Here is a 55,209-nt window from a genome sequence, read left to right as displayed (position 1 = left end):
GGGGTATGGTCTGAGCTCACCAGGGAGGCCCTGACATCCAAATCAACCTTAGACAGAGAAGGAATAGTTTATACTAATCCGCTTGATCTTGGCTGCCTGCCCTTCCTGTGCCCCAGCCCACAACAAAAGCCCTTGGGCCTCCTGAAGGTCACCCTGTATCTCTCCAAGGGTGAGACTCATGAGTGAACATTAGAGAATTTCTTGAAATAAGGAAGGAGCCAGACACAGGTGGAGGTAGCTGGGGACAGGAGTGGGTATGTCAGGTTTAACCTTAGCTCCAGGCTGAGGCCAAATTCCTGTAGTTGGCCAATGTAAGGAAGTTTCACAGAACAGAACCTGAAAATTCTGAAATGAGAAGAAAATATCCAGGGGATTTTATTAATGGAACATCAGGACCAGTTTATTCATTAAGAAAAAAAGTCCTTTTGATAGTGAGAGCCAAAACTATAGTAGTAGGGATTGGAGCTTTATTTTTCTCAGTTGTAATAGGTTTAAGTCCAAGTTTGGGAAGGTGGTAGAAACAGGAGGATCAGGAGTTTGAGACCAGCTTCAGCATCACAGCAAGTTCCAGGCTACATGAAACTGTCTCAAAAAAAAAAAAAAAATCCAATAGGGCTACTCCATAAGGTCACTCAAGAGCCCAGCATCCTTCCATCTTCTTTTTCTGCATCTTTTACTGTCTCAAAAAAAAAAATCCAAATTGATAGTGCTACTTTATAAGGTCACTCAAGAGCCCAGCATCCTTCCATCTTCTTTCTCTGTATTCCTTACGATGTTGCTCTGGGGGGAGGAGAGGACAGTAAGGCCTGAGTAAGCAATGTCTCATATGCAAGAGAGGTGAAGCTAGCCGATCCATTCTGCTTACACACAAGAGTTACTAACCTACCTCTGCCTTATTGAAAAGGGACTTGGGAAGTGGGGTCTCTAGCTGAGTAGCCATGTGCAGGAGAAAGGGGAAGAAGGTGTGATGGGTACTGTTAGCAGTCAGGATTGTCCCAGAAAGAGGCAAGGAGACTGAGAATTGGGATCTAGGCTTTAGTCACTGTCACCAAGATGCATGCCCCTTGGTTGCATTTGCTGGCTCTGACACTGAGTTAGCAGCCTGTGCCCCAGGTGGCTCAATCTGTTCAGTTTGGGCAAGTCTAGTGCAGGCCCTGAGTGATGGCTGATCATGACCTCCGGCCCTGACAGGACTCAGATATCTCGGTGACTCACCACAAGAGGTGGCCCCGATACAGGGACACAAAGCCTGACACGGAGGGGCCCAGACAAGCCCTGGGTAGCACCAACTGCGGAGAAGTGTGGGCTTCTTAGAATGGGGTGGCTTTTTTCCCAAATTTGCATCACTTAGGACTTGGCAGGGCAAGGTAAAGAGAAATCCCTTCGGTCTGTTGGCTCACGAGTCACAGATGGGACAGGAAGACCTTAGCGGAAACATGGGAAGGAAGGTATAAGTTGGGAGGGTGTGCCCTGGAGCAGCTGGCTCCACACACCGCAGCCCCTGCCTGCAGCATTGGGGAGGACCGCTTCTGAGATGTGCGTGCTGTTGGGACATGTGGCTGTAGCTTGGAGGGGACCACCTGTGTGTGGGTGTGTTCACTCTGGTGAGCCTGTCGGGAAACTGTCTTGTTCTCTGGGAGTGAGTCACAGCGCTCAGCTCCATGGACCAATCCACGGGAGTCCATGAAGTTTGTCGACCAGCACCAGCCTCGGGAGCATTTGGCAACATCTGGCCTCTCAGACTCCTGGATCGCTGAAGGGCTCCAGTCCTCAACCGGCAGGTGACAGGGGCGACAAGAACGGGAACAGGTGACCCCTCACTGTGTAAAAGGGAGGATCAGGGAAGGATTCTAAAGCACCAGGTCATACTGGAGCTCAGATGCTGGGTATTTATAGTCTCAGAGGTGACCGTTGGGGGCTCCAGTGACCTTTGGTGAAGAGCTCTGAAGAATAGAAGCTGCATGAATGAATCCGTTCGGACACTGGAGAGGAGCGCCCCAGCTTTTAAGAAGCCTATTAGCTCCTTCCAGCAACTTAGAGACCTTTGTTATAATCAATTCTCAGAACAAGCTAGTTGGCTAGATGTTTCAAAGTGCAGCGGGAAATAAGTGGAGGGCAAAGGTGGTACTGCACGGAGGGCAAGGTCAAGTTCAGAATCTCTGACATGGGTTGGACTGCAGAGACCTCACCTGACCTCATCTCCCATCTGAACCATGGCTTGCCCAAGTCAGAGCGTGGGAGAGACGCTGTGCATACCTCCAGCTTAATAGTTTTCCTTTTATCCCTGTCACACAAATAATTATACAAATAACTGTGTAATTAACTAGATCATTGTGATAAGCACTGGGGGGGGGGGGAGTAGGGGGGGAGGCTATAACAGAGAGATCTAGACCAGTCTTGCAGAGACAGGCTATTCTGACATTAAATCCCAGACCTCAGGGGTGAGCAAGAGGTGGCCCGGATGAGGCGAGGAGGAACATTCTAGGTCAGAAACACAGAACATCTGCAAGGCTGGAGCTGGGCAATGTTTTGGACAGCCTGCAATAGGGGCAATACACTGCATCACTGGAGCAAGGAGGGGGTGTCAGGAATCAAGTAGAACCTGCAGACGCCTGGGGTGGGGGCTGCTTGCCCCAAAGGGGAACGAGAAGCCTCTACAGGCTTGAGGGTTGAAAAGCTCTGCCTGGCTGTGTACTGAGCTATAACCACTGCGGCTCGGAGTGGATGTGAGGTGCCAATAAGCAGAGCTTCAGTCATGTGCAAAAAGTCATGTCCTGAATGGGGCCATAGCAGTGACCAGGAGTAAGAGTGTCACAAAGAACTGAGCACCCAGCTTGGTTGATAGAGTGCACGCACGAAGCTCCGGCTTCAGTCTTCAGGGATGCGTAAGATGTACATAGTATTCGCAACCCCGGCACTCAGGAGGTGGAGGCAGGGGCATCACAAATTGAAGGATGTCCTTGTTTACCCAATGACTTGAAGGCCAGCTTGGGCCTTGTCTCAAAACACCAAAACAAAACAAAGGACATCTCAATTGGTTTTTAATCAAAATTTTAAATCCTTTAGCCATTATGAATAATTCAAAGATTCTAAACAGCCCCGTCTCCTGTCTTCCATTCTTCCCCCTGCTAAGGCCTTCAGTTTTGACAATTGAGGAGATGCAGCCCTGCCTCTCACCTCTTCTGTTTCTTCAATGGGACAGTACCACCTTTGGCTCTGCAAGCAACTTCCCACTTCAGTACATCCCACGTGTGCTTTGTCATTTGGGAGCCACAGCTCAAATCCCTGAGGGTTCTGTGGTACAGGATAGTCTGCAATGCTTTCAGGGTTTTGTTTGTTTGTTGTGGGGAGTCAGGTTCTTACTTTGTAGCCCTGGCTGCCCAGAACTCCCTTTGTAGCCAAGGATGACCTTGAATTCCTGATCACCCCACCCCACCCCCATCCCAAGTGTGGGATTATAGGAAGATTACACCACACCCAGACGCCTTTGCTCCAGACTGTAATAGAACATGCCAGATGCACTGTTCAGTAGCAAAGTTTTAGTAAACACGAATGTTTTACTCTTTTACATTGGTTTCAAAATTGATTAATTTGAATAATGAAAACTTATTTTGTTTTAACTTGCCATTTTCCCGGTGAGTAATGAGGGAAGCAGTTGCTGGGCCTTTGAAACCTCCTGCTGTGAGAGGCCCCTTGTACTCTGTTTAACTTTCTTTGGGGCTTTCCTCCTTTGCAAATTGCATCAAGACTTTGTGTGGACGGCAGTGTTTTTCTTTTATTCCCACAAGTTTAACAAGTATTTTCTCAGAAACCTACTTGTATTTTTTTCTTTGTTTATGTTATTGTTTGGCATCCAAGTCTTAAAATAACAGGTGCCCATTGTGGTGGTACATGCCTATAATTCCAGAAATCTGAAGGCTAGGGCACAAGGATTGGGCGTTCCAAGGCCAGCCTGAGTTTCGTAGCAAAACTGTCCTCAAATTAAGTATCAACCAAAAGTTTGTACAATATTCTCACCACCACCACGACCCCGCGCTTTGTTATTGTCAACAAATTATTTGTGCCTTTATTTTTCAAACACATTTTTTTCCTCTTAATATTTTTCTAGCATTTTTGTGTTTTGTTCTTAAATCATCCAGATCACTTGAAGCATAAGATTTTTATATTTCAGGGAAGTAGGAATCCCATATTTCTAAAGGTGAATGGAGCTAGGCACAACAGTGCTCACTTGGGAAAGAATCAGTAGTTTGAAGTTATTTTGGCTACAATAGTGAGTTCCAGGCCAGCCCAGGCTGTACGAACTTAAAAAAAAAAAAAAAAAGACACAGCCATTTATTAGGGTCATTTTTGAGACATTAATTGAGATGTAATTCACACCCCTCATAGTACCCTTTTAAAGTACACAGTTGACATATAGGTGATCATCGGAGTCTGCTTTCAGATATTCTGTGACCTCAAGATGGAACTCCACACCTGTAGCTATCAGCCAGTCATTACGCTCAGTCCCGGGCTGCCACTAACCTGCCCTCTTTCTCCACACCCTGGAAAACCCTGGGTACTTCACAGAAACAGAATTGCTTGTGTGGCCCGTGTGACTACCTTTCTTCACACTGCGCTTTTCACAGTCATGCATCTTATGGCATCCCTTTTTATGGCCAGGTGACATTCATTTTTAGTTGATAGATATTCTCTTTCCCTCCATCTTTGGCTTTTGTGAGTAATGCCGCCATAAACATTAATGAACAGAGTTTTACCCAGATACACCATGTCAGTCCTGGGTGTGTGTGTGTGTATATATATATATATATATATATATATATATATATATATATATATATATATATATATATGAAATTGCTGGTCTGATAGTGACTCTCTGCTTCACTTTTTGAGGCACCAGCAGTCCATTCTCCAGAGTGGCTGTAGCATTTGATGTTCCCACTAGCCATGTGGCAAGGTTGAGATGTTTCTCTGCTATTGCTGTTCTTCCCAACATCTGTTACCGAGGGCTTTTTTTTTTTGTAATATTTATTTTTATTTTCTGTGTATGAGAATTTTGCCTGCATGTACGGTAAGTACATGCAGCGCTCACAGAAGCCATAAGAAGGCGTTGGATTGCCTGGGTGGTTGTGAGCCGCTGTGTGGGTGATGGGAACATAACCCAGGTCCTCTGCCAGAGATGCAAGTGCTCTTGCCTCTTGAGCAATCTCTCTAGCTCCTGTCTGACTCCGAATGGGGCTTGAGGTGGAAGGTCCTTGGCTTTTGAGAGCATTTCCCTGATGACCAGTGAGGTTGAGAGTCTTTTTCAGGTGCTTGTTCATTTTTATTATGTATGCCCTCCTTGGAGACATCTTTGCAAATGACAATACCATTGATTGGTTTCTCTCTTCTAATTAGTTGAACTAAATCTTTTGTCATATTTTATTTTATTTTATTTTATTTTTTTTATAATTGGACCCATGCATCGGCTCTCAGTTCTCTGATTCAGTCCACCCTTCTGGCTTACACCTTCAGAGTATGGATGGCATTATAGCAAGTTTGCTACTTGATAAGACAAGCCCCTTACGCAGGCCTTCCTTGGGTACGCACCACAGCTATGTATTATTTTTCGACTACATTGCTAATCAGGGGCTGGTGCGATGGTTTAGTGGGTATAGTGCTTGCTGCACAAACATGAGAACCTGAGTTTGGATCCTGGGAAGCCATAGAGAAACAGCAAGTGCTCTGCTCATGTCTGTGAGCCCAGCTCTGGGGAGGTAAAGACAGCTGGAGCTTTGGAGCTTTCTGGCCCGTCAGCCTGCTGTGTGGGCGAGCTTCTGGTTCGGTGAGAGACTCTGTCCCCAAAAATTAGCTGGAGAACTATTGAGGAAGGAAGACACAAGATGTCAATCTTTGCTTTTTACACTTTCTTTCTTTCTTTGTTTCTTGCGTCCTTCCTTCCTCTTGCGTGACTTTGTATATGCTTAGATATCTTGTCGTATGCCTTAATATAATCTTGTCACTTTCTCCAAAGAAGACCTTTACATTTGTCCTGATTGTTCTTGTTTTTAAACAGTTCCTGGGTATTTAATTGCTTTGTCACAAGTAATATATTTTAAAATTTTATATTTGTACTTGGGAAAGACTACACTTTCTTTTTACTTACGTGTTTAGCCACCTTCTCAATTACTGAATTAATTATGGTAGCTTTTAAGCAAAATTTTTATTGGACTTTCTTGATCTACAATGACATAACTTGTAGGTAAACATATTTTGTCTTTTAAAAGAGGCTATTTTCTCTCATTAGTTATTAGAATGAGACTGTTTACTAACATTAGATATTAGGCTGAGAATTATTAGTACTAGAATACTATTTGTTCCCATTAGTTCACTTTCAATGGTAGAGCACGTGGTCAGCACACATGAGTCCCTGGGTTTGAACCCAGGCACTGCACAATAAAGTGGGGTTTTTTTTTCTATTTCAGTCGAACATTTCATTAGCAATACATGCTAAATATGGTGAGTCTTGGCTTTTATTTTGGCTTGTGACAAGCTGTAACATAGGCCAGGATAGCCCCACAAACTGTCTACGTAGCTAAGGTGGACCTTGGACACCTCAAACTCCTTCCTTCATCTCCCGTCATGTGCCAGCATGCTGGGGCTGATTTCTTGACATGGGTTACTTCTGTCTCCTGTCCTTTTAGTCACTGATGTGGGTATTCACGCAGGTTGATTTTTCTGATGCTGACTCAGGTTTGTAGTGTTACAATAAACCTGCCTCTTTTATAGTATGCTTTTTTTGTTGGCACTTTCCCCATCTCCAGTTGGTTAATATCTTATTTCAGACTTTATACTCCTATCAAGCTGTTCTGTAATTTTTTCCCCCCTTTTCTTTTAAAAATCAATCTTTATAAGGTTAGGGAATTAAGAAATTGCTAGCTCATAAAACAAACCAGGAAGCTCTCCAACTTTTTATATTGCCTGGGATGGTTTAAATAGCATTAAAATTGGGCTTTAAAAATGTGTGAAAATGTCCATAATATGATATATGCTTTGAGCTTTAAAATGTTTTAATTGTGATAATATATATATATATATATGTATATATATATATATATATATAATATCCACTGTCCCTACACCCACTAGCTATACAGGTTGGTTGTTCATATTTATATAGTTGTGAAATCATTTTTTTTTTTTTTGTCTCAAAAGTCAGAAGTAGTGTGTGTATCAAAGAACTCCATCCTGCTCCCTCCTGCCAGTCCCTGGCAGGAGCCATTCTGCTTTCTCTAAGTCTGAGTACACCAGACACCCCCAAGCTCTACATACTGTAAAGTCAAACAGCATTTACCGTTTTGTAACTGGTTTATTTCACTAACCAACACATCGTGTTGTAGCATGTTCCTTTTTTTTTTTTTTTAAGACTGCCTACTATTCCAGTGTATGGATGTACCACACTTAGTTCACCCACGTGGCTGTTGGTGGTCTCTGGGATTGCTTCCACCTTTTGGCTGTTGTAAATAATGCTGCTGGGGAAAGTTGTTTTCAGTTCTTTGGGGGCGTATATCCAAAAGTGGGGTTGCTGAAGTGTATGGAGTCTTGCTATGTTTTGATGACAGAGTGCTGATTTCTTTTTAACTCTCTTCCATCTATTGGCTGAATGTGGATTTTGATTTCTATGCTTGGTTGTCATCCGTTGCTTCATGTATCCATTTTCTCTAACTTTTCACGTTGACTCTCACAGGTTTATACATAAGACTATCGCAAGCCTTTAACCTGCTTGTGCTAGTGCTGTTCTGTCCCTGCTTTGCTTTTTTATTTTTTAGCCAGATTTTTTTTCTATTTTGTTGGTCTACTTGGTTTTAATTTTTCTTCTTAACTATTAATTTTGATATTTTTTTTTACCACTTTCTAACTTTAACTTGACTGATTTCCTTCTGAATTTTATGGACTTATTTGAATTTTTTATTTTAAAAAATTTAATTATTGGCAGTGGAGGGGCGCATGCCTCAGTGCCTGTGTAGATGTCAGAGGGTACTTGCAGGAGCCAGTTCTCTTTCTACCCAGGGGGCACCAGGGATCAAACTCAGGTCCTTGGGCTTGCAGGCTACCCACCTTGACTAGCTGAACCATCTAGAAAGCCTTTCTCTGTCCTCTTTCTAATTTCTTATATTGTGTATATAGATCTTTTAAGTTTCTCCCCTTGTTTTCTATTTTCTTTTTGATATTAGAAGCATTTAAGGGTATAGATTTCCCCTCTGACTACAGCTGTGTCTCATAGGTTCTGTATGGTATGCTGCTGTTGTCATTTCCATTATTAGATGATTTCTATTTTAGGTCTGTTCTTATTTTTGATTCAGAAGTAACTCTGGAGCGTATGTCTTCATTTTCAAGCCATTTATACTTCTAGCCTTGGAGTTTGCTTTGCTTGACATTAATATTGCTGTTTCTACTCCCTCTCTGCTTGCGTTTGCTTGGTATAGTTTTCGCCCCTTGCTTTATTTTCGGTCTTTTTTGTCACCTTGTTTTGGGAGAATTTCTTGTAAACAGCATTTGGTTGTATTTTATTTTATTTTTTTTAACTTACTCAGACAATCTGTTTTGCAGTAGGGAACTTCACTGTCTTCCCTCCCTCTGTAAATATGAATACATGAGGCTCCATTGCCACCAGGAGCAGTGGGCAGTGGGTAGTGAGCAGTGGGCAGTAGGCAGTGGGCAGTGAGCAGTGGGAAGTGGGCAGTGAGCAGTGGGCAGGGGGCAGTGAGCAGTGGGCAGTGGGAAGTGAGCAGTAGGCAGTGGGAAGTGGGCAGTGAGCAGTGGGCAATGGGCAGTGGGCAGTGAGCAGTAGGCAGTGGGCAGTGAGCAGTGGGCAGTGAGCAGTAGGCAGTGGACAGTGAGCAGTGAGAAGTAGGCAGTGGACAGTGAGTAGTGGGCAGTGGCAGTGAGCAGTGAGCAGTAGGCAGTGGGCAGTGAGCAGTAGGCAGTGGGCAGTGAGCAGTAGGCAGTGGGCAGTGAGCAGTGGGCAGTGGGTAGCGGACAGTGAGCAGTGGGCAGTGGACAGTGAGCAGTAGGCAGTGGACAGTGAGCAGTGGGCAGTGGCAGTGAGCAGTGAGCAGTAGGCAGTGGGCAGTGAGCAGTAGGCAGTGGGCAGTGAGCAGTAGGCAGTGGGCAGTGAGCAGTAGGCAGTGGGCAGTGAGCAGTGAGCAGTGGGCAGTGGACAGTGAGCAGTAGGCAGTGGGCAGTGAGCAGTGAGCAGTGGGCAGTGGACAGTGAGCAGTAGGCAGTGGGCAGTGAGCAGTGGGCAGTGAGCAGTAGGCAGTGAGCAGTGAGCAGTGGGCAGTGGGCAGTGGACAGTAAGCAGTGGGCAGTGGGTAGTGGGCAGTGGGCAGTGAGCAGTGAGCAGTGGGCAGTGGGCAGTGAGCCTGTTCTCTTGTTACTGTTCTGGTCCATTCTTACAGACAAGGCCTTTCCCTCCATGTCTGTTGCGCGTGAAAAGCAGATTGGAACATAAAGACTATACACACGCCAAGTGCCAGGCTTACCCACTTACAATAATTTACCCCAAATTTTGCTTCTCCAATTCTCCTTTCCAGGACAATCTTCTCCACAATACGCAAGACATTTTATAATGTCCTCTCTGGACGCCACTAGATTTCAAGTTCCAGAGAGCAATTTCCTGACAATCCAAGGGCTGAGAGGTGGCCTGGGTGGGCTGGGTGGGCTGGGAGGACGGATGCCTCCTCACAGTCAGAGCAGCCAAAGCCACCATGTGGCTGGTCCCTACCTTCTCTTTTCCATGTTGGCCCAGCAAGGTAACACCTTAGCTTCTAGGAACAGCTAGGGATTTACACTAGAGTTCCCAGTGACCCTGGATTCTCATTTTCACCACTGTCTTCTCAGCCTAGAGGCACCTCTGAAGCCATTGCTTTCTCCCAGGTAGGCCTTGCAGCCTAGCCCAGAGAATTGCCTCTCCTGCAGTTTCCTTCCCCGATGTTATAGAAACCTCAGTGCTTATGGCAGGCCTGCTCTTGTGCCAGTCCCAGCTGCGAACTTAGCATCCTTCGCCAAGTTCTGGAGCCCTGTGCAAATGCAGGACGGGGCTGGCTATCTGCTGTCATTAACATGCAGTTGTAGTGGTATTCTATGGCAGTTAGCACCACCCCCCCCCCTCTCTCTCTCTCTGTGTGTGTGTGTGTGTGTGTGTGTGTGTGTGTGTGTGTGTGTGTGTGTCTGCTTCTCTGTCTCTCTGTCTTCCCTTTCAGCTGGTTCCTTAAGGTTCGTACAGCTTCTTGGCACAGTTAGGGTGGCTGCAAAGAGGTTAGGGCCTCATTCAGAGTCCCCCATGCTAGCCCATAGGGTGCTTTGTCTAAATTATCAAAAGATGCCTTTCCTTCCTGGGGGTAGGTACAACCTATGCCAGGCATATGGCTTAGATAGTGGAGGGTGGAGTTTCAGAACTAATTGCCCCCTTCACCAGATGTCCAAGTACAATGACTAGCTAGCTCCAACTTTAGACAGTGGCCCTGCCTGGTCACACAGGGAACTAAACAGAGAGAGCCTTACATATCGGGCCTTTAGAAGAAATATGTTATTGGGCTCTGGTCCCAGGCTGTCTCTTTGACATTCTGGGAAAACTTGGTGTTCTGCCTCTGAGCCTCCATTTTGAAATACACAGCCCTGCCCCCCCACCCCCACCCCCCGAAACAGAATTGAGAGCTGAACCCTGACCTCAAGGTTGACCTCATCCCCCACATCTCCACAGACTCATGAAAGCATCACTGAGCACCCTTAGCCTTCATGTACACAGCCACTCTGCGGAGCCCTTTGGAGGGCTGTGAGAAGCAGGGAGGAATCTCTGTGGAGAGGGATATTTATGAAGAGTCACCAAGGCAGGAGTACAAGGAGAGGGGACATTATAAATATCGTCTAAATTGAAGCAAGGGGCACGGTAGTGACCAGGTGTTCCCCCAGAACACAGAGAGCCTAAACTGATAGACGAAGTACTTCTAAGCTTATCTGTTAAATATGGGAGCCATCGCAGACTGTGTGTGGGGGCCCCAGGGAATAGCTCAATTGGTGAAATCCTTGCCTCAAAAGCCTGAGGACCCGGGAGACAGAAGAATCCCTGGGGGCTTATTGGTCAGCCAGTCTAGTCTAATTGTTGAGACCTTGTGTCCAAGGAGGTGGACAGTATCTGGGGGACTGTCTTAGTTAGGGTTTTATTGCTATGAAGAGACGCCATGACCACAGCAGCTCTTACAAAGAAAGACATGTAATTGGGGCTGGCTTATGCTCCCTTATCATTATGGTGGGAACATGGCAGCATGCAGGCAGACTCGGTGCTGCAGAAGGACCTGAGAGTTCTACATCTTGATCCACACTGGGCAAAGCTCAGCCCCACAGTGACACACTTACTCCAACAAGGCCACACCCCCTAACAGCGCCCCTCCCTATGGTCCATGCATTCAAACACATGAATCCATGGAGGCCACTCCTATTCAAACCACCACATCACCTGAGATTGTCCTCTGGCCTCCAGATGTGTGAGCCTATCGCCATGCACCGAGGCACACAGGTACACATGCACCTGCACACATGCCTGCGGGTGCACACACAAACACACAGGAACATACACACACACACACATGCATAAGGAAAGATTGCTTCAATTTTAAAATCACATTTATTTAGTTAGTTGGTGGGGCAGAGAACTCATGCCATGGAGCACATATGGAGGTCAAAGGGCCCCCGATGAGAGTTCATTTTCTTCTTCAGCCATATGGGTCCCTAGGATCTAACTCCAGTTGCCAGACTTGGCTGCAACTGTCTTTACTTGCTGAGCCAACTCTCTATGCACCCCCCCCCCACACACACACTCCAAATTGTCAGGGCAGGAGAGGCACAAGGTAACATTTGGCATCAGGAAGATGATAATTCTGGAACTGTTTAGGCTGGAGAGAAAAAGGAATTGGCAAACCCGCTGTGGCATGGGTACACCCAGGGCCTCAGCACTACCAGGCATCTAAGCAGCCAATTTGGAGGCACCCTCTGAGCAGCCTCCTTTTCATCATTAAATTGAACATAATTTGTGCAATAATTTCAGAAACTTTCCCAGACACTTTGAGACCATGTGCAAAGATGGAGGAAGGCAGCAGGATCAGTGTGACCCTCCCCTTCTCCCCGCCCCTCCATCAGAATGTGTTTTGATAAGTGGGGGCTTGAGTAGAGCATAAGGGCTACTAAGCCCCCCCCCACCAATTAAATTTTTTAAGCCTCCATGGAAGGAGTGAATATTAGTTTCCTGATTTATAAAAGCCAAATGGATTAAGCTCATTCATTGCCCGAGGAAACAAAAAGGAAATCTTCAATACCTCTGTGCACATTGAGAACTCGAACAATACCAGTCTTTGGAAAGCAGAAACCTAATTTGGGGGAATCAATTACCCTCTGTGTCCCTGCCTCTGTGGGCTCTCTCCCTGGCTCCCTCAATAGAGATTTCCTGGGAGGTAAAATGCAGAGTTGCTCTACCATAAGCACACCCTTTCTCCAGCTTTAAGACTGGAGGAAAACTAGGATGGGGTGGGTGCAGTTGCCCCAGTGTCAAGCTTATGTGTAAGAGGGGGCTTTTATATTACATTGGAGAGTGAGGGTACTATTGGATGGGGAGGGGCAGTGAAAGGGTAAAGGAGTTGGGAGGGGTGGAATGGGGTGAGAACTTGGGGGTGCATGTAGCAAAGCTCAGACAGGGCAGGAGCAGGTGACTGGGGAGTGAGTAGATATTGTGGCCTCAAGCGGCCTCACCCATTCTGTCCTCGCTGTCTCAGCCTAGTTTCTCTTTTGTAGTCTGGGCTTTCCAGGTTTGTAGCTGCAATCGCTGGGCTATCACGAAAAAGGAGAGGGTAGGTAGTATGCCTGGAAGTCACATTCTCAAAGTCAAGCAAAGAAGCACTCCACATTCCTGTGCTGGGTCTCCAACCTTGCTCCATAGTCCCAGACCCAGAGCCACACCCAGTTCAACTCACACACGGACACAGACTGATACACGTGGAGCTGGATACCCACACTCACACCAGAACGTTCATGGGTTGAAAACTGCACACTCCCATATGCGATGGCACAAATGCCACCCTCCCCACTGGACGTAAGCTCTCCCAGCGGCCCACCACCCTATACATCCCTCACTCAGGCATACAGTCACACAAGCACACACACACACACACACACACACACACACACACACACATGCACAGAGTCCCTCACATGCACACACTCTGGCTGTGCTTTTGTGTTTTGTCAGAATTAATGAGAAAAGTTCCCGTGCCCTGCGGGTAATTAGTGTCCTTGGAGTTAAATAAGCTAATGGCGGGCACCTCTGGCCCAAGCAATTATGTTTGTGTATTGAATAATTGATTCAAAGGGGGGGAAGGGCCGCTAATCAGATCTGAGCATAATGAATTGATTTAATTAACAGGGGAATCTGAGGGGCCCTGGGAAATGCAAGCTGCACTCTGCTGAGAACGAGCGCCGCAGACTGCAAGAGGGGACCCTCGCGCGCGGCTGCAGCGGCTGCTCTGGCCCAGGCTCCGCGGCCCTAGCTCGGGTTCAGGTTCCGGCTCGGCTCCGGCCGGGTCCTAGCAGCTCAGCCCACGCGGCTGCGGCCCCGCCCGGCACCCGCCCCCCAGAGCGCCGCGCCCTCTCTGGCTCCTCCCGCGCTCCCTGCCCCCGGCGCTGCGCTCGGGGCGCAGCTCTGTCCGCCCCCGTCGGCGGCCGCGGGGCGCGGGGCCCACGCGCGACCGCGGAAAGCAGCGCAGGCGCCCCGTGGGCAACAGTCCGAGCCGCGAGTCCCTCTACATCCTCTGCCCGCGCCTGGCTGGAGCCGCCTGGGGACTATGGTTTTGGACCAAGAGGACGGTAGGTGCCCGGGACACTTGGGAACAGCGCAGGTTCTGCCGAGGCTACCTCCATCCTGGTGGCAGAGGCCCAGGCACAAGTCCTGACTGCTGCTTGGAACCGGTTGGTGGCTTCCCGGAAGCAGCTCAGAAGCTGGACTTGTGCCGTGTGTGTGTGTGTGTGTGTGTGTGTGTGTGTGTGTGTGTGTGTGTGTGTGTGTGTGTGTGTGTGTGTGTGTGTGTGTGTGTGTGTGTGTGTGTGTGTGTGTGTGTGTGTGTGTGTGTGTGTGTGTGTGTGTGTGTGTGTGTGTGTGTGTGTGTGTGTGTGTGTGTGTGTGTGTGTGTGTGTGTGTGTGTGTGTGTGTGTGTGTGTGTGTGTGTGTGTGTGTGTGTGTGTGTGTCCAAGGTGCCAGCCTTTGCACTCCGTGTTCCTCGCTGGGATGAAGAAGTGTCGTCCCACGTTACCCCCACCCTACCCCGCTCCCCCAATTCGTGGAGCCTGTTAGCAGGACATGCTCCCGCGCGGGGCAACTTTGTCTTGCTCCCATTGCAGGCATCCGGAGCGCACAGAGACCCACCGGGCGCGGGGCTTGCCGGTTGTTCCCACAGCCAGCCAGTCTCTGTGCCTCCCCTCAGTAGTTTTCAAGTTTTTCCATATTGCTGTGTGAAAGGGATCTCCCAGGGGGTGCTCGGAGAATTTGGCGGGTGAAGGTACATTCTAATCAGCTTGGTCCTTTGGCCCTCCCTGCCTCGCACCTGGGGTCTGGGACTCCAGGGCCTACTTGGTGGGTGATGTTGTCTCCGCCCCCTGCAGGGCTGAGAGGTTGCATGCTATCAGTTCACCCAGAGTCCTTTAGTGAGTGTCCTGCTGGTTAGGATAGATGGGTGAACTAGCCAGGAGAAGTTTGGGATCCTCGTGGTCTCCTGCTACCGGATCCCTGGTGGCCTATTTGTATTAGGAATCACCTATTCCTCCTATTTTTGGCCAGATGGCTTGGGCTGGGGGACTGTGGTAGTTGAGATACAATGGTTTTACAGCCTAGGCTGGTCCGAAACTCACTGTGTAACCCAGGCTGGTGTGGATCGTATTCCTTTTCTTAAAGAGCAACCCCCCCTCCCCCCGTCCCAAAACTGCTGTAAACTTTGGCCCTCACAAAATCTGAGTCTACCCTTGGATCTAAATAACCACCCCTCCCCCACCTGTGCACTGTAGGTATCTCAAGAAGTCGTCTCTGCATCATCCTCGGGGCTGAGGACAGTCCTGTCATGCCTGGAGTAATGACATGATAGGACAGGAGGCTCAGAACGTTAGAGTTGGGGGCTGCTGTCACCAGAGAGAAGGTCTGTCTGTGTGGCCTCCTCTTTGGTCCCATTAGTTACTTGCCTAATCCTACCATCTCCCCTTTGGTAACTAATTGTCCTGGCTTGCCCAGGGCAGTCTGTTTTAGCACAGAAAGTCTTGTAGCATAGGGTACCCCTCTGTCTTAGGGCAGATCTGGGTCCTCCTAAACCCTTAAGCTCTCTAACGGTTCTTGTTACAGGGGTGGTGGGGTGGTGTCCATGGAGGGACAGGGTAGATTGGTGCAGATTTGGCTTAGGACTGTCTAAGGCCTAACAGTTTATGACTGCAGTTTCTGAGAAGGCCTCTCTAGGCTTTCTAGAATCCCAAAGAAGGGGTTTGCCGACTGTGCACTTCTCCACTATAAGCTGGCTGCAAAGTCCTGTGCGCTGGCTGCTTTTGTATACGTAGGGGGAAAGGCAGGGCATCTGAACTTGGCCAGCTTGCATCCTGATGCCATTGCAAATACTGGCTGACTCTGGTCGTTGTCTCCCCACCCCCCCCATACCTCTCCGATCACTACCTGTGAGGCCAGTCTGTAACCCCAGCTTAGGGATGACGTCCTTGTGCTGAGAGCAGGGCCCTCAGGCTCAGGCCTGTTGGCCAGCCTCTGAAGATTTCTGGATTATCTAGGCTGCCTAGGCCGTTGGGTAGCAAATGAAACTGTCCCCCACCCCCAGTGCTGGAACCCTTTTCTCTGGATGTTTCTGCCAGGCACAAGGGTGAACTGCTGGGACCTGTTCAGAAATATGTGAGGCAGCTAGCAGCCACCCCCACTCTCTGTCAAGCAACTTCTTTGGGCACTGGTGTCCCCTGGCTGTCCCCAGAGGCATTTCGAGAGCATTTTGGAGCATTCTTGGCCCGTTGAAGTGAGAGTGCTGGCTTGCCACCTGTGGCATGTGTCTAGTGAAAACTGCCTCTTCCAGCCCCAGGGCATCTTGGGATTCCACTCAGACACTGTTGGCATGTCCCTGGACCTGGAAGGATGCTGCCTGGGACAGGGAGGCCAGGAGGGTGGGACCCACCTACAAGCTTCAGATAAGGCCACCCCACAAGTGGCACTCACCTCTGGCTCCTTCCTAGGTGTGAGCTTCAAGCTTCTCTAAGCCCCTGAGACTTGCTGGGCACCTCTGCCACTTAGCTCTGGTGTTCTCCCTTGAGGGCGAACTGGGAGTGCCATGCTCATAGCTGGGGTGCAGAGGAAGCCACCTGTAGGGACAAGCAGCCTTCACACAGGGCACCTATCCCCTGCTGATGCCCTCCCTGCTGCTTTGTGCCTCAGGCTTGGAAAGCAGCAGTCCTGACTCCTCAAAGGGATGGGTACCTTGGAGGCTGGAGGTGAGTTGAGATTTAGACAAGAGAGTGGGGATGTGGTCCCAGCTAATTGAGTCCTGATTTATGGGTCAGGGTCAGGTGCCCCCCCAAAGCAAGAAGAAGGCCCCTGAAGATTAGGAATGACTACAGACCTTATGTCTCCAGATAGGCCAGAGAGAAGTCTTCAAGATGCTGCCTTTGCTGGGCCCTGCACTTGCTACACTGATTGGGCCCTGGTTCAGAGCAGGGTGGGGGGCACATGCTGGGGGGGGGGTGGGGGGACGTCAGCAACAACGAAGCTTCCTCACACGCAGAGAGCACAGCTCCTGTTGCAGTGACAGGAGAGAGATCAAGCCTGCAGTCCCGAGGGACAGTGAGTCTGAGCAAAATGATATATTTAACATCAAATATACTCAAGGACTATTAGGATTAAGTATTCAAGATGAAGGGGAAAGCGAAACCCTCTGAGCTGCGGATGAGGCATCTCATTAGAAACAGCTGCTCTTCAGTTTCCTCAAAGGCTGACTTCCCTGCCTAGGAGTGAGCATAGGCTACAGCGCTGCCGCCCCCCCACCCCCACCCCATACTCCTGTAAAGTATGGGGCCCTCCTGCGATGGAAGGGGCGGCAAGCTTTCTTTATGGTCTCCTGTGTATGAGATAGTACCCCAGCCCACACTGCCTGGAGGACCACACGCTTCTCTCCATGGCACCTTTAGAGGCAGAACAGAGTTGACTAGTTCACAAACAGGGAAACTGAGGCAGGAAGAGACGCCACTTGCCAGATCTGCAGTTTGGTAATTAGCAACAAATGGATAGATTCAGTTTCTTAGGCCCTGCTAGAGTCACATCCTCCGCAACTGCCAGGACCAAGCTCCTAATGCTATCCAACTGCAGCCCTTTCTTGAGCTAAAAATCATCAGTTCCATTCCCATTTTGGAGCTCTATAATATCGGGGCGGGGGGGGGGCGGGGGATAGGGAGGGATGCGACCATGGTTTAAAAGCCGGTGGTCTTCCTGGAGTAGGCAGCCTGGACAGGGCTTCTTGGGGAAGCGGGATCTAAGAGGAGAGGTGCTGGGACCTGGCTTCTTTCCTGCTGTGTGAGTTACAGAAATAAGTCAGCTCCACAACAGAATTTTCTCTGCTGTACCCAGGGCCTTAGAATAGTATGTTGCACAAAGTAAAGTACTCAATAAATATTTGCGGAAGGAGAAACGCCTTCAAACAGCCGTGCTTCCTCAGAGAGAAGCTGCAGCAGGATTTCTCCTCTGGGCAGAGTCAGGATGCTCATGGGTGGCGGGAATGGGGTAGCAGGACACCACTGTGATCAGGGACAGAAACTGTAGGACGCACACTAGGAGGTTTTGTGCCCTATAGAGAAGTTAACTTTGCCAAACAGCTATAGAATCAACTAGAAACCATAGGCAGAGCTGGTCATGAGGAGTCGTGATTAGCGAAATAGCCTTCCTGTGAGGAAGCAAGAACCAAGCAAGGTTGAAGGGGTTGGGACAGGCAAGGATCCACCAGACTGACATGGGAGAACAGGAAGAAACCTTGGGACCCAAGCGGAGTCACTTGCAGAGCTGGAGCGGAGAGGCCTCCAGGTGGCGCTGCAGAGCCGGCAACCGCGCGTTTCCACTCCCCATTAACCCGGCAGGGAGGGGGGGCCTCGGAAAATGTGTGCATTTATTCAGTAGCAGGAGTGCAAACCTCATACATTGAGGGAGAAAGGCAGCGGGAGTCGGCCGCCGAGATTCCCCCATCTCTTTGAATATAATTTCAGATTGAGATTCAGATTAAATCCGAGGGGAAAACACTTTATGAGGCTGAAAGCTGTGTCGTTGCCAGAGCCAGGGTTATGAGCTATCAAATGCAATTACATTAAGACAGATTATACTGGGCAAATTGAGCCATTTAGAAGGTGAGAATCAAAGAAACGGCTCTGATCCTCTCTTCCCCCTTCTCTCTCCCTCTCCCTCTCTCTCTCTCTAAATTGCAGTTCGTAGTTCCTTGCAATTCTGAGGCACAAAAGTAGGTGAGACCGCTTTTGTATCTGCGAAGTGCTTCACTCCTGAATGTAATTCTAGCTGAGTGCAATCTAGGTTAAGAGCCGGACAAGCGGGTAATTAGAGCCCGCTTGCTGCCGGAGGACCGGCCGCCCAGCCGAAGCGCGCCCGGAGTCGGCGCCCTTTTCCAGCCGAGCCGAGCAGCGGCTGGACACGGAGCGCCCGAGATGATGGTGCTGGACAAGGAGGACGGTAGGTGGCGGGCAGGGGTCCCGATGCCCCCAAAGCCCTCGGCGCGGCGCGCGGGATGCCACGGCACCGGGTCCCAAGCACACAGACGCGGGGCCACGCCGGGTTGCGGAGCCAGCCGGCGGCCCGAGGAGGGAGGACTGACCCGGGTGGTGTGGACGAGCTCCTGGCCTCGCGCCCCCTAGGTCTCCTGGTCCGGGGGCTGGTGAGCGGGGTGAGGCGATGCGCCGCGGGGCGGCGTGGAGGCTCAGGCTGCCCTCTTGTTTCTGCGCCCTGGCGCTTGGCGCTGAGCGTTTGGTCTCTGCGGCTGCTCCTCTCTCACCGCAGCCATCACCCCCGCGCCCGCCCGCCCGCCCGCCGCGTAACCCGAGAGGCGCTGAGCGCCCAGCAAATCAGCAGCTTGGGGAGAAACAGACTAGAGAGCTTGGGGGCGAGCGAGAGCTCGGGAGGACCTCGAGAAAGCCGGGATGCCGGGCCAAAAGGGGAAGGCCAGTTGGGCCCTCCGAGGGAAAGCTGTCCGCGAGCAGGACTTGGTGAGAGGAACATCTCTTGTTCTGACCTCTACCTCTTGATCCCTTGGATGTGAAGGCAAGAGTTTGAGCCAGAGGAGTTGTCCCGCCATAGCCAGTAGCACCCCAGAGGGAGTGGGTTGAGGGTGGCCTGGATGTGTGGTCAAGAGCCTGGGTGCATTCAAGAGGGCTTTGGAGCTGAAAGGCTACGTGGCTGTAGCACTCCACTAGCAGGTGGTCTCATAGACCCCCGGTCTTTTTGGGTGGGAGTGCCTTGCAGTAAGTGGCCTAAAGGGTTGCAGAATCCCAGCATGTGTCCTGTGACCTAAGACAGGTCCCAAGGTCCAAGGAGTCCTTGGGCCCCCATAGGTAAGGCTTGTGTGTTTTGTAGGTGCTGTAGCTTGGAGAGGTGGGCAAGATTGTTGGCAAGCCCACTGCAGCTGGCATTTGGGTGGGGACTGGAAAGGCTGGGAGTAATGGGACACCCCCAGGAGTCCTCCCTTGGGTCTGTGCCTAATGGCCACTGAAGCGTTGTTGCCATGGTTACTGCTGAACACTGAAAAGTTAAGTGACTTGTTCAAGGTCATACCAGATGCTGTTTCATCCAACTGTCCCAGTCTTAACTATACCTACTATCAGCTATCAGCAGGAGAGGGATTTAAAAAATGGGTGGATGCATTCAGGGAAGACACGGGACCGAAGGCTGGCTCTTGGCATGGGTGAAAGAAGAGATAAAAGAGGTCTAGATGTTTCTGGGCTGGCTAGGGGATAGCATCATCTTCAGCACACTCTACTCTATTCACAGACCCTCCCCTGGAGTTCCAGGAGGCTATCCCGAGTACTGAGCTCTATTTTACATAGAACGCAAGGAGAAGAGCCAGAGAGGAAGAGAAGAGCCATTGATTCGGCTGCTTACACCAGTAATTCCTTACCCTGTGTTGCTTCAGATCAGGCATGCCCAGCCCCAGAGTTCCCTCTTTAAGAAGGGTGCAGAGGGCCCCTCTTTGGTGTCTTACGGGGACTATCACTATGAGAAGCATGTAGAAAGCAGGATGCAATCTTTAACCCAAGTTATTCCACATTCTTGGCTCCCCCAGGCCTAAGCCAAGAACCCAGAAAACCTGAGTCTTATGTGAGGGAGCCCTCAGTCTAGGAATATTAGCTGTGTGTTGGCAAGATGGTATTTCCACCTCTGGCCAGGGTCTGTGCCTCACACTGGTTTGGGCTTTGGGGATAATGCTAGAGGCAGGGGATGTCTGGAGACCTTCAGACTGCCGTGTCACTGGATGTCCTGGGCATATGATTCATGTGGTCCCCCACTAAACTACAGAGGGAGAACTCAAGACATCATACCATCCCCTACCTATACAGCCAAGCAATATGGTGCCCGTCACTACTGGTCTCTGGGATCCATGACAACGCAAGGAAAGCAGGTGGCTGGGGTCCCGAAGGTTGCATCTTCATTGGGGAATGAAGAAAAGCTGTGTATGCAAACACCCACTGCCTAACTTCATATACAGTCCTGCCCTCCCAGAATGTGGCCACCTGAACTGCGTGGTACATGTGGTGCCCTAGGCCCTACGGGTACACTCCTCAGTGCTCCACGTAGCACCCGCTCACCCACTGTCTGGCAGCAGCAGAACCTCAGGGCTCCTATTAGTCTTCCCCAACACCCTTTTTGCACCCGACAGCATCTTATTGAGAGAGGCTGGGCTCCTCTGGTTGAAGTCGGGTCTGCCAGCTGCAGAGGACCAAAGCCCTTGCTCTGCTGGGCTGCGGGGCTTTCATGTTGCACTTCTGAAAGATAATAAAATATCAATCGTTTTGCCCTAGCAACGGGTTTAAGAGACTTTCTGAAGTATTGAATCGTCAGAAAATTTTTTTTCTTTTTTGCTTTTAAGCACAGTGCATTATTAATAAAGTAATCCATTAGGTCGAGCAGTGAAGGGTCACCACAGAGACAGAAAGATCTGTTTTGCAAATGGTTAAACTTCGGGTTTTAAGATTAATTGCTTTCATTTGGACGCTTGTTCTTGGCCTAGCCATCTTCACTTTACTGGAACTCAGGGTCCGGGCTTTCTAAATACTGCTGGGTCTCCCTGTCAGCAAAAAGGGGAGGCGAGCTCCAATTCTCCTGGAAAAACTGCCCTTCCCTCTGGCACCTGCAGCTTGAGCTAGCACCAGGCTGTGGACTTTTGAGTATAGGCAGGGTACACTGAAAGTCCCAGGGGAGAAAAGAAAACCCCTGCCCCAAACCCTACACATCAAATTTGACCTTCACTGGTGGAGAAGAGGCCCCCTGAGTGGGGACACACTGCACAGTAAGAGCTTGAGCTGTGGGGGCCTGGGCAAGAGGGGGATGCTGAGGTTGCCCAGCGGGGAGTGCCGGCATGTTCCCAGATGCCTGCTGGAGCAGGGCTGGTCTGGGTCTAAACTACCTCTGTAAAAGCCCAGCAGGCTAGCTTGGGTGACCACAGGAAGCACATTGTGGAACTAAACACCAGACATGATTCCCAGAGCATTTTTAATAAGTAAAAAAAAAAAAAAAATGCTTAAGGAGGGGTGGAGCTGGGTTGAGGAGGACCAGACAGTGGAGTCTTCAATTGTTAATGACTGCTAGGAACACAGCCTCCTCGGCAGCTGACTTGGTTTGTCTGGGAGGTTGCTGCCAGCAGGGCCTCCTGGTCTGGCCCATCATGCCACAGAGCACAGAGGGGAGTGTGGCCTTGGCCTTCTGGGCTCTGGAAATGGAGATGGGCAGCAGGCCACTGTAGTATTCCATAGCAGAGACCCCAACCCATTGGTGTAAAGGCAGAGCCCAGTGGTCACTCCAGCCTGCTAAGGGCTAGTAAAGGCCTGGCATGGATGGCAGGGCGGGGACCTAGTGCTTGGCAGGAGGGGTTGTCTCCATCCACACCTGCCACAACTAGCCTCAGCAGTGGCACTCTTCCTCTGGGGAGGGAGGCGTCACTGCTCCTTCCTGCACAAACTCAGCCAGCCAGAGAGTCTGTAATGGTGAGGCACCCCTACCCCTCCCGGAATGCTGGGCAGAGAGGCAGGTGTTTCACTCGGCTTCCCTGCTCTTCCATTCATTTGCCCACACGGAGGACTAAGGGGGATGGGGGACAGGGAAACAACATAAATTGGTCTGTCGTCCAGAATCCGTGTCTCACTAATGTACCCAGATTAACTCAACTGTAAATTGTCTCCTTGGATGGCGGTGTCTTGCTAAAAGTTTCCCATATGATTCATGATTTGGATTGCTTTTAACGGCTATTGGCTAAGCAAGCCGGTGACTGTACAAGGTGATGCAATTGGCATTAGCAAGGGGAGGCACGGGAGCGTGTAATGCAGTCAATACTGCATTAACTACTGATGCCCAATTACAGAGAGCCTTTCAGGAGCATTAAGACCAAGGGAAGCTGAGATCACTGGCCGCTGCTCGCCTAAAAGCTTCACCCTTTGAGTGCCGGGGCTCAGCACTGGCGTGGCCACCTGCTTGGCCTCTGTGGCTGCGGGAGCTTCCTGTCTTCATTGTTCCCTCCCTCTGAACATGCCCCACAAAGATTCTTTTGTTTTGTTTTGATTTTTGATTTTTCGAGACGGGGTTTCTCCGGGTAGCCTTGGTTGGATTCTCTTTGTAGAGCAGGCTGGCCTCGAACTCACAGAGATCCGCCTGCCTCTGCCTCCCAAATGGTGGGATTAAAGGCGTGCGCCACCACGCCCAGCTGGGGGTCTGCCTCTCACCTCTTCTGAGACTTCATTTCCTCCCCTTCCTCCTCTCCCAAAGGAATCAGACCCAGTGACAGTCTGGTTCCACGGGCTTTAATTTAAAGAGCCTCTCAGCATTTATGAACAGGACTCGGAAGTGGTCACTTTAGTCTCTCACTCAGGACAGAAGGATGGCTGCTGATGAACAGTGTCGGCAGACCCTCTGTGGTCCTGAAAGACTCCTGAGATCCAGCCTCGCCTGGGCTGCTGGCTCGAGGCATCCTGTGCTGGGAAATGGCTGTGGCTACACCGGCTGCGCCATCTTTCAGCAGAAGACAGGTCTGTAGTGTTATAGTTGGAGAGAGTGGAGCCCGTGGATGACTTGGGGTCATGCTGGAATTCTAAGCAAATGCAGGTTCAGAGATTTGGGACTCCCCCAAACCTGAACTGTACCCCACACAGGACAAACCTATCTCTCTGTGTAACGGAAGAGGTCCCAACTTATTGCTTGGATCAATACCCCAGGATCACAGCGCCTCCCAGTAGATACTGATCGTGGCATTAGACAGACCGAGAGTTGGTTAGGGAGGATGATGGAGACAGGGGCATGGGTATGCCCCCTGCAGTATGCCACGTCGTTAGCCCTGCTGCAACCTCTACCATTCTGCTGAGCTCTGCCAGTGCACTGTGTGTTCTGTATGCCGGGCTCTGCCCAAGGTTGAGGCTGCTTCGCCTCTGTACCCTCTCTCCTCTACAATGAGAAAAGCCGACAATGTCACCAGAATTAGATGAGGCACGGGCAGTGCTTATACTCCACCACCAGGAAACCCCATGGCCGTGGGAGGCATAGCTGCTCCCTGCTCAGTTTCAGTACAGTCTGAAAATGAGCCCTTGGCCCAGTCTAGTGGCCTGTTCACTAATGAAAACTGGGCCCTCCTCACTGTCCCTCCTGGCTATTGATCATCACTAGGAGACAAACTACCTTCACTTTTTACTAGTGTCTGTATGCCCAAGGCAAGCAGCATCATGGGAAATGCCTTCGAGGACACTCTTCCCGAGTCCTTTCATTTATATATGGGGTGGGAGGGGGCATAGATTAAAGGGTCAGAGAAGGCAAGAGAGTTGTCCAAGGTCATGTGGATAGATAAAGCCCAGAATTTCAGTGTCTTTCTGGTTTCCATGTCCAGCTGATGTGGTCTCTGTCCAGGTCCCAAGGCATGATAAATCTGGGTGCAGATCATCAGATGGACTGGGTCATGGCGCTATGCAAGTTACTGACATCCCAAAGAACTGTCCTCAGACTTCCTAGAAGGTGCCAGTGGGCACATACCTGTCCTGGGCCTTTTGGACTGAGAAGGCCCACATATGGGTATGACACAGAGGCTGTCCTTCCTTTCTGCCTATCAGAGTTGCATGGAGGTCAGGTACACTGGGGCATGCAGGAATCCTCCCAACACCAGACTTACTAGCTCTTCCTAAAATGAGGCCTCCTGGCAGGTCCCTGCTCAGGATATTACCATACCACGGAGACAACTTGGAATGCTTGCAAGAGCTGATTTTTGTGCATCATTTCCAACTCTGAGCTCAGTAACATGACATCAACAGCTTGGAATCAGCCACAGTATGAATAGTTGTACCCAGGAAACTGGCAAACAGCACTCAGGTCCTTTTCCTGGAGAGCTGATGGTGTGGCATGTTGGGTTTTGTTTTGTTTGTTTGTTTGTTCTTTTTTTTTTTTTTTCAGCATATGTCTAGGTTGCATTTAAGTGGGACTTGGAGCTTTCGCCTCTCTCTTCAGTCCCTATCACCTTCTATCCCATCTACCATCTGTCTCCTGGTACTTATTACAGACAGAGAGAGCTGACCTCTGCCACCCTGGCTTCAGCCTGCCTGAGGCTGACTGCTGCCCCAACCATCACACGGGACGATGTAGACCTAATGCATCCACGTTGGTGTGTGTTCCATGTGGTCCCAGTGTTTGCCTCCATCCCCTTGCTCCTGTTCTCCTTGCCCTCCACACCATTGCCCCTTAGTTGGCCATGCCCAGAGGCAGCATCCACCTAGTAACAAGCTTGTCTCTCATTGGTTGACTTGTGATTATGTCCTAGCCCAGGAGGTTACTGGGGACTGATCCAGGTAGAGACAAATAAAAGCAGGTGGTGAGAGGAGTGAGCTGGCTAAGCCAGGTTCGTGTGTCTTGTGTGAAGGCCTACTAAGCTTCATCACCAGCTCCTTCCTCCTGTCCCCTCTCCTAGGAATCAGTTGGGTTTTTCTAAGGGACCGGATGACTTCAATGCAATTCGCTAGCATGGTTCAGAAGACCTGAGTTCTGGTCCTAGTTGAGAGCTGTGTGACGTCAGACAACTTACTGGGTTATCACTTTTCTTGACTCTACAATATAAGTAGGTACCTGGTGTCTACTGTCCACAGATGCAATGAACCAGGAAGCCCCATGTCTGTGTAAACTGACATTCCTCTCTGCAGTGTAGTTTTCTTGGCTTTTCTTGGTCCTTAGGTATCCTAAACATACAGCAGCTTCCGTTTTGTTTTACTGAACCCTAAACACAAGGCATATTGCTCAATGCATACATATCAGCGATTGCTGTAGCACCAACTAAATTTCAGTGGCTTGAAGCAATAATCATGTATTTAGCTTACAAATCTTTGTGGGTGCTGGGCTGGGCTGGGGAGTTTTTCTGGTCTCAGCTGGGCTTCCTCAAACCTGGAGGCTGGAGAATGGCTGCTCAGTTAGATGCAACAAGTTTCAGGACCTTCAAAAAAAAAAAATTAAAGAAAAAAAAAAAAAGGATTTAGGACCCGTATCCTCTAATTGTGTCATCTGGTTAGTTGTCATGGCATGGATGAGTCTAGAGGGAAGGGATACATGCCAGGCTGCCCAGGCCACTGTTTGGCATGGAGATATTGTCACTTATGACACATTCCACTGGCAAAAAAAAAAATGACCACAAGGTCATCCCAGGCTCAAGGGATTGGGGAGCAGGCTCTACTCTTGAAGACAGAAGGTGGCAGCTTATATCATGAAGGCCATGGCTACCAAGAGGTGTGGAGATGAAGTCATTTTGGAGGCAACTTTCCATCCATCCCCAGCTTCCTGCCTGTGTGATCTCATTCAGGGCCCATGTAACAGCCTTAGGAAGAAGCCACTCTTCTTACCCTCATTTCACAGATGAGAAAACGTAGTACAAAGAGCCTGGTGGATTGGTCCTAGACCCCTCAGCCTTCTAGTGCCAGAGCTGGGCGGTGAAAACAGAAGGCCTGATGGTGGAGCCCTGAGCTCATTCTCTGACTTGCTAGCTCCCTTTCCCATCCCCTACCCTTGGGGCTGAAGAGAATTTGTTGGGGAGCCTGTTTGAGGATGACCTGGGGTGGGAAGGAGCTCTTAGGTGGGTTCTGTGGTGTGTGTGTGTGTGTGTGTGTGTGTGTGTGTGTGTGTGTGTGTGTGTGTGTGTATGCATGCATGTGTGTATGTGTGCACTCTGGAGCTGTAGGCCCATTCCTCTAAGGGCAAGCTTGGGGGTTGGAATGTTATGAGCTCATCGCCACTGTTTCTTCCTGCCTCCCCTCTCTGTCCTGCAAAGTCACAGGACAGCCTGGAAGGGGGGGAGGGGAAACCCCATGGTTAGCCTTACATGGAACACACATGCAGATGCAGGCAGGACACACCAAAGTCATCGGTTGGCCCCTGGCCTCAAAACAGGGCAGTAAGTGGGCTGGTGAGAGGCCTGTGTACATTCATAAACCAGCTGATTGAAAAGCAATATTTCAGATAAATACAAGCCAGCGATCTATCAGTGGTTGTAATAAAACCCAGGCTTCAGGCTGTGATTTTATTTTGAAATAATAAGAATTGCTTGATTCTTTTTACTTGAGTTACCATGGTAATTCCGGCGTGGAGCGGTGTTATATTGATTTAGAAAGTGGACAGTAATATTTCTTTTGTGTTATTCTGTTTCTAGGCCTTGATTTCTAATTTCTACTTGGAGATTACTTTTATAAATTTCTTAAGTCCTTCCACTTTCTTCCCCCCCCCCCACCTCACAGTATAATTTTCCTCTCATGCACCACGATGTTCTGAGCTTATTGGTTTGCTCTTATTTTAAATTAAACTTGCTGGTTTCAAATATTGAAATGACATCTTTGTCTATGTCTGTACTTTGGTTTAGCAAAATATTACAGTCTGACGTTCTCTGCTTAATAATTTAAGGGAGGCTTTCTGTCGGCCCTCACTGGGTGCTGATAACTTATGACTCAACCAAGGCAGGCCTTAAACTCCTGACATTTTAATATTGTGTGGCAGGAGCAGCCACCCCTCTGCTCTTAGTCTCCGTGGAGAGAAAGCCACATGGTACCCCCAGAAAGGAGTTTTAATAATTCAACCTTGCTGGTTGGCTCTCTGTGACTCCATTGAAAAAGGTGGGGAGGGGGGATGCTTTCTAGAGGAGCCAGGGCAGTGCTAGCCTGGACTACCAGAGCTATAGCCAGCACCTTGCTCCAACCTAGCTCCCTTCCTTTCTTGGATATGTAAGTAACTGGTCATCCCCAGTGTCAGATGGGAAGGTTTGCCTGTGACTGCCAGAGTGCTTGGACACACAGGGTTTGAGTCAGATAAACTAGGTTCAAGTCCAGCCTCTTCACACTTGATAGCCAGGCCTGTCCTCCTGAAGGAAGCTCATAGCTGCCAGCTGCAGGGTACAGTAAGTCTGCAGGCCCCCCTCAGTAGCCTGAATGGTGGTAGATTAGGTACCAGTGTGTAGCAGACAGTTTGGAACTTGGCACCTTGACACAGTGCACAGCCGTCATCTATTTCTATGGGGCTAGAGGCTGGGGCAGTTTTATCATCAGAGTCTTGCAGAAGTGGTGATGAAGGATGTGTGTCAGCCCGAGGTGTTGACTCTTCTCAGCTCCCCCTGGGGGAAATGACCACTTTTCAGCTCTATTACTTGCCTGTAAAGATTCAACCCACAGGTCGGTCAGACTAGGCCTCTCTGGCTGCCTCCTACAGGTGACTCTCTGTTCCTGTCTTGTGGGTCTCAGCAGCGCAGGGCAGCCTCTGCACTCTGTCAGCTTGCTTCCTGAAGGTCACCAGGAAAGAGACTCAGGAGGAAGCGACAATCTGCTTCTGCCACTGCACCTTAGGACATAGGTGCCCAATGGTGACCAGCACTTTCCCTAGTCCTAGGAAGCTCACCTTTTATCTGGAAGCCACAAAGTCTAAAACCCAGCCAAATAAACAACAACAGAGCAAGCCAGGGAGCGTCTCATATAGCTCAGGCTGGCCTTGAACTCCTGATCATCTTTCCTCTACAGCTCCATTTTGCAGAGGAATAGGTCACTCCCAGAGAAGGAAATGGAATTATCCTAGAAAGTGGGTGAGTGGCAGGATTAGATGGGGAAATGACTGGCTCTAGTGTTATGACTAGACCCCCCCCCCTCTCTCTCTCTCTCTCTCTCACACACACACACACACACACACACACACACACACACACACACACACTATAGACATTCTGTCTGGATGTAGAGATTTCCAGACTTTGGGGTTCTGCTTTGTTTTGTTTTTAAATAGGTGGTAAATGTGCTAAGACCACTAAGGAGCCTGCATAGTAGCTTGTCAGTTGTTCAGAGCCTTCTCTCTCTCTCTCTCTCTCTCTCTCTCTCCACCTTGGAAGAGGTGAGGGTGGTCCCTTTTTGAGCCAGCCCACCTGTAGGTGTTAGCTGAGGACTCCCATCCCTAATGGCTTTGCTAAGTGAGATGAGGACAGACCTGTAAGGCAGCCTCGGCAGAGATGGCTTTACAGTTCCCTGTGAGGGGACAGGACTCCCAGAGACTGGAGCACTCCCTGTGCCTAGGGAGCACAGAGCTGACAGCTAGAACTCCATCATCCCCATCCTGCTCCACTGCCTAGTAGTATGTCCTTGGGCAGGCCCTGGCCCCATTTACATTGGCAGGGTGGCTGGACAGTTGAGCTCTTTGCTTGTTGATGGGAGGCTTTCTCTTCCAAGCAGCTGCATACCCGCCTCCCCTACCCAGAAGCCATTTCCCATCTGGGAGGCCTCTTCTTGGCAGAGGCCAGGACCCTGGGGAGCATCGGGCAGGGGGCAGGGCTCCCTGGAGCACCTGGTTGCAAATTGGCACCCACCCAAGTGCAGAGTGTGGTGTTCTCACCTGCCTGTCTGCCCCAAGGATGCCTCTATGCTGCTCTTTGATCTCGGGCGGCCTTTATCAAATTCATAGCAAAGCTGTCTTACCCACAAGAATAATATCTCATTAGTATTATTGAAAATGCAAAGTTAAAAAAAAAGATTCCATGGAAAAAAATTAAAATCAGTTGAAATAATTAACACAGAGTAAAGCTGGCAACAGTTAAGCCTGCACCTGGTAAAATATGTTATTGACTAAAAATTGACAGAAGAATCAAATCTTCCTGACAAAATTTAGATCTGCAGAAGTTGGCTCCAGAAATATTTTCTGGGAGAAATAATTGTCATAAAAGATGTCTCAACAGTCTCAAAAGAAGTCTTATAAATTAGACAAACACTCTAATTGTGAGATTGCGTATGAGCTCAAAACCAATCATGGACCAATTTTCAGCAGTCACTAAATTTTTTTAAAATAATTGATCTCTGTGAAGATAATACAAATACAATTAAGATGGAGGGGTGTGGCTTCATAATGTTGAACAGAAAAATTGATCAAGAAATCAAATTGACCTAATGAAGCATATTAAGAATTACTTTCTTAATTAAAATCATCACCATTGGTATAGTTATTATCAAAATACTGAAGGTCAAGAACCAGGTCCTAATAGCAGGGGCTAAGTGAGTTCATTTGTATGAGTAGTGAGTGAGTTAACAGGTGAAGGGGGTCCAGAGTGGCAGGGCAGTGTGAACCATTTGTCCTACAGAGAGGATGAGGAGGTGGCCAGGGAGGTCAGTGACTATAGCTCAGAGCATCATTGATATGACCACAGTGGGATCATTGACAGAACCACACTATTGTGAGCTGTGCCTTGCTTAGGAATGAAGATTCCTGGTGACGCCAATGGCGGTACTCAAGGGCTCTGGGCTGAATCAAGATGCCTTATCAAGATCATCTGGACCACTCTTGGACAGTGGACTAGAAAGGATAAAACTACAAGCAGAGAATGGAGCGTGCAGTGGGAGGAAGGGGTCCTCTTTCAGCCCTGCAGACGGTCACCCTCCACTCCCCAGTTCACGTGTCCTTTTACTGTCCTTTAATTTCCTTCCTGGCTTGCGTTCTGGGCCGATGGAGGAGGCAGTGGAGATGGGTCTGGTTTGTTATGAAGGAGGCAGTTAACGCCTACCTGCAGGGGAAAGAACCTCCAAGGACATGGGCTCAGACACCGCAGAAGGAGTCTGTAAGAATTCTTTAAAAGAATTAACGCTCCATGCAGGTCTGACTAATTTCTGCAGAGGTGGGATGCTGGCTTAGGAGGTGGCAGTCACGTCTTTTGTCTTACTCCTTCCTGCTCTGCTACCCTCTGTCTGTGAGATCTCAGGGAACTGTTCTCCTCCCCACTGCAGAGTTAGCCTGGGCAGACTGCTTAACTTCTCTGATCATTGGTTTCCTTATAAGTGAATTTGGGCCTACGGCATGCTCAGTGTTCCCTGCACCAAAGAACTGCTGGTGGCTTTGGAAAGCCAGGAGTATGTCCAGCCATAGCATCCTCTAGACATCTCCGCCATCCTAGGCTCCCCAGGACCTGAGAAGAGAAATCTGAAAATTTATAGAGCAGTTTTCCTAAGGTGCAGTTTCCTGAGATGGCACCCCATGATAAGCCCCATGGGAGCCAGCCTCATACATAGAAAATAGGCACACGTCTGTTGATATGGAGGCCCAGCCATCTCTCTCATAAACCAAAGCCATTTCCACAGGTTAAAGACATGGAAACTGGCCTGCCTTTGTGGACACACAACCCTCAGCTCTGGCTCTGGGGCAATTGGCCTTTTTTGGCCACAATGTGTACCCGGTACCCCCTGCTGGTAAGAATGCTTTATCATTTTGGCTTTAGACTAGCCCCTCCAAGGGCACCCCTGTCTCCTTCCCTCCTGCTCATGTGCCCAGGATCAGAACTTTCACACCCTCCCCAAGATGAGGCTCACAGGCCCCAGGAAAGGGAACCATCTCTCCCCAGTCTCCACTGTGACCTAGTCATTGTGCACATCCAACTATGTACCTCTGATGACCCATACAGAACATGCCACTCTTCACATAGGAGTTTGCATAGTCACACTGCCCCACATAGAACACGGTCAAGGTTCTGAAAGACGGCCCCTCCCCGATAGGCGCGCCCTCTTTGCAGACAGGGCACCGTCCTTGAAAGACATAGAAGCGTCAGCAGAGAGCCCGTCCCTGGTGGTCTAGTGGTTGAGATGTGGCACATCCTTAACCCTGCCCTGGGAAGAGAAACTAATATAATTAGTATGCCATTCCTTTTCATGATCCAGTGATATTCTACTGTGTACACATATGTTTATTTATCCACTTGTCAAATGATAGACATTTGGATTACATCTACTCCTTGGCTGTTACACATGTTGTTCAGACCAACATTTTTATTTCTCTCGGACATATACATAGGAGTAGAATTGCTAGGTCATATGAAAACTCTGTGCTTAGAGATACTTGTTGTTGGTGTATGTGTTGTGTGTACACATGTGTTTGTGAGGGGATGTGTACATACCATGGCACATGTGTGGTGGCCAGAGGACTACCTGAGGTATTGGTCCTTGCTTTTTACCTTATTTGAGGCACGGCCTCTTGTGTGCACACCAGGCTAGATGGACTACAGACTTCTGGGGCTTTTCCTGTCTCTGCCTCCCACCTTCCTGTAGGGGAACAAGGATTACAGAGTCATGCACCTCTGGGTCCAGCTTTTATGTGGGCCTGGGTGATCAGTGCTTTAATCCATCTCCTCAACCTAAGGTATTTGTTCTCAAGTGCTTAGGACTGTTTATAGGAAAAGTTCACTAGCTGTCCGAGTGTCCAGAAATGACACCCCTGCTGGCTTCTGGGATTCCCTGTAATCTGGCTAGCCTCAGTTTTCTGGTCACCTCAAGGGCTTTGAAAAGTAATTACTTCTTGTGGGACCTGTGGAGAGTTCTGGAATGGTCTTCTTGTTTTAGCTGGTTGCATTCTTTCACCCTCAAAGTTGGGTATGGTTGCTCCTGTTTCGAAGATGCCAAAGCGGAAGCTCTCAGAGAGGCTAAAGAACAGTCTACCTTGTTAGTCAGTGGTAGAGTCTGAACTCAAACCCAGACATTTCAGAATCCTTGAACTCTGACTCATCCCTAGCTAGGAGACTGTGGAGAAGCCTCTCTGCTCTGCGTTCTCCCATCCCAGAAGATGAAGCTCCCATAGCAGATCATCACCCTGGGAGGGCCACACAGGAAGTGTCTCCCACAGAGGGCATTAGGTAAAGTACCTGGGGGTGGCTGAAGCAGGTGGAGGAGAGTATGGGAGCATCATCATGGAGAAGTGACTGGCTTCTCGGCTGCCTCCTATCAAATGTGAGGGAAGAGAGTCTACTCAGACTGGTTGGAAAGGTGAGCCGAAGGTTACAGGTAGGAAATTCCAGTGTTTGCCAGTCTGGAGTTGCCAGAAACCTAGAGGAGTTTGCAGGAGTCCCTGGAGATCTGACCCTGGAGGAGAGATGTGGGCAGGTCCCTCTGGTGCCCCTGATCCTCCCTCCCCTCCTGCCTGCTGATGCCTGGGGGGTGGGGGGGAGGGCGGGGCTTGCCTGACTGCCTCAGTTAGCCCGAGCGGTAATAAAACACTTTAAATTTATTGTGACATTTGGATTTAATTAAAAAGTACATACTTAGAGAAGTAGAACATAATGGGGAGAGAGGCAGGGTGGCTTTCCCCCTCCTTTCTTCCCCAAACTAATTAGCGTTGTATTTTAAATTGTTTATGTGCCGCTAATCATCGTAATAAATCATTTATACTGAAAAAGACACACTCGGCTGTGCCCGCCGCGCGGGTTCCGCTCGCCGGGCTCTATCGCGAACAAATTGATCTAGAAGTGAATTTATTAACCACTGGGGAAGAAATCATTAGTGCTTTCTCTAAACATTCCCCAGGTACGCTTTATCGCCACAGTTTATGCTGTAACTAAAAGGAGCATTTACCCAGGCCTTTGCTGCAATTTCCTTGAAAAGCCAGCAGCCTACTCCTAAGCAAGGGGGTCCCTGCTTCCCCTCCCCTATGTGATCTGGGAACCCCAGGCTCTGTTCCCAGTGTTCCTTTTTAAATGATGTGTTCCCCGTGAAGCAGGGACAAGACCCCAATGCTCCTGTGGCTGTTTGTCCCCTGCTGACGTTTCAGGGTTATTGAGGTATAAGTTGTCTTAGGACTACCGTGGCACAAAGAGGGCCTGAGGTCTTGGAGGAGCGGGAGAGGCTGGGTTTACAGAAACATTGCGATCTGAAGCTTGCTAGAAGGTAACTTCACTCCTCGGAGCCTGAGAGGACATCAGCTGTGGCCTGATGTGGGCAAACAGGGACCCAGGGTGGAACACAGGACCCAGCTGCGCTCGCTGGAGCACACGCTGATGATCTGGGCCTCCAAGGCCACCTTCTCACAAGCTCTGAAGCCTTCTCCAAGGTTTGGCTGCAGTAGTCTACTCTGCCCAGGTTCCTGGTGAGGCCTGTTGCCTGTGTATTGCGGAGACTTCAACAGTCCCCTATACACTGCCTGACGCTTGACCAACAGTCAGCTCCCAGCTACAGATACCATGTGGCACAGCTAATAGCTGTGCTAGCAGCAGTCTATCCTGTTGACTGCCACATAGGTCTCCCCTGCTTCCTGGAGGCTGAGCTCCCAGGCCCTGTGCTTGCCTGGGACTGAGCTCCCTGTCCTCTCCCTCCATTTTGCCAGAAGGGAAGTTTGTTGTGAACAAGGATCATCCCCCTAGGGGCTCATGGCTGGTCTAGAATTCATCGTTAACCCACTTTAAAGCCCACCATCTAAACGCTCCTCAGAAGGTCGGGTCCCTCCTAGTCCTGCAGAGAAAGGCTGCAGCAGCTCCATCAGCAGGCAGCTCCAGCCCCGTGTTGTTCCAGCTTATACCTAGAAGTTCCCTGTCTTTTTTTTTTTTTTTTTTTTTTTTTTGGTCCAGAGGACAAGGTGAAGTCTTCCTCCACCTTCCCTCTCATAGTAGTTAGCAGGTGTTGTGTGCTCTGCTGCTTAAAGAAAGCAGCAGAGTGTAGCAGCTGGGTAGGCTGAGCCGGCCTGGAGGGTCCCCTCTTTGTGCCTGGAGAACACATTTAAAACTTTGAATTCAAAATTGATTTTGAAGGGCCCTAATCTCTGATCCCCCGACGCTCACGATGTGTCTGCAGCTCCTGCCAGACTCTCGTTTTCTGGTTCAGCGCGCTGGTGCTCACGTCCCTGATGCTGTGAAATTGAGACTCGTCTGAGAGTCTGGGTCCTCCTCCTCCTCCTCCTCTGTGGAGATTTCAGGCCTCTTGGGAGCCCCATTTCATTAGATAGGTGACACTGGCTTTGCAGGTGAACCATGATGTAGCTGAGTCACTGCCTTGGGAAAGCAGCTGTCAGACACTTCCTCTCTGGTCCCCCACAGATGTGTGGCTCCAGGCAACACATTTCTAAGGAACATGGAGGCTGGCTTCTGCAGCCTGGGGTGGGATTGAGAGATTCCAGACAGAAAAAGGTTTGGACCTGGAGTTCTCTACATGAAATTCCAGGGGCTCTTTCTTCCCATTGGCTGCTAAAGGCTCAGCATAGGCTATAAGGGGAAAGCGGTCAGTCACACTTATATACACCCAGAAGACTTTCAGATAAGAGCAAGGGAGGCTGGCTCTGTGGGAGGATCCAAGGGGGTACAGGACAGAGGGGAAGAGGAAGAGGCCTCCTGCAGACCCCTGAACCCTGCAGCTCTGCCTTCCACTCCCTAAAGAGGTCAGAGTATTTATGTGTAAAGGAATCTTGGAGCCGAGCCCTGGGCTTCACCTCTCAAAAATTCACTTCAAGAGAGCTCATCAGAACAGGGTGTGGTGGCGCATGCCTGTAAATCCTAGCACTGGGGGAGGCAGAGGCAAGCAGATCTCTGTGAGTTCGAGGCCAGCCTGGTCTACAGAGGGAGTCTAGGATAGCAAAGGCTACACAAAGAAACCCTGTCTTGTGGGGGGTGGGGGAAGGTGGGGAGAGAGAATATCAGGAAATAGTTGCTGTACGAGCATGAGGACCCATGTTTGGTTCTTGATACCCATTAAAAAACACAAACATGTATGCATACATACAAGAGGGGGAAGGTTGCTTATGGCAGACAGGACTACATGCTGCTATAGCTGTCTCTTCTCCTTTTCTTAGGACCACAGAGCCATAAGTGTCTTGGGCTATGTGGCAGAGGGGCAGCAGTATGCCATCAAGGCCCCCTCTCTGGGGACCTGTCTGCATAAAGCTGCCCACTCCAGCCAGAGATGCTTGCCAGTAATATCTGGAAAGCTGCCATTAAGTCTCTTCGTTCATTTACTGAAGTGAGGCTTAGGACTGCTGTCAGGTTCAGTAGGAGGAGAACAGCTGTAGATAAGGCGGGGCCTCCAGAATTACACCTTCCCAGGGGCTTCTGTCCTTGGGAGAGAAGCCAGTCATTTTCCTAGTAAATTCTCTGAAGGAAAACAAAAGCAATGACCAGTTGCTATTGAAAACCCAAAGGGAAATGATAGGAAGGGAATGGGTGGTTTAAATAAGGAAACGGGAGTGGGAAAGTCCTCTCTGTTGATATTTTTTAAGTCCAGGGAATGAATCTTCATGTGTGAAGCTCCTGAGGCAGGAGGGAGATCTGGAGTGTGGTGGAGCTCAGCAAGGGACGGGGAGGCAGGGGCCGGACCACAATGTGCAGAGCAGGTGTTCAGTGTACCAGAAGCTGTGGGAAGGTTCCAAGCAGGGCAGTGACCAGCCTGGTTCCTTTGGAAAGGTTTTTCCTACTGATGAGTAAAAAATGAGTGGTAAAGCACTAGGCCTGTGGGACTTATGCCCAAATATGGTGAAAGATGGCCGTAGTGGGCTGGGGATGTACCACAGTTGGTAGAGTGTTTGGTGGGCATGCAAACAGCCCTGGGTTTGTTCCCCCAGCATAAACTGGCTATGGTGCTCCATGCCTGTAATCCCATCACTCAGGAGGTGGAGGCAGAAGGAGCGGAAGTTCAACATCGTCCTTGGCTACGAAGTAAGTTCCAGGCACCCTAGGCTACATGAGACCCTGGCTAAAACAAACAACAGACAAATAAGCAAACAAACACCATAAAAGTTGGTCTGTAAATGGAAAGAAGCAGCTAGAATGGGAAGCCGGGTGTGTGTGTGTGTGTGTGTGTGTGTGTGTGTGTGTGTGTGTGTGTGTGTGTTGGGGGAGGTGGTTTACAGAGTAAGATCCAAAAGAGCCAGAGCTACACTACACAGAGGAACCCTGGTGTGTGTCTGTGTATGTGTGTGTGTGTGTGTGTGTGTGTGAGAGAGAGAGAGAGAGAGAGAGAGAGAGAGAGAGAGAGAGAGAGAGAGACAGAGAGAGACAGAGAGAGACAGAGAGAGAGAGAGAGAGAGAGAGAGAGAGAGAGAGAGAGACAGACAAACAGACAGAGACAGAGACACAGAGACAGAGACAGAGACAGAGAGACAGAGAGAGAGAGAAAGGTGTTTGGTGCTAAGTTCCTCTAAAAACATGGGGATGGGGTTGGGGAGATAGTGCGTACTATGAAAGGGAAGTGGAGAAAGGGCACAGAGGCCAAGTTTGGCTTGGGTTCAGTTGGCTTTTTTGGAGACAGGCTTAGACCCAGAAGTCCTGGAACTTTCTTTGTAAACCAGGTTGGCCTAGAACTCAGAGATCCACCTGCCTCTGCCTCCCAAGTGCTGAGATTACAAGTGTGCACCACCACTGCCTGGCCTCGATTTGTAGCTTAATTTGAGACTGCAGGGAAACCAAAATACCAACAAAGCAAAACAGGACACCCATTCCTGTCACAGAGAGGGAGAGGCCACACTGGATACCCGTGCCATGCCAGTTAATGAACTTCAGTGAGTGCACACGGCTTTCTGTGTGTTCAGGTCCTAGTTAAGGACCTACAGAAGACCGAGGGAGACTGTGGGAAGTCAGCCCATGAAGCTGCCTCAGTCTTGGAATTTCCTCCTCCTGGCCCTTCTGCAAGTTCTCAGCTGGCTTCTGGAATATGTGTGTCCCCTCCGAATCCCTGAGCTTAATCCGAACTTCCCCAGCAGTGCTGCCCTTGAGGGCAGAACCTCATGGATGGGGTTGGTATCCTTATGTGCAGGAGCCCAGAGAATGCCCTCATCCCTTCTGCTGTGTGCCCTTACAGTGGGAGGACAACAGTCCATGGGCCAGGAAGCAGGCCCTCAGCAGACAGCAGATGGGCTGGTGCCTTGGTCTTGACCCTCTCAGGCCCTAGACTGGGAAAACTGGTCTGTTGCTTACAAGCCAGCAAGCTGATGCTCTGTCAGAAGTGCCCGAGTGGCTGAAGAACGTCTGCAAGGCTGTTGTCCCTAACCTGAGTCTCAGCACGTTCCATCTTTAGACACACCGAAGTCACAGTGGTTTCAGGGCAGTTGGCCTCCCCCTCAAAACCCATTGTGTAAGTTCCTCCTGCTTCTTACAACTCTACTGGAATTTGCTCTCTAGGGGGCCCCACCCTGCTGAACCTGAGTCTGCACTCAGCCCCCAACCTTAGCTGTCCCTGCAATGTGCTTCAGAGCTTCCTTCCTTAACAGGGTCCGCTGGGGGTTTAAGTTCACTTCTCCTCATTGTGGAAAATGACAGTGTGATGACACCCATGGTCCTGGCATAGGGGAGGCTGGGCATGGGTGCCTGTGTCTGTGGCGGCATGCTTGGTTACTCATGACAGGTTGGCCATGAGGCAGATTGCATGAGATTTCTGGCCATGGGCTCACTCGGGAAGGGGTGATGTGGAGTTTTACCATCCAGCTGAGAGCCGTGACACTGGCAGCAGGTGCTAGGGACACTGCCAGGCAGTCCTTTCTGTTGTAGACTGCCAGGGGGAAATGTGGCAATTTAGAGAAGGCATGTATTGTGTAGGACTACCTTCCAGAGCCTTGTGCCCTGTGCCAGGTTCCCCTCCAGAACCTTCTGAGGGGGAGTACCCATTATCTACAGACAAGCCCTTAGCTAAGAGTTGAGCCTCCCCCTCCACTTAGGTCACCCTGTATCGGAGCCCAAAGCTCTCACCCCAGCAGCTCTGCCTCTTCTCCCGGACCTAGGGATAGAATTGCTGGACCCACAGCATAGACCTACTTTCTCTTAGCTGTCTGTCTTAAGCTATGGATTCAAACTTTGTTGTAAGTACTTCCTGTCTATGATCTAAATTAATCTTCAAGATAAATATTTAGCGTAGCCTATCCTCATTTTAGTAAATGGGTAAACAGAGGCAAAACTGGAAAACTTCGGAACCAGAATTAGCGCTGAGGCTGCGTGTCTTCAAATGTCTACTTCCTACCCACCTTCCCTCGGACTTCAGAGGTAAAGGTGTCAGTCCTTCTCCTGAGCCAGCCAGCACTTCATCAGTCAAGCCCCGCTTCCAAGCCTTCCCTTCCCTTCCCCAGTAGGGAGCTAGAGGCTATGGGAGCCTCCATTGCTCTCCCTTACCTGACCCAGTAAACACCACGCTGCAAATGGACTCGCGGAGAGGTCAGCAATGAGTGTGGACCTCGGTGACCGCGGCTCCGCGTTCCAACAGTTGTTCTCCTTGGCTTTTGATTCCAAATGAGTAGGAAATGCTATTAGTTCAGGCCTCGCCTGCCATGTGGCAGGGCCCGGGATAGGAGTGCAGTGAGACGAGAAATTGTGGAGATAAAACCGGGTGTGAAATGGAAGCTTTCTCGCAGGCTGTGCGGGGCCTGTGCAGAATAGTTACTTCTGAGGAAACGAGATTGTGAGAGATGCGACAGAAGTAGATTACACTTTCAAATTGCCGTATTCAAGGGGGCTTGATGCCTAGGAGGGGCACAGGCAGGCTCTGCTGGGGTGCTTTCCTGCAGATTCACATTTGGGATGGGCCCAGGCGGGCGGTAAGAGCCCATCTACGAAGCTCTAGCTCTCTGAGCCCTCCTCTCAGCAGCTGAGGTGGGAGGGGACGACAGGGCGGAGTGCCGGAGGCTACCATGATCAACAGGGATTCACGTGCCTTCTGCTTCCTTCTCTCTCTAAGGTGCCAGGTTTTGTTCAAAGCAGAGTTTGTTTTGGAGTGATGGCTGTGACAACCCGTGCCTGTGTGCACCTGTGCCTCAGTGTATATTTACATCCGCGCACCAACATGTGTGTGGACCCAGCCATGCATATGCACGCTTGCACGCTTGAATGTGCTTTCACGTGCCTTGCTGAACACCTGGCGAGTGTCAGTTCCAAGCTGGACACTGACAGAACTGATGTGGGAGAACTGGACAGAGACAGCTGCTTCTTGTGTGGCCCCGTGGAGGGGTATTTGTGCACCCTACCCACATGTCCTGTGGCTGAGGGCGTCTTTGTACCTCTGTGTCTTTCAATCTCCATGGAGTCTCCTGTGTGACTTTCCTTAGCACTCATCACGCAGCTCTGCTTTGGAGCGGAGAAGTCACATACTTGTGCCCCAGAGACACGGTGCCCGGTTCAAATCCCAGCTCTGTCTCCTACATACAGACAAGCCAGAAACCTTTCTTTCGCCTCACTTTCCCCACTGTTAGAATGGAAGTAATGACAGCAGTTAACACAGCAGTGAGTAGAACTCTCAGGGTGCTAGGTCAGACTGCCCAACCCAGGGTCCCCATCTGTAACAGGGTCAGGGGTGCTCACAGTAAGAAAGGGGAGCCCTGGAAGGCACCAGGCATCCATGTTGTCCTGTGAGGTTCTGGGTAGGGCCTACAACTGAGATGCCTCCTTCTCTGGCCTACTAAGGAGCCAACACAGGGTCCATTGAGAGATTATGACAGACAGTAAGGGTGTTCATGCCTGGGCCCCCCAGAACATTGCTCCGAATCTCTGCGGGACCTTCCTCTGAGCCCCATGGCTATCCTTTCCCACTCAGCTGGCCACTGGAGCTGCCTTTTGGGCAAACAAATGGGGCTGACTTCCTCGAGCACTTACTCACCCTGGCTGTTGGACTGGACACCGAACTCTGGCCAGGGCCTGTGTGACTCTGACCACAGTGGCAAAGTCATATCCATTTGCTGCTCTGCAAAGGGAGTCTCTGTCCCTACTGTGGGGCCTGAGGTGGGGCTGTGACAGTGGACACTCATCTAACTTGACAGCCAGGCTCAGCTAGGCCTTAAAGCCTCCTTCATAACTCATGGCCACTCTCTGAGAAGACTTCTTTTCCTTTCCCTTCCTTTCTTCTCTTCTTGACTTTTTTTTTTTTTTTAAACAGTCTGCCTCCCAAGTGCTGGGGTTAAAGACATGGAGCACCACACCTGGAAAAAGTATTGGTTTTATACCCATTTTACAAAGAGAAAGACTAAGGCCCAGGGTTAACGAAGGCTAAAGGAAACGTATCAGATAAACCCAGATCAGGGACACTCCACAAGTAGCCGGCCTTTCTGCTTCAGAAGTGCTGAAGTCCTAGACTCCTCTAGGAATTCCTCTAGGTTCAAGTCTTAGCTAGAGTTACTATTGCTATGACGAAACAGCATGACCAAAGCAACTTGGGAAGGGAAGGGTTTATTTGGCTTATACTTCCTCATCACTGTTCATCATCTGAAGAAGTCAGGGCAGGAGCTGATGCAGAGGTCCTGGAGGGTGCTGCTTACTGGCTTGCTCCCTATGGCTTGCTCAGCCTGCTTTCAAATAGTACCCAGGATCACCAGCCCAGAGATGGCACCACCCACAATAGGCTGGGCCCTCTCATGTCAATTGCTAATTAAGAAAATACCCTATAGCTGATGTCTTGGCACTCGCTTATAATCCCAGCACTTGGGGAGGCAAAGGGCAGGCGAATCTCTGTGAGTTCGAGGCCAGCCTGGTCTACAAAGAAACCCTATCTCAGAAAACCAAAAAAGAAAGAAAGAAAAGAAAGAAAAATGACCTACAGACTTGCCTACAGCTCAATTTTATGGATAAAGTTTCTCAATAGAGGCTTCTTCCTCTCTGATGACTCTAGCCTGTGTCAAATTGACAAAACAAAACAAAACAAAACAACCCCTCCAAAAAACACCACAACTAGCCAGCACAAGGGGGGGAAATATAACAGGTGACCCAGGACATATTCTCTCTCTCTCTCTCTCTCTCTCTCTCTCTCTCTCTCTCTCTCTCTCTCTCTCTCTCTGACAGGGTTTCTCTGTGTAGCCCTGGCTGTCCTGGAACTTGCTCTGTAGACCAGGCCGGCTTGAGATTCACTTGCCTCTGGGACTAAAGACATGCACCACCACTGCCCAACGACGTAGTCATAAAAGGCATTGTTGGGAGAGTTGGTGAAATTGGAATAGGATGTGTAGATTGGAGAATAGGACGTCCGTGATCATTTCCTGTCAACTGTGGCTGTTTTTACCCTTGTTTTTAGCAATTGGTATTTTACATACCAACAGCTTCTAGGGTGCAGAGACTTCCTGTCTGAAACCAACTCTTGAATGATTCATGGGGAGAAGATGTTATACATGTGTAAACACAAGAAAGAGGATACAGGAAATGGGCACATGGGAGCTACTCCTATATTGCATTTTTTTCTGGGAGTTGGGAAGATTAAGTTAGAAGAGAAGCTGGGCATGGCAGCACAAACCTGTCATCCAAGCCCTTGGGAAGCAGCAGCAGGAGTTCGGGAGTTCAAGGTTCTCCTCAGCTGCATATTGTGTTTGAGATCAGCTTGGGCTACCCAGAAAACACACAAGTGCCTGGAGCGGTGTCTCAGCAGTTATGAGTAGCTACTGGTTTTGCAGAAAACTTGAGTTCAGTTCCCAGTACCAGTGTAGGGTAGCTCCTAACAGGCTGTAACTCTGACTCCAGGAGACCCAATGCCCTTCCCTGACCTCCACAGACACAGACACCTACATATATGTATGTCCATGTGAGTGCAGTGCCTGTGGAGCTGCCTGGGTGGTTATAAGCACACACTGCTCTTCCAGAGGACCTGAGATCACATCCCAGCACCCATGTCCGGTGACTCACAACTGCTTATAACTCTAGCTCCAGGGGATCCAACACTTCCGGCCTCCACAGGCACTGCACTCACATGTACATTCCCCGACACAGACATACACAGATACAGAGTTAATCTTTAAAAAAAAAAAAAAAAAGCTCAAAAGGATAAAAAGTTTAAAAGTAACAAGTACCCAAAGGAATATCATACAATGAGGTATATGTTGTCCCTCACCTCACTCCGGCCTCTGGGCTATGGCTTCCGGTTCCTAGCTTCATCTTGACCTACCATGGTCTGTGAACAATGAGACCACCTGGCCCCATGTCACAGGTGCAGGTCAGGAAAGAGGAGTCTGTTTCAGGTGTCTAGCGTCCCTGAGGCCAGACTCTTAGCCTCCAGCCCACTGTGCCCTTGAGGGGACAGAAAGCCAAGCCTGGATGGTGGCATTTCTCCCAGAGCAGTGGTGAGTACCGTTGGGGCAGAAATTAAGCAAGGTCCCCAGTGGGTTAGGAGAAATACCAGGATTCTGGCCGGAAGCAGGCAGGACAGGCTGGTATGTGCAGTCTCTATCACTGTCAATAGAAAAGTCCAGTAGGGGGCACACCTGAGGCGTGGCCTGCAATGACCTGCAGCAGGGTGAAGTAGAGGCATTAGGGTAGGACACTGGCCTTGCAGAAGGTAAGGGGGTGGGCAGGGTGCTCTGGCGTGACTCAGGCCGGTCCATAGTGGAGCCCACAGGCTTTGCTATTTGGAGAAGCCCACGTTCCACCGGGGAGGAGGAGCCTAGATTGGGCTGTATAGGGAGGAGTTGCTGAGGCTGTGGGTCTGGTTGGCAGGCAGCTTCTTGTGCAGAGAGCATCTCTCCACTGGGGGTGGGGGGGGAGGTGGGGAAGGACTGATGGCCTCTGCCATCCACCTCGTCACTGGAGTGTCTGACTTTGCCCCACATTACAGAGCTGATCATAAATGTAAGAGTTGTGCAGAACCTAGGAGTCAGAGTTTGCATGGCCCTGGGGCTTTGAACAGACAGACTCCTTAAGTAATGATGGTCAGGATCTGGAGACCTCACCTGGAAGGCTTCCCCCATGACCTGGCCACCTCCCTCATCAGCCCTGCTGCCTCCCTCCATGCGACAGAGAAAGGCAGGAGTTTAGCCGGTCTCACGTCAAATACCATTCATTCCCTCTACTCTGAGATGGAGGGTAGCACATGGCCTAAGTGAACTGACTGTTTTAGCAGGTCTAGTATGTGTACCAGAGCATGTGCCTGGGCATGTGTGTGGGCACAAGCAGCCTCCATTGTTAAAGGCGGGTGTTTTCATGCGTGAGTAGTAATTATTGAGTAATGCTTTAAAACCTTTCCTGAAGGAGTGCAAAGCTTTTTTTTTTCCCTCCCTTCCCCTTCTGAAGTCGGGAGTACGTTAAAAGGATTACCATGTAGATTTGATTTTTAGATAACGTTAAAATGGATCCCAAATGGACGTCAGCAGAGGGCTGCTATCTCCCTAATGGAAAGTGCATGGCCCCAGGCTCTGCTCCCAGAGCCAGCAGAGGAGGGGTGGGGAGTGGGGGGGAGGTCTGCAGGGGGCTGGCTGGCTGGCAGGCTAGAGGGGGGCTGGGGAGACAGGAGTGAGAGCCCAAGCCTGCTACATACCAGGTGAAGGAAAAGGGCAGCCGGCATCTTCCTGAGACTATAAAGGCTCTAGCTTGAGGTCTGAGTTAGTGTTTAGATGAACAGCTCTCCTTCCCCGGTGCTCCTCCATAGGCCCTATGCGCAGTCTTCCCATCCTTGGAGCCCTGGGCCTTCCCCTGTTTTCCTATACTTCACCCCTCCCTGTAGGCCAGGCCCTTAGAAGGAACTTCTCTTGAGGTCTGCTTCATGGCCAGAGCTGGGCTGTGTCAGAGGAGGCACAGGCTGACCCTGGGACGGCCGTCATCCTGAATACCATCTCTCACTCAGACCAATTAACCTTTAGAGCCGCATTAAGAAAATTGGGCAGTGAACTTCCCAGCTAACAGATGGTCCTACAATGACTGAAGGAGGGAGGGGAAAGGGAGCCGACCTCTGCCGGCCGGGGGCAGCTACGGGGGCCTCCTCCTCCATGCCCTCACCTGTCCCTTTAGTCCTGTGCTGTCATAGGTCTGAACTCTCTTCTTGCACCAGAGGCCTTCCCTGTCCTAGGGGCTATTCTCCTCTTCAACAGAAGTCAGAGGGGGTGGCTGAGTTGAGAGAGCACAGGCGAGGAACCTGAAGTCCTAAGCCGGCTCTATCCCTGGGGTACAGTGGCCCCCTCTGACACCTGAACTTCATCCCCACCCCCATCTGTAGATGAAGAGTATTTGCCTGGGAAACTGAGGGCCATTCTGACCTGACAGCTATGAACCTAAGGTCTCTAGGTGGCAGGTTCTCCCCCTGAAGCCAGAGGACACATTCCTTCCTGAAGAGGAAAGAGAAATGTAGGAGCATGGATCAGCAGCTGGGCCTGGGGGTGGGCGCAGTGTCAGGGCTGAGGGCGGGAGAGGTACCCAAGGATGGAATTGAATGCTATGCCTAGGAAGAACATAGCTAGGTCTTTGGGGTCAGGCTAAGGTCAGGGGAGACGGAGACTCTAGGCCTGTTGGAGGCTAGCTAATCTAGGAAGGATGGATTCTGCTGTCTGTGCCTTGGTGGTGGATAGAGACTACCTCCAACCCACCCTCTGCTTTCTTGAGAGGCTGGTTCTCCTGAAGCCTGCCTTGTGCAGTCATGGACTTGTTTTCTGTGCTGTTCCCTCTCGACCCCTAGCATCTTAATCTTTCTTGCCTCTGGACATCGAGTGCTCCCATTTCCTCCTCTGCTGCCCTTCCCTGTGGTTCCAGGGGAATGGAAGGGACCATGCGTCTGTAACAGTGTGCTCACCCATGCCCACACTTGCCCATCATGCTGTCTACAGAGCTGTGTGTGAGTCTACGTATTACCTACCAGCAGCCTCTCCCCTTAGTGACTGCACACTGAGTCTTGCCCAGTACTTGTTGCTCCTGATCTGTTGAGAAGCTTGCTCGAACTGGAGAGGGAGTTGGTGTAGGCTGATTGCTAAGCTGGGAGGTTGAACCAGGCTTCAGAGGCTCTGGGAACCTCCCTCTTTCCCTCAGACCAGGCTACATGGGAGTTTGACTTGGACCAAAGCGTTCCCAAGGGGTGCGCCACAAGCCTCCCCAGCTGCCGTCCTGAGCCTCAAACTTTGCCCCAGTACTACCACTCTGTACATATGGGTGGACATTGAGATGCACAGTGACTGTTGCACTTCAAGAAAGAGTGAAAAGAATGAGAAAGGTCTGGGAATCCTAGTGGACCCCCTTTTTAGACCTACTGTGATCAGCTCTAGCTACGTTAGGAGGACTTGAGTCTTCCCGGATCGGATCGTACAGGGCATAGTGGCTGGGAAGGAGAAGAAGGGCCCGGCAAGGCCAACAAACAGCCTCTGGAGGGGGTCTTGCCAGGACAAAAGTATAGGCTATAGCATGTTGCCTGAAGGCCAGGCTTGGGGCCTGGGGGAAGAAATGGAAGATGCGGGCTCCTGGAAGCCTTTACTTAGAAGAAGCAGTAGAGAGAAAGACACACACCCCATTCCTTGAAAGGGGGGGTGGGTATGCTCCAGAGCTCCAGATCAGCCCAAGCCCATCTGCCTTACTTGCCCATCCCAGGTGTGCCGATGCTCTCCGTCCAACCTAAAGGGAAGCAGAAGGGCTGCGCAGGCTGCAACCGCAAGATCAAGGACAGGTACCTGCTGAAGGCACTGGACAAGTACTGGCATGAGGACTGCCTCAAGTGTGCCTGCTGCGACTGCCGCCTGGGCGAGGTGGGTTCCACTCTCTACACCAAGGCCAACCTCATCCTGTGCCGGCGTGACTACCTGAGGTGGGTTCTGCTTGCTCTGCCTTTCTCACACAGCCTCCGTCTTTCTAGCCTGGTGCGGCTTGACCTCAGCTCTAAGCGAGGCAGCCTGTGTGCCACGGCCCAGTGACTACACCTTAACCACCTTATGTCAGCCCTAGGGGCAACCCAAGAGCAGGGTGATGCCTTTAACTCCTTGCACTACCTGGCCTACACTACCCAGGCACTAGTAGCTGTTGGGCACCAAGATGGTCTTCCCATGGGTACCAGTCTGGCTTCAGCCTCACCGTTCTCCTACGGGTATCCAGGAGGGGACATCTGAAAGGGACCTGGAGGAGTAGATGAAGTAGTCCAGACTTGCCTGGGCCTTCCTCCCTAGTGGCATCTCCTGCCCACCTCTCCCCAGAGTCCTCCTTTCCAGGTGTGCTGGGGTTAGGCTCTCATTTGCCTTGGTTGGCAGGGAGCCATACCCTAGGACAAGGACTGCCAATGCCTTTGAAAGATCTGGGCTTGAACCAGCCCTGAGCCTTTAGTTTTTAACTTTTTCTCTGTTTAAATCCCCTGTACCCCACCCTGCCTTCTTCAGAACTCTGTCTCTCCCCCCACAGCCTGAATCTCCTCCCCTGGGGCTGCCTTCCCCACCTCCCCCTACCCCCCATTTCCCCGATTAACCCTCCCTTAGGTCATTTATGACATCAGCAAGGCTGGAAGGAGGCCACGAAGTAGGGGCCTTGGCTGAGACCCAGCACCTGCATTTGGCTCTGTCACTAGCTGCTACATGGTGGCTGGGCAGCCGTGTGGGGGAAGGAACGCCCATCGCATTAATTAGCAGGACTGGGTGAGAGCTGGTGGGACTTGTGCTCAAGTCAGGACAAGTTGGAGGAGGCAGGGTTATCTGGAAACTCCCACCTTCCTCAGAGGATCTGAGATGTGCTTGTCTGCACATCTGTTGCCTTTAACTTTAGCAACAGATGCTTTTTTTTAAAAAAAAGTGATGGTGTCTAGTGCTTCTAGGGTAGAGAGGGAAACTGAGGCAGGGGGAAGGGTTAAGTAAGGATGCTCTTGGGAAGTCAACCCTTGAGGACATAGAAAAGGGCCTTTAACTCTGGAGGTTCCGAATATTTACCTGGGCAGTTGAATTGCAGGCTAGGGAGAGGTGACTATCCAACTGATGGCCTGCCACCAGGCCTGGGAGAAGGGCCACTAAGGTGCAGTGTGGGCTTGTCAGGAACTTCAAAGCAACATTCTGGGTCCTGCCAGCTGTATAGGCCTGGAAGGCATTTCCCCCCTATGCTCTGGTATAGGGTAATGGATGACTTCTGAAGCTAGCTAGACCAGTAGGTTAGGGAGGGGTCATTGCCTAGAGCCAGGCCCTTTGCAACAACTGCTGGTGGCGGAAAAGGCCCCAATGGGCAGGCAGATGCTGTGGCCCAGCCTTTGTCTGCCTTTATCTGAGCCACCAGGCAGCTCAGGCCAATGAATAATGGAGCTGGTCTGCAGGTGCCTGAGCCTGCATAGGACAAATCAGACAAATCGGGGATTAGAGGCTCCCACCCGCCTTTCAACCCCCTTGCACCCTTTAGAGCTTGCTCAGCAGAAAGGAAGCCAGGAGGAGCTTGGTCGGCTCAGACCATTAGAGCACCCAGCCAAGAATTGCCATGAATGGGTGTGGGGTGAACTTCCTGCCCCTAGAGCTTTGCAGCCCCAGCTGAGTGGAGGGATACCCTCTTAAAGAGCCCATTGTGTCTGGCCCCCTTGGATCTTGTTTTGAGGATCAGTTCTGGATGAGAGGCATCTTTAGGTAGGCTGTGCTGGCCCAGCAGCCTCATTTTACAAGATAAACCGAGGTTCCAAGAAAGAAAGAAAAGGAGACATAAGTGAGTGACACAGTGAGACTATGGCAGAATGCAATTTCATAAAACACTGTAATTTTATCTATTTTTGAGACATCAGCTGGGCTGGCCTCGAACTCCCCATGTAGACGTGAATTACCTTCAATTCCTATTCCTCTCGCCTCTACCTCCTGAGTGCTAGGGTTATGGACATGGACAGCCACATGGGGCCCATGTACTGGCGGTGCAGCCCAGGGCTTCTTGCAGGCTAGGCGAACACTCTAACAACTGAGCTGCAGCCCCAGAAAGCACTGTAATTTTAAAAGCAGGAAGGCCCCATCAGTGGCATAGATCACGCTCCCAGAGGAGCCAGGCGTGTGTCCCTGGTGAGTTGTTTATCTCTCCGTGACTCATTCTTTTCTTGAATGGGGATGATACAAGTGTTGACCTCACAGGGCTGCACTGGGATCAAATGAGGTGATTTCTGTAAGCTCTTAGCATGCCCCTGAGCCACAGGTTCAGTTAGGGTTAAGGTTAGACGTTGCTAAGTGCATTGTCCAGGGAGTGATGCATTTTGGTCTTTGACACTCGGGATAACTGGGGGCCTGGGAGGCTCCAGGTGACTGCCTGAGGATGTACAGCCCACGATGGGCAGACTGCCTCTGAAATTTAGGCTTCTGTGGATCTGGAGTCTTTGCTTAGGGACCATCCTGGTGCTTGAGGGACCCTGGTGGAAACCTGAAATGGGTATAGGATGATGGCGTCTACTAATGCCTGACTTTAAGTTATGTAGCCTCCCTGGGGAGTGAGATGCCAATGTTTTTCAAACTCAACCTGGCAAGATCTAGGCATGGTAGTTAGCTCTTAACTAGGCCCGCTTGCTATCCTGTGAGCTAGGGAGTGGGCAGGCCCTTGGGTGGAGGCACCTCCTCGCCAGGCCCTTGAGTCCTCTGTGCCTTTCCCCTGGCAGGCTTTTTGGAACCACAGGAAACTGTGCTGCCTGCAGCAAGCTGATCCCAGCTTTCGAGATGGTGATGCGGGCCCGAGACAATGTGTATCACCTTGACTGCTTTGCCTGCCAGCTCTGCAATCAGAGGTGAGTGCCAGACCCTCAGCCAGCTCAACACACGCCCCAGCCCCTAGCCCGAGGCCCGCTGGTTGGGCCAGGAGCACCAAAGAGCATGCACACAAGTGTGGCTTCTTTTGTCTATGTAGCTGAATATACATGCTGGCTTTACCATACATATGCATGTGCGCGCGCGCGCGCGCGCGTGTGTGTGTGTGTGTCTGTGTGTGTGTGTGTGTGTGTGTGTAGTGTGTGTATCTACATCCTGTGGTCAGATATCTACACTCCGGTACTGGTGCACATATATGGGTGGTAAGTTTCTGTATGAAGTAAATGATGGAGTATGCGTGTGTTTCACGCTATGCATCCATATGGTGCATAGTGTGAAAGTATACGTACACTCAGGGGGAGGGTTGTTTGTATCGGGGTCTCATATATCCCAGGCTACATTTAAACTTGCTGTGTAGCCACAGGTGGTTTAAAATTCCTGCTTCTATCTACTGAGTGATATTACAGGCATGCACTACCATGCCTGGTGTATTCATTTCTGGGGATTGAACCCAGGGCTTTGGGTCCATGCTAGGCAAGCACTCTACCAGCTGTATTATTTTTGTTTGGAAACAGGTCTCATGGAGGCCAAGCTAACCTCACACTGGTGACGTAGTTATGGGTAACATTGAACTCTTGATCCTCCTGCTCCCACCTCCCAACTTGTGGGAGTGCTGGGGCTGTAGGAGTGTGCCACCGTGCCCAGTATGTATGTGCTGTGGACAGGAGATTGGTATGCAGTTGCGCATGTGACTGTAATTGTTCATATACGAGAGTGTACACATACTGTGTGTAAATGAGGTGAGAATGTTAATACACATGTTTTAAATGTGTGTTCTGAGTATCCTTATCGGTGTGCATGTGTTTTTGTGTCCTGTTTAGAGAGAAGGAGTTTCTAGGCCCACAGGCTGAGAGATCTCTTCAGGGGATCTCTCTCCTCTCTCTCTGTCTCTCTGTCTCTGTCTCTCTCTGTTTGTCTGTCTGTCTGTCTGTCTGTCTCTCTCTCTCTCTCTCTCTCTCTCTCTCTCTCTCTCTTTCAGACACAGACAGACAGACAGACAGACAGACAGACACACACACACACACACACACACACACACACACACACACACACACACACAGAGTCTACTCCTATGAATTTGGTTCTAGCCCCCCTCTCTCTTTTGTGAATTTCTGGGCCCTAGTCACTATTTCAGTCCTGGGGAAAGACTTGAGGGATTTAAGGCCTTCACTCCTGGCCTGGAACCTACCACCAAAAAAGCAGGAAATCCTCTCAGGAGCCCTCAGGTCAGGTAGGAATTCATACAAACATTTCCAGGTTGAGGTGCAGAGGGACCTGCAGGGAACCCTAGGCTGTCTGGGTGCTCTGGCCAGACGGCCTACTAGCAGGGCTCTGTGAGGTTCCATCGCCACCTGGTGGTTGGACTGAGATCTGCTGCTGGGGCTGAGTCAGTGACCCCGGGGGCTTGAAGTCTTAGCCACCAGGGGTCATCTTTGAGGGGAAGCTTGAAATCCCTTAGTACTTCCAGAAGCCCAGGAGGCCCATGTTTGCTCCTCCTGGATTGGAGTATAAACTGTGGGCCAGGGTCACACTCTCTTTAGAGGAGAGAAACCCCAAGCTGGGAGGGCAGAGGGATGGAAGTAACCATTTCACCTTCTCCCCACTTCGTCTCGGCTCTCAGCCTCCATCCCTAGTTCTGGTTCTTTGCCCTCTCCTGCATCCTCTCTGGAGCTGGGATAAGTTATCCGCGTTTCTCTCACACCTCCTCATGTGACCTGCTGCCGAAAGGCCTAGGGCTTGACTGTCCGACTATCCCCCCCCCCCGCACCCCCACCCCCAGGCTGCAGGGGTCTGCTGAAAGTAATTGACCAGACTTGCTGTGGCACTTCCTCTATGCCTTCCGGGAAATGTCAAGAGCTGGCGCTCAGCAGCACCACCTCCTCCCCTAATGTCCCACTTCCTGGGCCAGGCTGGGACCTCCTCTCTTTGGGACCTCACCTATAGCCTTCCCCCCCACCCCCCTGCTTTGGTTTTTCTAGATTTTGCGTGGGAGACAAATTCTTCCTGAAGAACAACATGATCTTGTGCCAGATGGACTATGAGGAAGGGCAGCTCAATGGCACCTTCGAATCCCAGGTTCAGTAACACGCAGCATCCGGCCTCCAGGTCCACCTGTCCGTCTGCCTGCTTGACCACCTGCCTGGCAGGCCGGCCAGCCACTCTGCCTGCGCGGGCTGGCCAGCCAGTGTCCTACAAGTTACGACTTCACCCTCAAGGGGAAGGTGGCTCTTCTCCATCGCCACCGCCCGCCCATCTCTGTGGGACCCCTCCTGGGGCCAGGCTCGGCCTGTACAGTCTGTCTTCTGTATATAAATGGGAACATTTATTTTATGAGAAATGTAATGCGATTTTATTACTGGCGTGGATTAAACTTATGAATGTTTCCGGGGACATGACTCTGCGTTGTTTACATGACTGACACGGAACCGGCCCGCCCCACCTTCTGCCTCTGTTGGGTAGGGCGCAGAGAAGCAGACTCCTGCGTATGCCGTTGCCAAGCTTGGCTTTAGGGATCAGAAGAAGAGAATAGCTCAGAGCTCCCCAGTCACGGGTGAGAACTGGGGTATCCCTCCCTTCCTACAAAGCATACATCCTGACCCTGTGCAGTGCCCTAAGAAGAGGGGCAGCATGACAGTTTGAGTTCCTTTTAGCCCATTCCTCACTCACCAGAATCTTTAGCAAAGTAACCAGATGGGGACCCAGTTCTGCCCTCCTGCTTAGGAAAGCCCCAAAAGCCCAAGCCTCATATCGTGAGGCTATGTTCCTTTCCTTTCATGGTGACAGTGTTTGTTGGGTCTAACCTTGATCTCGGTGTCTTGTTCATCAATCAAGAATGTTCTGTTTCCCTTCAGCTTGTCAGTGCAGGCTGGAGACAGTTAGTCAGTCAGTCACTCAGGAAACCTCAGTCTACTCCAAAATCCAGCCTTATGCCTCTATTGGAGCTAACCCCAAGGGAATCCAGGCTTGAGGCTGAATCATCGATGAGACACAGCTCCTGCTTTTGAGGAGTCTGCCAGGGACCTGGAAATCTGACGCCTCAGTAGGAGGAGGGAGATTCAGAAAGCCAGGAGAACTGGCAGAGCACACCAGGGGAGACAGAGTGATTCTGGGGAGACCTGAGATGGGCCCATTCCCTGCAGCAGACATGGAGAGTCAGGGACAGAGGCGCCAATGGACAGGTTGTCAGACGGACACATGTGTGGACAGGCAGAAGAGACAGGCAGGCGAGCCAGCAGGCAGTCAGCCCAGGCCAGAAGACAGCTAGCGGGACCTTCAGCAGACAGGCAGACAGACAGTGTGGCATTTCTATCTGCCTGGCTGAGCTGAGCTCACCCAGGGTAGCAGGGATAAAGCCACAGTGCTGGGCACAGTGCCTAGAAGGGAGCAGAGCAGCGCTATGGGCAGCAGAAAGAAGCCTGGCCAGGGAAGGCTCTCCACCTGGACCCTTGCATCTCTTCTTCAGGGCCTGTTTTCCACATGGCCACAGTGCTGAAGGAGCCAGACTACGGCCTCCAGCTATGGCTGCCCCTCCCGTATCTATGCACCACACCTGCCCCTCCCTTCTGAAGTGTGGTGACAAAGGCTCTCAGGTGCCTCTAAGTCCTGGTTTTGTGGCCAAGGAAAGGAATGAATAGAACCAAGGACCACGGCGTAGGACCACGGCGTAGGAATTCTCTGTGAAAGAGCTATATCTACATATGCACGAGAAAAGAGGCAAAGGGGCAGTGGGCCTGGCTGCAGGGGCTGTCTCTGTGTGTGATGCGTGCTAGATATGGCTGGGTTGGAGTGCTGTCTGTGTGATTGACAGCGGACTGTGAATAAGGCTGGGTATATGCAACTGGAAGGTTGCAGTCTATGATGAGCAGTTTTCTCCCCCCCCCTCACCCCCCAACTTGAAAATGCAGATTACTTTGCTGGATTGTAGCACAGTCCTCAAGACCAGACCTTCTGTGGGCCCTTAAGGCCTAGGATGTACGTGCCTGCTCCAAGGGCCTGACTCCCAACTTCGGAGTTTGCTGCCGATAAAGTTGTAACACAAGTTAATTACATGGTTATGGAGAGATAACGGAGCCACTCGAATGCAGTTTCTGGGCAATTACAATTGTTTCCAACAGAGTTACCATATTGCAGCCATGAAATAACATGTCATTCTGCGGTAATTATGTAATTAACTTGTCTCACCACTCTAGGTTGCACAACAATTAATTCACTCGAAATAAGATGGACTCAAAATCAGACAGGCAGCATTTGAAAGCCCCCCAGTGGAGGAGCTGGCCTTCCAGGAACACCCCGGCCCTCTTCTTCTCTCCCTTACTCTACCCGGGGGGCTTCCTTACCTCCATATGTCCCTGAACAAGCCAACCCCAATGTCATGGACCCAATGTGTTGCTTGCTAACCACCCTGCCCAGGAAGTAAGACTGATCTGGTTCCTAGGTAAACCAAAAGACCCAGCTCCACACTGTCAAGTGCTGTGCTGACTGACTGACATGAGCTGCCATCGCCGTGCTGGCTATTGTGAGGGCCTGAGTAGGATGTGCCTCACCAGGAAGCGTCCTGTCAGTTCAGGGACTCCCTGAAGGCAAACTATGCAGGCCTGGCCTGGACCATGTGAAGCCAGTAGGATGGAAGGGGCAACAAAGACCAAGGGTTCTCTCATGGGGCAACTGAGGCAGGACTGCAGTGACTTCTGAAGCCTAGGCGTTATGAATCTGGAGGGGGTCTGTGCTGTCTAGGGGTGACTTAGGAAAAGCCTCCCCTACCCCAGCCACTGCTCAGGGAAAGTTAAGTGCAGGATATGTTGTGCTAGGTCGGTTCTCCTTGGGGATTGCAGCCCATGGATGATTGAGCGTCAGGGATAGGCAGAGCTGAGCTTCAGAAGCATTGGGGGCCCTTGAACTATGGGCTGACGTTGGGCTACACACAAAGCCTTTGCGTAGCCAGCCCCAGGTGTGCAGGGGGGAGGGGTTCCATCTCCCCTTCCTGTCTTCCTTGGTGACCTGGTGTCAGAAATACTATCACAGGACTCCCAGGCCCCATGCAAGATAGGACCTGTTCATGTTCCCGGACCCTGATCTGAAGCTATGCCACAGGGCAGTGCTTGGAAAGAACCTTGACTCCTGTGCTGCTGCCGCCGCCTGTCACACAGTCTCACGTGGGTCTCATCCCCTGCATCTGGTCACAGTAACCTTCTATGGAGGAAGTACTGACAAAATCCACTTGACGGTACCATCCTGTGAGAGCTCATCTCTATGAAGGGGGTGGGTGCTTTCCCCAATTTCTGCCATCAGAGACCATTTGTGACCAGGCTAACTAAGTCTGGCACTGAGCGATCCCCAGAACCACCTATGTGGCATACCAAGTGAGGGCAGGCCCAGAAAAAAGATCCCTCCTAGCTGCACCGGTTCATCACCCTCGGAGAAAATGCCACAGAGAGAATGGTGTCGGTGAGTCAATATTTAGCTGTCTTTTACCTTTAAAGCTTGAATTTCCTGGAAATGAATGAATATAGATGAGCTGATATGAAGATAGGTGGGTTCAGAAAAATATTTGGTCAAGCCTGGTTTATCATGAAAGAATAATCATATGACACACTCTTCTCTCTCCCTCCCTCCTCTCTCTCTCTCTCTCTCTCTCTCTCTCTCTCTCTCTCTCTCTCTCTCTCTGTCCTCTTTCTGTATCTCTCTCTGTCTCTCTCTGTGTCTGTCTGTCTGTCTCTGTCTGTCTCTCTGTCTGTCTCTGTCTCTGTGTCTCTGTCTCTTTCTGTGTGTGCCTCTCTCTCTCTCTCTCTCTCTCTCTCTCTCTCTCTCTCTCTCTCTCTATTCCCCACATAAAACCAGAAAGAATTACTTTAATCAGAAGCCACAGCCATTCTTTATCTTTGCACGAGATCCCTGGGGGCAGGCAGGCATTCGTTTTACTTTAGCCCATCTAGGGTCTCAGTTTCTTGTCCCTGGGGCAGGAAGACAAAGGATGTCCCAAGTCTTCTCATACTGTTGGTACCACCGAAGTAGATGATGTTTGAGCTCTTGACATGATTGTTTTCACCCACCAGGAGCCAGCTCATCTTTCCCATGGTTTTGTCTTCAACTTTGTAGCACTCTTAGCCCCGCTACCACATCTAGATTCTCTTAAGCCCTTGTGTGTCCAACATGGACTCCTCGTTGCATCCAGAGTTCAAATAGTAAGCTTCATGTCAAAC

The 55,209-nt window shown here is 50.5% G+C and overlaps 1 protein-coding gene across 6 annotated transcripts; it reads left to right on the top strand.

Moving 5' to 3' along the window:
* Positions 1–1,760: 1,760 nt before the first annotated feature.
* On the top strand, positions 1,761–51,398 carry LMO1 (LIM domain only 1). Of its 6 annotated transcripts, none has more exons than XM_084772965.1 (5): positions 13,679–13,893; positions 15,085–15,212; positions 45,813–46,026; positions 48,805–48,930; positions 50,989–51,398. In XM_084772965.1, the coding sequence occupies exons 2-5, from the start codon at positions 15,155–15,157 to the stop codon at positions 51,092–51,094; spliced, it is 504 nt and encodes a 167-aa protein (XP_084629091.1). In that variant the 5' UTR covers positions 13,679–13,893; positions 15,085–15,154; the 3' UTR covers positions 51,095–51,398. The 6 variants fall into 6 exon arrangements, with proteins under 6 accessions (XP_084629095.1, XP_084629091.1, XP_084629093.1 ...); XM_084772967.1 differs by lacking the exon at positions 15,085–15,212 and adding an exon at positions 18,523–18,781 and having other exon boundaries at positions 13,680–13,893; XM_084772966.1 differs by lacking the exon at positions 13,679–13,893 and adding an exon at positions 18,523–18,781.
* Positions 51,399–55,209: the final 3,811 nt, after the last annotated feature.

The sequence above is a fragment of the Acomys minous genome, assembly GCF_964271855.1.
Source record: "Acomys minous genome assembly, chromosome: 2".
Taxonomy (NCBI): Eukaryota; Metazoa; Chordata; class Mammalia; order Rodentia; family Muridae; genus Acomys; species Acomys minous.
This window is presented reverse-complemented; position numbering and strand designations above follow the sequence as displayed.

Excerpts from the sequence above, each read along its gene's own strand:
- LMO1 (XM_084772965.1), top strand. The coding sequence starts at position 15,155 with ATGATAGGACAGGAGGCTCAGAACGTTAGAGTTGGGGGCTGCTGTCAC. Across the intron at positions 15,213-45,812 it reads CTGCTGTCACCAGAGAGAAG|GTGTGCCGATGCTCTCCGTC; the intron begins GTCTGTCTGTGT and ends TGCCCATCCCAG. Across the intron at positions 48,931-50,988 it reads TGCCAGCTCTGCAATCAGAG|ATTTTGCGTGGGAGACAAAT; the intron begins GTGAGTGCCAGA and ends TGGTTTTTCTAG.